At 35.0% G+C, this 72,089-nt stretch overlaps 3 protein-coding genes and 1 pseudogene across 7 annotated transcripts; 1 reads left to right on the plus strand and 3 right to left on the minus strand.

Annotated features, from left to right (window-relative positions):
* The first annotated feature begins 25,934 nt into the window (after positions 1-25,934).
* LOC117919165 lies at positions 25,935-29,684 on the plus strand. 5 transcript variants are annotated; one of them, XM_034836276.1, is made up of 5 exons: positions 25,935-26,012; positions 26,721-27,006; positions 27,333-27,557; positions 27,651-28,127; positions 28,244-29,684. In XM_034836276.1, exons 2-5 carry the CDS (start codon positions 26,743-26,745, stop codon positions 29,285-29,287), a joined length of 2,010 nt encoding a protein of 669 aa, XP_034692167.1. In that variant the 5' UTR covers positions 25,935-26,012; positions 26,721-26,742; the 3' UTR covers positions 29,288-29,684. The 5 variants fall into 5 exon arrangements, with proteins under 5 accessions (XP_034692167.1, XP_034692165.1, XP_034692164.1 ...); XM_034836274.1 differs by having other exon boundaries at positions 25,975-26,012; positions 26,664-27,006; XM_034836273.1 differs by lacking the exon at positions 25,935-26,012 and adding an exon at positions 26,019-26,546 and having other exon boundaries at positions 26,754-27,006.
* Positions 29,685-30,910: 1,226 nt separating this feature from the next.
* Positions 30,911-34,042, minus strand: LOC117918091 (G-type lectin S-receptor-like serine/threonine-protein kinase At1g61420). Its single transcript, XM_034834618.1, has 9 exons — positions 33,745-34,042; positions 33,523-33,628; positions 32,889-33,457; positions 32,583-32,675; positions 32,318-32,499; positions 32,045-32,252; positions 31,699-31,936; positions 31,474-31,624; positions 30,911-31,349 (listed from the first exon to the last, which is right to left on the minus strand). The coding sequence occupies exons 1-9, from the start codon at positions 34,040-34,042 to the stop codon at positions 31,131-31,133; spliced, it is 2,064 nt and encodes a 687-aa protein (XP_034690509.1). The 3' UTR covers positions 30,911-31,130.
* A 4,039-nt stretch (positions 34,043-38,081) lies between these two features.
* Positions 38,082-41,508, minus strand: LOC117919164 (G-type lectin S-receptor-like serine/threonine-protein kinase CES101). Its single transcript, XM_034836272.1, has 7 exons — positions 40,146-41,508; positions 39,889-39,984; positions 39,601-39,800; positions 39,312-39,522; positions 38,958-39,195; positions 38,727-38,883; positions 38,082-38,619 (listed from the first exon to the last, which is right to left on the minus strand). Exons 1-7 carry the CDS (start codon positions 41,287-41,289, stop codon positions 38,314-38,316), a joined length of 2,352 nt encoding a protein of 783 aa, XP_034692163.1. The 5' UTR covers positions 41,290-41,508; the 3' UTR covers positions 38,082-38,313.
* Positions 41,509-70,800: 29,292 nt separating this feature from the next.
* Positions 70,801-72,089, minus strand: part of LOC117919166 — a 1,867-nt pseudogene continuing 578 nt past the window's right edge.

The following is a 72,089-nucleotide window of genomic DNA, read 5'->3' on the forward strand; positions in this document are numbered from 1 at the left end:
GATCTCAACACCTCTAACGGTGGAAGTGATCGGTCCACCAAGTCCATAAGTCACTCGTGAATAGAATGCATGCACCAGAGTAAAAAAAATTGGCTCGAAAATCATCACTACTAGCAGCCATCCCATCCGTCCAAAAAGTCCCTCAAACCCGAAATACTAAAGTTGGGAGAGATTGATACTTCTCCCTGGTACTACTTTTCTCTGAGCGAACTTTTGCTTGTATCTCTAATAGTCCTCTACTGAACTGAAGAGGGTCATGTCATGCCTCACCTTTCGGCGAGCCTCTGTTTGATCAGGTTGAGATGGCTCAACACGGTGCTTGCCCTGAGCCCTAGAGGTTGCCGTCTCCCTCCTAGGAGCCATCAAAAGGACAGAAAAGAAGAAGACGTGGCTGGTAGAGAAAGAAATGAGCACAACCAAAAGAAAACGAACCCCATCAAAAGCCCTAAGCGCGCGAAAATGGAGTTGAAGCTGGCTAAAGCGCGCGGATAGAGGAGAACCTGTCCCAAATCCAAAGCCCTAGGTTCCAAAACCAAAGCCCTAGCCTCCAAAAATCAATCTGAACCCCTCAAAATGTTGCAATGGCGTCAAAAATCACTTTTAGGTAGCTAAAACGACACAACCCTTAAAGAACCAGAGGAAACAAGTAAAAAAAATGAGGCATGGGAGGGGTTTTTAAAACGACACCCCGACGAACCGGTCAACTGGATAGGAAATCGGTCGACCGCCTAGTCAACGGTCAACACTTCAATTTTTGTGCATTTTCTCGTCTCATGATCCTCTCTCTGCTCTTTTTAGTTGAAATACCCAATTTTTTATGTCCAATGCCAAGGGAATTTTTTATTTTTGGTCGAAATTTGACTATTTTCCTAAGTGTATGTCTATATGATGCATATGATATGAAATTCATGCAATCATAAGGTATATTCAACAAGAATTCATCAAGCCATCATTTGATCATAAAAAAATCACCCCTAGTCGTCTTCTATTATCAACAAATTGTTCTTTACTTAGAGGTTTTGTAAATATATTGGCAAGTTGATCTTTTGTGCTTACAAATTCAAGTGTAATGTCACCCTTTTGTGCATGGTCTCTAAGAAAATGGTGTCTAATCTCTATATGCTTAGTCTTAGAGTGTTGCACGAGATTTTTTGAAATGTTTATGGCACTAGTGTTATTACATTTAATAGGAACCTGCTCAAAAGACAAATTAAAATAACTAAGCGTTTATTTCATCCAAAGAATTTGTGCACAACACAAACCGACTGCTATGTATTCAACTTCCGTCGTTTACAAAGCTACCGAATTTTGTTTCTTACTATACCATGAAACAAGTGAGTGTCCTAGGAAATGACAAGTGTCACTAGTGTTTTTTCTTTCAACTTTACAACCGGCAAGTCGGTATCCGAGAATCCAATTAATTCAAAGTTATCACCTTTAGGATACCATAGGCTTATGTCCATTATCTCTTTCAAATATCTAAGAATTCGTTTTATGGCACTTAAGTGAGATTCTTTAGGACGGGATTGAAATCTAGCACACAAGCATACACTATACATGATGTCGGGTCTACTAGCGGTCAAATATAACAAAGAACCTATGATGCCTCTATACATAGTTGAGTAAATGGATTTACCTTTCTCATCCTTATCAAGCTTGATGTATGGGCTCATTGGAGTCTTCATTGTTTTGGCTTCTTCCATGTTGAACCTTTTGAGAAGATCTCTTATATACTTTGCTTGATTGATGAAGGTTCCTTCCTTTAGTTGCTTGATTTGAAGTCCAAGGAATAAGTTGAGTTCTCCCATCATGCTCATTTCGAACTCACTATGCATGCATTTAGAAAATTCTTCACAAAGAGAGACATTAGTAGCTCCAAAAATGATATCATCAATATATATTTGCACTAAGAGTATGCCATTTTCTTTGGTCTTTATGAAAAGAGTTGTGTCAATTTTTCCCATTTTAAAACCCTTTTTCAAAAGAAATTTACTCAATCTTTCATACCATGCTCTAGGTGCTTGTTTCAAACCATAAAGTGCCTTTTTAAGTTTAAAAACATGATTAGGAAAGTTAAACTTTGAAAATCGGGTGGTTGTTCAACATACACTTCTTCATTTATAAAGCCATTTAAGAAAGTACTTTTCACATCCATTTGATATAAAACAAAGTCTTTAAAATATGCAAAGGCAAGTAGCATCCTAATAGCTTCCAATCTAGCTACGGGAGAAAAGATTTCATCATAATCTATCCCTTTTTTATATTAAAACCTTGGACTATTAATCTTGCTTTATTTCTAACAATTATGCCATTTTAATCCATTTTATTTCTAAAGACCCATCTAGTTCCAATAACACTTTGATTTGAAGGTCTTGACATTAATTCCCATACTTCACTTCTTTCAAATTGATTTAACTCTTCTTGCATAGCAATCATCTAATTTTCATCAATTAGAGCATCATTTATATTTTTAGGTCCAATTTGAGAGATAAAAGCAAGATTATTGCAAATACTTCTAAGAGATGATCTAGTTCTTACCTCACTAGATGGATTACCTAAAAATTTGATCTTGTAGGTGGTTGATGACAAACTTCCAATCTTTAGGAAGGTCTTGGCTTTATTCACCTTGTACTTGTTGAGGAGGGGGTAGTGCTAATGGTAATTCTTCTTTCTTGAGATCCTCTCCAATTTCTTCTTGTTGCCTTCTATCTTCAATTTGTAATTTTCCCATGGAGGTCTCCAAACCTAAATCATCATCAAAACTCTCTCTTTCTTGGAGAGAATTGTTAGATTCATAAAAAATAACATGGATGGACTTCTCTACAACCATGGTTCTTTTGTTAAAAACTCTAAAGGCTTTACTTGAAGTTGAGTAACCAAGAAAAACTCCAACATCCGATTTTGCATCAAATTTTCCAAGGTTGTCTTTGGTGTTTAATATAAAGCATTTGCACCCAAAGACTTTGGAATAGCTAATGTTGGGTTTCTTGTTTTTCCAAAGCTCATAGGGAGTTTTCTTAAGAATGGGCCTCAATAATATTTTATTTAAAACATAACAAGAAGTGTTCACCACTTCGACCCAAAAATATTTTGGTAAATTGTTTTCATTTAGCATGGTTCCAACCATTTCTTGAAGAGTTCTATTTTTCCTTTCAACTACCCCATTTTGTCGAGGAGTTCTAGGAGCTAAAAAATTGTGGTTAATACCATGCTCATTGCAATAGTCTTCAAAATCAATATTTTCAAATTCTCTCCCATAATCACTTCTTATACAAGTAATTGTAAAACCTTTTTTCATTTTGAACCTTATTGCAAAACTTTGAAAACTCATAAAAGGCTTCATTCTTTTGACTTAAAAACAAGACCCAAGTGTATCTAGAGAAGTCATTCACAATAACATATGCATAAGATTTTCCTCCAAAGCTTGGTGTCCTAGAGGGACCAAATAAATTCATATGCAACAGCTCAAGAGGCCTAGTTGTTGAAATGAAATTTTTGTTTTTAAAAGAGTTTTTTATTTGCTTTCCCATTTGACAAGCTTCACAAACTCTGTCTTTTTAAAAATTCATTTTGGGAAGGCCTCTAACAAGTTCATCTTTGTTGAGTTGGGAAATGAGGTCTATGTTAGCATGTCCCAACCTCCTATGCCACAACTAACTTTGATCATGCATGCTTGAAAAGCATCTATCATGGCCATCATATTTTGAAATATTTATGGTATAAACATTATCACATCTATGGCCCATGAAAATGGTTTTATCATTTTGAATATATTTGATGATGAAATGAGATGCTTCAAAAATCACTTTAAAACCTTTTTCACAAAGTTGACTAATGCTGAAAATATTATGTTTTAAACCATCCACTAATAAAACACTTTCAATAAGAGAGGATGTGTCATTACCAATGTTGCCTTGACCAATGATCCTTCCTTTTGCATTGTCTTCAAAGGTAACGTATCCTCCCTTTCTCTTTGTAAGAAAAGCAAACTTGGATTCATCTCCGATCATGTGTCTTGAGCATCCACTATCCAATAATCACTTATCCTTCTTTGAACCCTCATCAAGATCATCTATTGCCATGAAGCACATGTTTGCCACTTTTTTTCCTTTTCTTCTTCGGAGGATTCTTCACTTTCACTCCAAATGGCCATCATTGCCTTTTTCGTTCTTCTTTTGGCTTCACTTTTGTAGAGAGGAAAATCATATTTAATGTGTCCTGGTTTTTTGCATTTGAAACATACCAAATCTCTTTTCTCTTCCCATTTCTCCTTGTCACATGAGATGAGGATTCATTTTTAGAAAGGTTTCTTCTAGAGGTGAACTTTCTTCCTTTAAACCTTTCACTCCTCATGTATTTGTTAAGCTTTCTTGTGATGAGGGCTAAATCATCATCTTTCTCACTTGTTTTTTCTTCTTCAACATCTTCTTTTTCCTTGGTTGTAGCTTTGAGAGCTATGCTCTTCTTCTTTTTGTCTTCACCCTCTTGTAGCTTCTTTGCCAAGTTAATCTCATATGTCATCAATGCCCCTATGAGCTCTTCTATAGGTAGCTTTGTCAAGTCTTTTGCTTCTTGAATTGCAGTGACCTTAGTATGCCACTTTGATAGGAGTGACCTCAATATTTTCATCACCTTCTCGAATTCCTTGTAGGTTTTTCCCAAAACTTCAAGACCATTGATAGTGTCGGTGAACCTAGTGATCATCTCAACAATAGTCTCATTTTCTTTCATTGAAAACAATTCATAGTTATGAACAAGTAAATTAATTTTTGACTATTTCACTTGATTTGTTCCTTCATGAGTTATCTCAAGTAATCTCCAAATTTCTTTAACCGATTTGCATTGACATATTCTATTATATTCATTTCTATCCACAACACATTGCAAAGTAAAAACAACCTTAGCATTTAATTGAAATTTTTTTCTATCAAGCTCATTCCATTCTTGCTTGGGTTTTGGAACCAAGACTCCATCAACTAGTTTAGTAAGAAAAGTTGGGCCATCTTTAATGACATCCCATATGTCTAAATCGGTTGATTGTAAATACCAAGTCATTCTAGTTTTCCAATAGGGAGAGTCGGTTCCCGTAAAAAATGGAGCTCTATGTTTTGAAAAATTTTCAGTTTGAGATGAGCTTGATGGAATAGTCATTTCCTCTTAAACGATTAAGTCTTAATTAAGAGGTCTAGCTCTGACACTAATTGAGAAAATAAAGGCTGTGCTTGATTAAGAAAAACACCCAAAAGGGGGGAGGGGGGTGAATTGGGTTTTTAAAATTCTTTTACACAACAAGTTCAAGCACAATATAATAAAAAAATAAAAATAAAAAGATAGAGTTAGAGAATTCAAACATTGGTTTTATAGTGGTTCGACACTTCCTTGCCTACGTCCATTCTCCTCAATCTCCTAATCGAGTGAGGGTTCCACTAATTTGAAGTTTCAACCAAGCTTCCAATCTTCTTACACTTGGATTTCGACTCCAATGGACTCTTACACAATCTCTTCAAGATTCAAACCTCTTGAAGGCTTTAACACTCAGTTTTTACAAGAATGAATCCCTCAATCTAGCTCAAAGATAGCTCAAATACAAAACAAAGTTAGGATGACTCATAAGGGTGCACTAAAGGATATGCAAGTGATGATTTAATGCACTAAGAAAGAAATGAGAACTTTTAGGCCAAGAACAGGTAGGTGGACAATTGATTGCAAGTGTTCTCTCAATCATAAATTAAGTGGAGCTCTCAATTTATAGGTTTCTAAGCTCGGGAGTAAAAAACAACGAAAGACAGCCTCGACCGGTCTAGCTAGGGGTCGATCGGTTCACTAGCCGTTAGAGCATTTAATGCTTTGGCAGGTTACCGTTGCCTCGACCGGAGGTCGATCGGGAAGAGGTGAACCTCAACCGGGAAGAGGAAGCTACTAGATGAGAGAGTTTTTTTGGCACTCCTCGACCAGACCTCGACCGAATAAGGGCAACCGGTTGATTGGCTCCCTAATCGGTTAAGCCGGTTAGCCAGAGCCTCGATCGGTTCAGCCTTTTAGCCCCAAAAACCTATCTTTTTCAATTCATTTCTTTTCTAACACTTAGGCAAGGTCTTTAGGTGAATTAATATGCCAATTTTAAAATGTTTTGCCTAAGGTACATTTGATAAAACTCAAGTTTTAATGAAATCAAAATTTTAAAGGATAAACCGAGTTTTCAATGATGCATGAAACGATATGAAAAACCTAAGTGCACCCATGCATTCATCTTACATTCGTTTCCTATGACAAAATTCTTCCAAAAGTCTTGATCTTGTATCCATTTGGTCCCTTAATGAATTTCAAATTTATACCTGAGATTCTTTACCATTCAAACCAATTAGTCACTTAATCATGGTTTGTTATCATCAAAACCCGATTACGAGAACCCTTGGGCTAACACAAGCTTTCTTTCTTTGTAAATAGTAAGTGTTATAGCTACAACACATCCCATAAACACCAACGAATAAAAATCATGTTCATCATCACTCTCTTTTTCAAAATTTTGATCATTATTATTGGAAAACATATCTACAAAATTAAAATAAGAAATATATTAATAAATAGTAATAATGTATATTTTCAATTAATATTTTTATATTAGCAAAAAGATAAGGTACACCATTGAAGTTTAGAATTCCCACCATTGTTAGACATTAGCTATTAACAAATATCTTAAAGATATAATGAACCTCAAAGAAACGGTCAAATGACCAAAATGAAATATCCAAAAAAAAAAAAAAAAAAACAAATGAACTACACATTAGGTAGCAAAAATATCTTTCAACATTTGAATAAGAAACTACTCTAACAGTCAAACATGTTTATGCTTAAGCCATGCAATCTGATTAACTAGGTCTTCTAATGCAACAAATATCTTTCTATTTTCCTTGACAACTAGGATATTTGTGGCTTTCATAGACAACTCAGAGTCATTCTTCCTTTAGGCATGTTACATATAATTTTCATCACTTTGACAATGCTACAACCAAGCTTATCTACTCTAGATGTGACAAAAGACCTCCACAATACTACAAATGCGCTCTAACTGCATAGCCATAACCTTAGATTTGGTTCTATCTCTTTTCCTTTTTCTTCTCCTTTCATTCTTTTTTTCTATAGAAGGTTGGGTAGTAGCTTCAAAACTATGGAAAATAGTATCAAGCAATGGATTGCAACTAGAATCATCTTGCTTTTCTACTATATTATCCTTGTTTTCCCCCACCTTCGCTAAACCATCAACATCTTCTCCTATAAAACCTTGTAATGGTGTCCAAGCTCCTTCACTAGTAACAATGATATCTTTGAAAAGTGTGTCCAACTGTTCAACATTTTTCAAGCCCTTGGTCTTAAATTTTATTGCCTTAGGATTCTCTTGCAAGAGTATTTAATTTATCATATTTAATAACCAATATATAAAGTAAGGAATTAAATTTAATAAATAATAAAACATACCTTCAATTTAATATCTCACCATTCATTACTTGCATTGATGGTTTGCTTCATAGGATCCTACCCAAGGCTAGTCTCTTTTCCAATTAAGGTATTGCAAAGTTGCCAATCCTTTTTAAGAGTACTTCATTTATTCTTAAGTTGCTTATGTTGATAATTTTTTTCAATCAAATTGTTGAAGGCTATCATCACATTTTTCCATCTCAAATTGCTAAAGTGACTATTTGGTCTATTTCTAGCCAAAGTCTCGATTACACAAACTTTGATAAAAACATTAGTTGTAATATCATCCCAATAAACCTTGCTTTGTTTTTCATTTTCTTTGTCATTTGCTTGTTGTGATGGTTGAATTATATTTCTAGACATTCTTTATTTGGTCTATTTTTATATCTTTAAAATCAAACAAATTAAAATGAAGAATAAAGAAAAGAATTAATGAACTAAACATTAAAAATATTATGCCCCTTTCAAACCCAAATTTCAAAGAACCTAGTCATTTGCTGAATCTATTTGAAATAAAATTACTAATATAAACCACTTAATCTAGTAAGCTAAAAATTACAACTCCCCTTCCTTAAAGAAGTAAAATTTAGAACATAATTATTAACTTTGATTTATTGGGGATAGAGATTAACTTAGGAATTTTCCTTCACAATAAACACGTAATTGTGAAGGTGGATTTATTTATTTTATTCTTAACTAAAATTTCCATAAAGTGCTTGACCTATAAGGTGGAGACTAGCGTTATCATCACTTAAAATTCTAAGTGCAAGCATCCATCCACTGTCTATAAAAGGGAGCTAAAAATCTCAATGTTAAGACATATAACCTAGCTTATTATTTTTCTTTTTCTTCTCCATCATGGCTATGTTTGATTCCACTAGAAATAGTATTCTTGCTTTTTACGACGATCCTCGATACAAAAGAAACAAAGGTGCATCCTTCCCGGTCCTCTCGTACTAGGGAAAGGTCCTCTCAATGCTCTAACGCCCACACTTCTATTTTGTAAACTAAAATATAAGATTGCTAAGTGTTTTTCCTACATCGTATCTATCCAATGACATGACCTTCTTCAAGAAGCCTTTCGAATGAGCTTGTGATGGGATTCTCAATCTTGATTTTTTTTGTTAATTTTCAAGATACCAAGTCCAAACTAGTTGGATAATTTTTGGTAATTCTCAGGGATACTTGCTTTTTAATTTCAAGGATACTAGCTTTTTAGTTCAACTTCATAATCTATTTGAAATAAAATTACCAATCTAAACCACTTAATCTAGCAAGCTAAAAATTCAAATTCTCATTCCTCAAAGAAGTAAAATCTAGGACAGAATTATTAACTTTGATTTATTGGAGGCAGATTAACTTATGAAGTTTATTTACAATAAGCATGTAATGTAGGACTTTCAAAGGCATGAAAAAGCCTAAAAAAATAGACAAAATTACACTATGGAGGTGAATTTTTTTATTTTTTTTTTATTTTTTATTCTTAACTCAAATTTCCATGGAGTACTTGACCTACAAGGTAGAGATTAGAGTGGTAGTGCTTGATAAAATTGATGTAGGATAATGGAAGCACCCTTTTTTCCTAGAAGAAATTAGGCTAAGAAGGAACTAAATCTAGGGAAATTATGAGAGAGTAAGGAGAGAAGATACAAATTTTTTGAATCTTTTTCAAAATTAATAATAAGCCCCTTTGTTATAATCAATTGTATTTATGAGGATTGAAGATACTAATCTTAAGAAAATGAAATTTTAATCCTAGTTGAAATACTAAACTAAAATAATAAGAATTGGAACTAAATTAAAAACTAATTGTAATAAGAATATAAATCTTAATTTCAAAGCCAACAAGAATCCTAATTAGAGTGCAAATAGGGATATTTCTCAACTTCTACATCTACATATAGAATAAACTTGAAATGAGTGACCTTGATCCTCATCACCAACAATTTTCTTTCTTTTTAAAAAACTAGAGCCTTACTTGGACCTTGATCAAACAATAAGTAGATTTTTCAATACTAAACAAAATTAAATCAAATGATCCGAATGATTTTAATTGCACAATTTTCACCAATAAAATACTGGCGAGCCCTTGTTAAAAGTGGCAAATTTACAATGAAAAGAACATAAACAGAATCCGTTGCCCATTAAATCAAGATAAAGAAGTTATAGGAAAAGTCTGCTACTTTAACCATCAAAGTATTGGCAAATCTATCTTAACATTGACGATTAAAAATAATTACACTACATGAATTTTGTTTTAGCTTTCAAAAATGCATTTTTGCTAGAGTGACAATGTTTTTAACCAAAAATTGTTGATAGATGCAAGATGTACAAGATTCTCTTTGGAAACCAATGTTCTTTGCAAATGATAATTTTGAGTAATTCAGTAGTCTCTTTCACAAACATCAATTTGCTTTTACATTATTTATGACTTTTATGATTCATAATTCTAGAAGATTGCTAAGTGGATATGTCACCTAGGTATCAATGTTATATATTTCTATTATGTAAACTGAAATAGAAGTTAAAGCAAAATTTTCATGTGTTATATATTTCAAAAACTAATAAAAAATCTTATTCAATTTTCTTGCATTCTAGGCCAAAAATTAAAATTTCAAAAATAAATAAAATATCTTATCCAATTTTCTTGCATTCTTCCTAACCATAAATCAAATCAAATACCTTACAAATCAAACCCTAGCCTCAAATCAAATCAATAGATGATGAGAAATCAAAAACCCCAAATTCCCTAATTTTATTTCACTTTTGTTCATACTTTTTCCTCAATTCATCCGCCAAACACAAGCTAGATCCAAAAATATAGAATTTACTACAAATAAGTTGAAGAGACATGAATTAAAACCTTAAAATTCACACCCACGAAGGCTAGATTCCTAATCTTTTATTCAACATCTCTCTTCCAATTTGTAACTAATTCACGAGCAAAATATGAACCTTAATCTAAAAATTCAATGACTGGAAAGGTAATCAAAGATGATAGGGCATTTCTCACCTAGCTCTATAACAAAATAGGCGTTGAATGCTTCAAACATTAAAAAAACAATCCCAAAACATAAACCTTAACCAAAATTTCAAGCTAATAAAACATTGAAAAAAGGAAAAATAAGAATTAAAAAATGGAGAGTACCTTAGAGTTGAGAACGATGTTGAGGAGAGCCTTTACCAGTGCAGTCTCTACTTGGATGGGAAGTTAAAAGGGAGAGGAGAGTGAAAGGAAACAGAGGATAACGGGAAATGATATTTAAACAATTTATGAAAAATTTTGAAGTATTTTATTTAAAAGAAATACCTTTCAAGTGCTTCTCTTAAAAACACTTCTAAGTGTTTTTCTAAATTTTAAAAAGTGTTTTTCAAAATATTGCCAAACATGCACTTATTATTATTATTTTTTACCTTAAAAACACTTTAAAAAAGCATTATCAAATGACCTCTAAGTATTATAAATTTGAAAATAGTTTCAAAAGTATCATATTTTATCAAATATTTTTAAAATTATTGTATTTTTTTTCTCAAAAATCCCGAAGGGTTTGAAAATATATGTTCCATGTAATTTTTTTTTAAATTTTATATACGACTCATTTTTTCAAAAGATAAGAAAAGATAATTTTAATATAAAATTTAATTTTCTTAATATATATCTCCTCTTTTCAAAAGATTAGGTAAGTCTTCATGAACTATATTATTTTCATACTAAATTTATATTTAGAAAAAACAAGTTTTGAGTGATAATTTTTACAATGGAATTCTTAATATTTTGTAAACTATTGTAATTTAATAATAATTAAAACAATCATGTTTATCAAGTTAAAAGGGAATGCCTATTTAAATGAGTGGAAACTCATTGAAAAAAATGTATGTAATTAAAAAAAACATATTTTAAACACTCTTGCCAAGGATAGAAGTTGAGAAAAAAAAAAGAGAAGTTCACTTTCTAAGTTAAATTATAATTTTGGAGTTCATTTTCTTTGAACTTCTTTTAATTTTCTATACTTTTGTTCATTCATAATAACTATGTAATAATTTTATAATAATTATGAAAGTTATATAAATATTTAAAAGATTTAACATAGAAAATTATGACATCCACAAATTTATACATATATTTATAATATTTCCCCTTAGATGTCGACTAATATGTATTATTAAAATCTTATTAAAAGAAATTATGAAAAAACCTCTAATGAAGGAAAAATAGTATAGTATTTTTTTGAAGACTTCAATTGTTAAGATTGTTTCATTAAAAACCTTGTTAATAAAACCTAATAGGACAAAACCTAAATAAAGAAAAAAAAGAGTATAATACACTATCATCCAAATTATTATTCTTCCCCCATCTCATTTAAACATGATTATGTTTTTTCTAGTAGCTCAACATGAAGAATTAAATGCACTAACATCCACATTACTATGTTTTTCCCCATGTAAATATAATTATGTTTTATCTAGAAGTTTAATATGAAGATCTTTGAGTAATTGAGTTCAAAATGAAGATCTTTGAGTCATTGTCTTTTGATGTTATATATAAACTTCTAAAGTGTTATAATTGACAATGCCTCTGTGAATAGATTTGCTATATTATAATTCAGTCTTATTTATTAAATATTAATTTCATTGTTCTTTTAAAGCTTGTGAGTACAAAAAAAAAAAAAAAAAAAAAAACTTGGATGGGTTATGCTTGGTTCTATTTCCCTTAATATATCATTCTTTAATTTGTTCAATATGCAATATTATCTTCATGTAACATTGTCGGATTGTCTTTGATTGAAGATAGTGTACATAACTTTTGAATATGTTGAATTATAGATCTCAATCATACGCATTCTCAACTTATTTCATAAATTACAAGTATTTCTAAATGATTTAAAAAATAAGTTACCATTGTCTACTAGCTATCATTGTTTGCTTTACTAATTGTTATAATCACATGGGTAAACACATATCCTATTTGAGATATAGTTCTAAAGCAATCTAAAAAAAAGTTGAGAGAGTATACAACCATGTTGGAAATGGTTTAAAGCAAAAATTAAGCAAGTCAACTTAGGCAAGAAAAAAGACTTAAGAGTTTGGATCAAATTTTAGGATACCTTCCATGAGTTTTTGGTGATCGTTGGTTATGGTTTCAAAGCTGATAAAGTTAGGAATCCAACACTTTAAATAGTACATAAACTGGAGCTAAAACAAAGGAGATATAACCATTTGAAGCAGAGTCATGCAAGGGCAAAAGCCTAATTCAAAATTTACAAGGTCAGTTATAAATTATTAGCCATTTGGAACTCAAAGAAATATAAGGAGAAAAAAGACAGAAGCTTAATTCAAAAGTTAGCACTCACTTTGAATTGAGGGACATGATTTTGAACTCAAAAGATAGAGAATGCAAGATGACCAATTGTTAAGTTCAAAATTTACAATCATTGTGAATGCACATTTCAAACTTGGGACTTTAGACCTCTAGAATCACATACCAATTCAAAATGGATTTTAAACTCACCTAAAATTTTGAACTCATAGGTTGTTTTTGCATTTTAGCTCCGTATTAATTCGAAATGAGTTCCAAACTCTTCAAGTTATTTTGAAATATGCAAGGGACATTTAGAACTCACAAATTTTAGGATTTTAGGACATTTATGATGTAATTTCAATAAAAGTGGCAAAGAGAGTGTGTTACATGTTAGAGTTATGAAAATACTATATAAATGCTCTTTGTTTTAGGTTTTGAAAAAGAATTTTGAAGTTTTAAAGTTTTGTTAAAGAGGAAGATGATTTAGTTTTGTTTACTTTATGCTTTGATTTGAGTCATTGTTTTTCAATTTCTTTTGAATCAATATAGGTCTTGGTTATATTACAGATCGTTTGAGTGACAATACCCTAATGAAAGGTTGAAAAGCCATGCTAGGGTGTGAAACATGAAAACTAAGGTTAGAAACTAAGAGGAATAATAGGTAAACAAGAGTACAATGGAATTAATAAATGGTTCAATGTAAAAATCATGAGATTATAATGTTTTCCTTGTTAGTTTGTATTATGAGATGATATGATAGTATTTTAAAATATGCTAGTGATTCTTAGCTACCCTTGATTGCTGGTTATACTAGTATTTTCTAATGTAATTTATTCTAAGACAAATCTACAAGGATTAGTAAGGATTTAAAAGTCAAGACTTGAAACTAAGTTGAATTTCATTTATTTGACAATAAGTAGGAATCTAAATTGAAAAAAAAAAGGGGGGGGGGGGGGGGGGGGGTTTATAACTTACTAAACAACAGTAAGTTATAAAAGTCATATTAACATCGATTGAACAAGGATCATAAAATATGAATTGATTATTTCCTAACTTGTATGGACCTATCCCACCTCGTTTAAGTATTTTTTTAGGATGAAGATGAAAATTGATCAATAATTAAGATTAGGGTCGCAATAGGGGTGACTTTTTTTCAAACCTATCTCATTGTCATCCCTACATGCCTTAAGTGCATTACTTAACTATCTATAATCATCTTTATATCTTCAGACAACTTATTGATATTCATTAAGAGATTACTACATGTCACTAAGTTATTTATTAAGAGATTCTACACTATTTCTAGTTGTTTGAATACATATCGTAATAGTTCACAAATTTTGTGCATGATTTTAAATAATCATATCTTGCAAGTGTGGAGTGAGCAAAACAATCCAAAATATTGATAAACAATTCCACTTTTCCATTTTTTTTTACTTTTTATATAATTTTACAACCCTTCTTGAGTTGCATATATTTGAGACATTTTAGTTTACATGCCATTATCCTTATTCACAAATGACATTCAACCTTATATATATATATATATATATATATTATAACCTAGCTTGGGCCTTTTGGATGGGAGTCCATGTTAGGTTTGATTTAATTAAATTAAAAAAAAGGAACCAATTCATGGAGGCTTGGTTTAAATGGTAATAATTTTTTTTTTCAATTATTTTGGGGAAAAGTGGGCTATGACTCACTTATTTGGAAAAAAATATAAAAAAGAATCCTAAATTTTATAAATAGGTTTTATCTTCATTTATTTAAAAAAATTTTAAACGACATGCATTTTTCAATAAATTAGATAATATTTCTTGAAGGGACCCATTTTTTTGTTATATCAATAAGTAGACATGCAAATGATTAATTGTAAAGAATACACTTTCCTTTTAGTTCTACTTTTTGTTTTTTTTTTTTAACCATGAGACTTGATTTAGATTTTTGGGAAAGTTAGGTTTTGGGCTATTGATATCTAAATATTATGAAACTTAGAACCCATTTTTACCTTTTTTTTTTTTTTTTTTTTTTTTTACAATGTTGAACCCAAAATATTTTGGGTTTCATGCACTTCAAGTTGAGGTGGTTTTTAATGCCTAATATGCCCTCTCTTCCCTACCAAGTCAACCTCCACATATTAAAAAAAAAAAAACAAAAAATAAAAAAACTTAAAACGTTTTGCCTTATTCACCTTCTCCACTAGACACTGAAATCCAAACAAAAAAATCCCTATCTGTTTTGCTCTCTTTCGAAACCCAAATCCGAAAAAACCCTAACCTCTCTGAGTCTTTCTCTTTTTCCCACCTTCTTCCATGTCTCTCCTGCAACTTCTCACGCCTACAACTAACATGCTTTCTTTCCCTATTTACTAACTCTCAGCTGTTTGTTTCCTATGACGAGGCCTGCAACTAGGGAGTGGAAGATGGGAAAGGAATTTTGGATCATGTTGAAGATGAATCATGGGCAAATCAGCATTTCTTCTTTCTCCGCTCCTCTGTCTAAGTAGTGTCCGTAATTTGATACCCAAATGCCTGTTGGTCAAGTTATTACATCATGTTTTAGTATTACTGGAAACAATATATCAAAAAATTAAAATTTGGTTTCAAATGTGTTGGAACAACGTGTCTATTTGTTTTGTTGCTTTGGTCTAGGGTTTTTAAGAATCTATTCGAGGTAATGAGGTTTACACTCTTTATGAGTCTATTTGTGTGTTAAACTATGCAAAGTTCCAATGATAGGAACAACCTAATTGAATTTAATTCAATTGTGTCTTGATGTGGTTTACATTTAGGATCATGGTTCTCTCTAGTTTCAGAAATGGGGTTCAATCTGAGCTTGCGGGACATATTATGGAAAGTACTTATCCTGCTCTATGACTTATGTCTAGTATGCTACCTGTATATGATTTGGAAATGAACATTTTCATGTAGTCTTCTTTCTCCAATAAGGCTTTGACCCATTCTTAATGTTTTGGTAGGGTAATTGATAGTATTGATGGTAGAAGTTGATGGGATGGTTCTTGTTTCTTATGTTGAAATGGTCATATGATGAGGGCACTTGTATTTTGAAAAGAAATATGATGCCAGTTAAACTCCCTTCTTGCATATAAAAGACTTTAGATGCCTGATTGAACTAATCTTCATCTTTACTATTGTTTTATTTTTCTAGATACAACTTAATATTATTGATGTATATTAAAATATCCACACTCTTTTGTATCCCTCTTTGTTTTTTTTTGTTTTTTTTCTCATGTCTAATTATCAATGAAATTCAAGAACATTTGAGATAAAGGCTTTATTGAGTTGAATTCAATTAGATAGCATAGGATGATAATTAAGAATGTGTCTTTCTTCTTTTATTGGTTATTCATGCATTCCAAGAACGATTCATATTGCATTTGACAAAGGAATTTAAGTAATTTACCTTTAAAAAAATCTCTATTGGTCCTGAGAAAAAAAATATATCTGTACAAAGTCTCTTTTAAACTACATTACTAGAACATTTAAAACCAATATTTCAAGATGTTGTCAAGAAATTTATCAAGGACTCTAATTTTCCTTAACATCTTAGGAGACATAATTAATTTCTTTATTTTCTCAAAGTATTTTATGGGAGTAGAATTAGGTACATTCTCTCTTCTTATTATTTTTTTTTTATTTTTTTCACTCTGTTCTTAGTATGATTTCCAAGGCATTCCTAATTGTTTAGATGGAACTACAGGTCCGCATTGAGTAAGAAGGATGTGCAATCCCTTTCTTAACAACTAGGCTTGGAGATTGTTGATGTAATATTTTTAACTACATTCATTTTTACAATAATTAAGGATTGGTTTTTGCTCGAAAATATTAATTCTTCATTTTGGTCTCCTTCATAGTGAATGTAAGCATAATTATTTCTACATCTTTATTATCTTTGTAAATAATTTTCTGGCTTGAATTGTATAGCATACTCATACAATTCAAAGTTGCAGAAGTCCTAGCCCACAAATTACCATCTCATGTGGATTTGGGAGGTAATAAATTTACAAGTTGAAATACAATGACCTATGATATTCTTATATATTCAAAACCTTTTTATTTGTACAATATATTTTGATGAAATTTCAATATTTATGTTTGCATTTCATTTTCTTTTAAATTTTTAAGTACATTTAGGGTAAAAAAAAAACGCTACCATTAGCTTCAGAATTGGACTTTATATTTGATAAGCATTCCCTTATTATAATATGAAATGCTTTTGGAAGCTGGTTATAGAATTCCTGGAGAAATGCTTTTAAGTAGAACTTTTTTTACCCCTCAATCTTTTACTTTTAGGAAGATTTTAACTCAAGTTGTACAATTTCATATGAAAAAAATTGTCAAATCATCTTTTATGTGAAATTATGGTTCTTTAATTAGTGTTTTGTAGACCCCTAATATTAGGAATCTAGTGGTTTTTGTTGGAATACTCAATTTTCTCTTCAAATCCTTGAACTTAATGTACCATCTTAAACATTTCTTTTTGTTTTACAGATGAATGTTGGAAATAGAATAGGCTGATGAAGGCCAAAGAACCAATTTGAGATAGATTTGGAAATCAATCACTGAATGGTTCAAATGATTTCTTTTCAAGATTCATTTGATTTTGAGTAGATTCAGAGGTTATACTTACAATAATAAATACACAATACCCCATTTTTCATAGTGATCATGTTAGACTAAGATTTTCTATCAACCTTTAAATGTGGCTTATGCCAAGAAGTGAAAGCCATTACTCATGGCAGGTTCCATTTAGGGACTTTTGTGAAGGATGGATGGACCTAAACTTAAGCATTTTTTTTACTGAAGTTGATTAATGGAGACTTGAATTTGCCTTATTTTGCCAAGCAGCAACATAAATAATTATGCAAGGTTTGTCAGCTCATCAATCTATCCCAAACTAAATATTGTGCAATGGAAGTGGATTGTGACAACTTGCTCTTTGGAATGGAGTTAAGGATTTTTTTTATTCCCTCATTCATCTTTGTTTTAGCATATTTGTGATTCATTCTTAAGTTTTTTTCTTTCCTTTTTATTTGAGTTTGCCAATGTGTTCATTCTTAAATATTTTTGGCATGCCTTAAAACTACCTCAAAGGGAACATGTTCATACCCTGGATTGTGGAAGTAAAAAAAAAGGTCTATCTTGGTATATGATGGTAAAAAATGAAAGGATGTTCTTGTAGCCCTAAAATGATCTTTTATTCACAACTAATGTAGTTTTATTTTGCATGTTATGAGAAAATGGACTTGTTTCAATTTTAAAACAGGTAAAAAATGAAAGGATGATAGCTCTTACCTTGCTGGATAAGTAATGAGCCTTGCCTTCTTGCCTTGCAACACCTTTTGGATGCATCATGCATGTTCACTATGTGTGTAGACCCATGAGTTTGAAATTGATGTATGGGTTCTACTTTTGAGGTTATATTCTATAGCCAAAGGAAATGGCTTCTATGAGTTCTACACTTTAGGTTAAATTCTATGGCAAATAAGGTATTATAGCATTTCTTTAATTGATAGTGGGATCTTTTATCAAACATGTTGATTATCAATTGTGGGATCTTACATTATTTATTAGCCTCTTTTTCTCCAAGAAAAAGAAAATATTGGTGTGGATACCATTTGATTAAGTTGTAGGTATTGCAAATACTACTAATGCATGATCCCTTTATGGAGACCACTTATTTTCTATTTAATATAATTTTAGTTATATCCAAATATCTAATTAGTTAACTTTTCAATATAACTTTAGTTATATCTCAATAGCTAAGTAGTTAATTTTTTGTCGATTATTAACATGTGTAGCTACTTTCTAGGAGTCATGGTTTTGAAATTGAGTTAATTTTAAACCAATATTTCATGTCTCAAAGTTAAAATATTCTTTTATATGTTTGTAGGGAATTTGAGTATTAACTATTGAGTATAAATTTTATGCTCAGATGGCCTTGCAAGAAAGTTTAGCTAAATTCAAGAAGCAACAAGAGAAATGTCGATTGACTTTCACCAGCATTGCAACCAAAGCAAGATCCCTTGAGCCTAGAGTGGCTTGAGATGCATGTTGGAGTAGTTGAGCCTAGTGATCATGCTTTGGTAGTTGATGATCTAATTGCTACTGGTAGTAGTCTTTGTGCAGCCATGAATTTGCTTGTTAATCATTTTGTAAAAGTTTGAATGCTATTTATGTATTCAAATATTTTGATCCACTTGATTCCTACATCATCATGGTTGAAAAAAAAAATGTGATATAACATGATTTATTTTAAATTTTACTCTCAAATATCAAAGATGTGTAAATTAGAATCCATTTGGTAGTGATTATAGGAAGCGCTTTTAATATTTCTAATACTTGAAATTTTTTATCATTCAAGTGTTAGAAATGTTAGAAATATACGTTTGAGAATGATTCTAGAAAGCATTTCTAACATTTCTATTTCTAACACTTGAATGATAAAAAATTTTAAGTGTTAAAAATGTTAGAAACACTTTCTAGAATCAGTGACAAACGACCTCTTAATTCTAGTGGTTATTTTATTTTATGAGATCAAGGTTTTGATTTCTTTATGATGTGCCACTGCTTGACCATATTAGATTTATCAAAGATCTTTATCCAGTTGAGATTTGTGTGGAGAATTAAGATAATATTTTTTAGAATTAGATGCTACTACTTTTGGTTTGGACTAGAGATCCTATAGCCAACTTTTGATGGATTTCCAAGAACTATTGTAACTTCGGAACTATTATTCTTAGTAATATCTTTGACCTCATTTGGAGTGATGTTTTTGCCCTTTAAAAAAGAATAGCAATGTTCAGAGAGATTATAAACTCAAACACTTTAAAATTATTTAATCTTTATATAAAATTTATTTTTATAAAATTAAAATGAGTTGAAATAAATACAAAATTAATTTATTAACTTTAATTCTATTGTATTTATTTCTTCTTTTCTTATACTCCCCCTCCCCCCCCCCCCCCCCACCAACTTCTTTTCTTCCTAACAATTTAAGGCAACCCTAAAGCAAAATTGTAAACAACATATCCATGCATCTCCTAAATAACAATGTCATGTTGTTTTTCATCTACGAGCACCTTCAGAAGAAACCAATAGGAAGTTTCATTCCTCAAACTGTTAGAAGATGGGCCATTAGGCAAAACAAAAATTACACCTATCTCATGAATGAAATTAGGTAAAAAAATTTCACACATAATATCAACTTCTCCCATTTCATCCTAGCATAAGAATTAGGTCAAATCACAATTGTGGCTCATGACAAGAAGGAGAATATTAAGCCTTCTCCTCTTATGATTCAAAACAAGAATGAAGATTTTGAGCATAACAACAAATTTAAAAAAATAATAATAAATAAATAAATAAAAGACACTTAGGCCATTGTCATGAAACTAAGAATCTCTAGTTTTGTGATGAAAATAAGAAGCTTCAGTTCCTTTCCCTTTTTCAACCTCATAAGGTATTATGCTATTGTTGTAGGTTCATCCCATTGAAGCTACAAAGAGAAATAATTTGCAAAAAGCATTATAAATAACAATAAATAAGTAGAAATTCATATGTCAAGAACCAAATATACTCCATCAAAAGCTTACATACCAAAAACTTACTCAAAGTTAATGATTTTGATGAGAGTAATCTCATCTGCCACCTTGAAGTGTCCCACTAAACATGCAAAGAATACCATTTCAGAAAGAGATTTGTCACTCATCATCCATGGTTGAAAATCAATATAAGTACATAAAGTATCATTTTTTTTGGATTATATTGTTTTTTTTTTTTTTTTGTCCATTCTTTGGTTAGTTAAACTTCATAGGTTATGGAAATTTGTCCATACTTATGTTGAAGAATGACATAATATGCCCATACTCCAACATGAAGAAAAACATGTGTTCGGTAACACAATTGCATGTATCAACAAGCCATAATCACAAAGAAATTCTTTCCATCATATTTTTCCATGAAACAAATGAACCCTATATAGAAATGAAATACCAAATTTTGGGATCAAAACTTGAGTTAGAAAATTGTGCAACCGAAGAAGAAAAGGGAAATGAGAATGAGCAGGAAATAGACAAGACACTATCCTCACTTCATCACATCTATCACTCGATTCAGTAAACAATCTTGGGTCCTCACCACAACTCAATCATTTAGAAACTAGTTGGAAGAATTTGGATTCAGTAGGAAACACATATTAGTTGACATAAAATTTGAAGGTAGAAAGTACTAAATTGTGAATTTTCAAGTTCAACAAGAAACCTAAAGATTTTAGTTTAAAATTTTCAGAAAGTTAGTTGTTTTAACATATTTTTAAAATTTGATCAGAAATTATAACTACTCAACTAGTTGAAATCGAGAGAAATCCCCAAAATACCAAAGGTGAACCACTTGACCACACAAAATAATAACATAATGACATGCTCTAAGGGTCACGAATGAAGTTCCAAGGCTTTGGATAGGTAGTACCCAATTTTAATTAAGGTAGTACCTAAGGTCGGTTAAGGTAGTGCCTAAGGTTAATTAAGGTCGTACCTAAGGCCTATTAAGATAGTACTTGAGGTACAACCCCCAAAATACCAAAGGTGAACCAATTGAACACACTAAATAATCACATAATGACATTCTCTAAGGGTCATAAATGAGGTTCCAAGGCTTCGGATAGGTAGCACCCAACTTTGACTAGGGTAGTACCTAAGGCCGGTTAAAGTAGTACCTAAGGTTGATTAAGGTGGTACCTAAGGGCTATTAAAGTAGTACCTAAGGTACAGTCCCCAAAATACCAAAGGTGAACCAATTGAACACACTAAATAATCACATAATGGCATGCTCTAAGGGTCACAAATGAAGTTTCGAGGCTTCGGATAAGTACTACCCAACTTTAACTAAGGTAGTACCTAAGGTCGGTTAAGGTAGTACCTAAGGTTGATTAAGATGGTACTTACAACCTATTAAGGTAGTATCTAAGATATAATCCACAAAATACCAAAGGTGAACCAATTGAACACACTAAATAATCACATAATGGCAAGCTTTAAGGGTCACAAATGAAGTTATGAGGCTTCGGATAGGTAGTACCTAAGGTTGGTTAAGGTAATACCTAAGGTTAATTAAGGTGGTGCTTAAGGGCTATTAAGATACCTAAGGTACAGTCCCCAAAATACCAAAGGCGAACCAATTGAACACATTAAATAATCACATAATGACATTCTCTAACGGTCACAAATGAAGTTCTGAGGCTTCAGATAGGTAATACCCAACTTTAACTAGGGTAGTACCTAAGGTCGGTTAAAGTAGTACCTAAGGTTGATTAAGGTGGTACCTAAGGGCTATTAAAGTAGTACCTAAGGTACAGTCCCCAAAATACCAAAGGTGAACCAATTGAACACATTAAATAATCACATAATGGCATGCTCTAAGGGTCACAAATGAAGTTTCGAGGCTTCGGATAAGTAATACCCAACTTTAACTAATGTAGTACCTAAGGTCGGTTAAGGTAGTACCTAAGGTCGGTTAAGGTAGTACCTAAGGTTGATTAAGGTGGTACCTACGGCCTATTAAGGTAGTACATAAGATATAATCCACAAAATACCAAAGGTGAACCAATTGAACAAACTAAATAATCACACAATGGCATGCTCTAAGGGTCACAAATGAAGTTATGAGGCTTCGGATAGGTAGTACCCAATTTTAACTAAGGTAGTACCTAAAGTTGGTTAAGGTAGTACCTAAGGTTAATTAAGGTGGTGCTTAAGGGCTATTAAGGTAGCACCTAAGGTACAGTCCCCAAAATACTAAAGGTGAATCAATTGAACACAATAAATAATCACATAATGACATGCTCTAAGGGTTACAAATGAAGTTCTAAGGCTTCGGACATGTAGTACCCAAGTTTAACTAAGGTAGTAACTAAGCTCCGTTTAGGTAGTACCTAAGGTACATGACGGTGGTACCTAAGGGCTATTAAAGTGGTACCTAAGGTACAATCCCCAAAATAACAATGTGACTTGCAACCGGATATGTTGTAAGTTCCATTTGGATTTAATGCGACTTGTAGGTCATATGGTTATTTGGGAATAATATGGTTTCCATAACCCAACACAAAAGTTCAAGTCCACCAATGACTCCAAAATAGTTGATGTGCTCCATTTCAAACAAAGAAACTAAAAAACAATAAATAAAAATTATGTACCTTTAGATTTCGGTTTGGGGTTAGGGCAAAATGTTACTCAAGTCAGTAGTTAAGAAGAAGATGAAGGGTGTAATGCTTTTGGTGATGAGATGACGAGTTCCGAGCATGCCTAAATACCAATCCAGAAATCCAATCTTAGAGGACCGTGATGATGATAATCAAAACAAATAGGCACAAAGTAGATTAATTGGGTGAGAGATTTCTAAATCCCCAATATTTTCGAGTTGGTGAATTGATGGAAATGGAGATGAAGGTAAAGTTTTAATCTTAACGTTTCTTTAGGTTTCGAGAGGGACAAGAAGAAGAACAAATAAGATCTTGAGTTTTCTTTGGTGCTTGATGGAGAAAGGGAAGAGAGAGAATTTAAATTTTGGTTTTTTTTTTTTTTAACATGTGGACGCTTACCTGGTAGAAAGGGAGGGTAAATTTGGCATTAAAAACCACATAAGCTCAAAGCGCATGAAATCCAAAATATTTTTAATATTAATATGGTCAACTTTAGAATGGGAAAGTTGGGTTTCTATTTTACCAATATTTCCATATCAGCCTATGGAAACCAAAGAAACCCCTATATAATCACATAATGAGATGCTCTAAGGGTCATAAATGAAGTAAGTAATGTTCACAATTGAAGTAAGTAATGTCCACAACTAAAGTTTCGAGGCTTCGGACATGTAGTACCCACGTTTAACTAAGGTAATACCTAAGCTCCATTAAGGTAGTACCTAAGGTAGATTAATGTGATATCTAAGGACTATTAAAGTAGTACCTAAGGTACAGTTCCCAAAATAAGAAAGGTGAATCAATTGACCACACTAAATAATCACATATTGACATGCTTTAAGGGTCACAAATGAAATAATGTCCACAATTGAAGTTCTGAGGATTCGGATAGTTAGTACCCAAGTTTAACTAAGGTAGTACCTAAGCTCCATTAAGGTAATACTTAAGGTAGATTAAGGTGGTACCTAAGGCCTATTAAGGTAGTACCTAAGGTGTAGTCCCCAAAATAGGAAAGGTGAACAAATTGAGCACACTAAATAATCACATAATGACATGCTCTAAGGGTCACAAATGAAGTAAGTAATGTCCACAATTGAAGTTCAAAGGCTTCGGACAGGTAGTACTCAAGTTTAACTAAGGTAATACCTAATCTCTATTAAGGTAGTACCTAAGGTACATCAATGTGGTACCTAAGGGTTATTAAGGTAGTACCTAAGGTACAATCCCTAAAATAACAATTGCAACTTGCAATCGGATATGTTGTAAGTTCCATTTGGATTCAATGCGACTTGTAGGTCATATGGTTATTTGGGAATAATATGGTTTCCACAATCCAACACAAAAATTCAAGTCCACCAACGACTCCAAAATCATTGATGTGCTCCATTTCAAACAAACGAACTAAAGAACAATAAATAAAAATGATGTACCTTCACATTTCAATTTGGGGTTAGGGCAAAAAGCGACTCAATGACAGGAAGAGATATCTTGTTGATGAAGCCAATATTTTGGATTCTAGCTTTCAGTTCGAGTATGCGTTACTATAGTAAATTCACAATCATAGATACGCCTCTTGAAGTCGTCTTTTAACCGAACTTTCTTAAGATGGAATGTTCTATTTCGTTGCACTTTTATGTGGACAAGAGAGAAACATGCAGGTTAGAGTTCTGGATTAATGGTTTTTTCTCTCAAATAAGACAATTTTTGGGAAATTTCAGATGGGTTTCGGGATTGTGTGGGTGATGAAGCCAAGAGAGAGAGAGAAATGTTCCCAAATTAGAGAGAAGAAAGGTTTCATATTAGGGAGATAATGGTCTATTTGTCAAGTCGGGTGATTTTTCATAGGTTTCAAATTCACATTTTTTTGTTTTTAAAATTTTTAGTCTCTTTTGTGACATGGAGGGCTTGCTGCTAATATGGAGACAGGGTTGTAGCTGACATGGAGGCATGGAGGGGCAATCTAGGAACATAAAATGGAGTCAACAAAGAGTGCACGAGAAAGATAATATTTTCCCATTTGACAGTTAAATCTCATATTCCAGCTAATTAGAGTTTGATTGTCATATTACTTTCAAATAGTTGGCCGTAAACACAACTTTCCCTATATTTTTTTTTTATCTCTAGAAACAAACATCCTTTGGAATATTAAACAACAATAAAATAAGAAATTTAAAAAATTAGAAATATAATTAAAACTAAAATACTTAAAAATTAAATACAATGAAAACAAAACAACTTAAAAAATAAAAAAATAAAATATTAACTCGTATTGTATTTCTCTTTCTCGATATCTATATTTTAAACTTGTGTACTTTTATGAACTAAGTGAAAGTTAATGTTTTATTTTTATATTTTCAGTTTTTGAGTTTTTAAATTTATTTTATTTTATTGTAGATATCAACCAACAAAAATTTTATTCAATTTTGTTAAAAAAAGATAATAAGATAAAGGGTCTTATATAATATAAAATATAAAATTATTATTTATTTGAAGATTAGAAATCTTGTGGAATTTGTCGAGAATGATTTGTACCTCATATATATAATAAAAATTTATAAAATATTTATTTATAAAATATATTTTTATTAACTTAAAATAACGAATTAAGTTTTTGATATCATCAAGTAAGGGGTTATTTGAGAAAATAATTATTTGATTTATGAAAAAGTACATGTAATTTAAAATATTTTTAAATTACTAAAAATAAAATTGATTTATAAAATTTGAGGTTCTTTATTCTATATATTTTTAAATTAGTGGGGCAAAATTCATTTTATGGTTTAAGGAGGATGATTTTTCTTGTACTTTATTTATTTATTTATTTAAAAAACAATAAAAATTCAAGGTTGAACACCTTTTATTTTATGAATTATTATTATTTTTTAAATAATAAAAATCCCAGGTCATGAGGCAAAAACCCTTCATGGGCTTTTGAGTCTTTGAGTTTTTGTGCGGAACAACCGACGCAGCGAAGGGTTAAATACGATCGGCGCTCTCTCGTCTCTCTTCATCACACCTGGTAATCCCCCGATACTTGTTCCATTTTCTTGGGTCACCGAAGAACCCGCACCATGTAGCTGAAACTTCTGATACTTGTGTCCTAGACACACCAGTTTTGACCAAAAAAAACTTGCTCTCATGTCTTTAGGGTTGATGTTGTTGATCAAATTTGCTTGTTTTTGCAAGAATTGATATTGGTAAATTATCTACATCGTTGAAGTCATTCACTTATGTCTGAAATATCCAAAATTTGAATGCGTTGTACCTCTATGAGCATGATAATCTTCATTGTATGAATGTTTTGGGTACTAATCTTACTTGGGTAATTTCAATTTCTATTGATTAAAGCCATTGGTAGTGATATTATGGTCATAAATCATGTTTTTCAATATTTTTTAGAATTTCGTTAAACTTGGATTCCTAGTACTGCACCTGAACAGTTACAGATCGTGCCATTTGAAATTCTGGAATAGGAATGAATGATTTCTGGGTATCTGATTTTGGGAAATGGATATCCTATTTCTGCAAATTGCTATCGTCTTTCTGTGAATAGGTATTCCATTTCAGTTCCAGCATTGTTGATTTCTGAATTTGATGTTTTCACACACTGAAATGAATAACGGAGATTTCTCCATACCAATTTCATGGAATGGGTATTGGTTCCATTCAGAGAAGGGTTATTCCATTTCATTCTATCCCAGCAGCTGGTCTAAATCGATTTGAGCAGGTTGTGATCGTGATTTCTAGTTATGGTTTATAGGGACGAGAAAATGGAAGAAAGGCTCAACCAAAATTGTAGTAGTAAGGAGGAGGAGGAAGAAGAAGGTATCACAACAACAAGGATATTTGTGGGAGGATTGGGAGAAACTGTGACCAGCGATGATATTCACAAGATGTTGTCATCTTTGGGAACGGTTAAGGTAGTGGATATTGTAAGGACCAAAGGTCGTAGCTTTGCTTATTTGGACTTCCTTCCCTCATCCGCAAAATCTCTTCCCAAACTCTTCAGCACGGTATTCTCGCTCACTCATTCTCTCTCTATTTTCTTGTAAGATCCATAAAGATTTTCAAAATTTAGTTACTTTGTATTGGAGTAACATAGTGTCTTTTAGCTTCTGTATAGACTCAATTATTGCAGTTCATCTCACAGTTTATTTCAAAATTCTACTAATGAACTCTGTGGTCATATAACTACCTTATTTGCTTTAAGAAAGCACCAACAGATGAGTACCTGGGCGGTGCACATGTTGTTTGTTTATTTATTGACATATTAGAGGAGAATTTTGTTTTATGTTGGATATGGTGGCTTACACTCATATTTTAATTTGTAAGCATACAGTATAATGGGTGCTTCTGGAAGGGAGGGAGGTTGAAACTTGAAAAGGCTAAAGAACATTATCTTGTTCGCTTGAGTCGGGAGTGGGCTGAAGATGGTGAACTTTCAATCAGTCAACCTAGTAATAGTATTGATAAAAATACAAACATCGTCTCTTCAGATAAGCTCAAGAAAACTGTGAATCAAGAAAAGTCTCAGCTGCGGATTTTCTTTCCCAAGTTGAGAAAGGTAAAGATCTAGAGTTAGAATACCCTTACTTTGGTTCATCATTGTGTGGCACATGGAACATTCTCTAATTTGAAATGGGACTTTCTTGTGCAGATGAAGTCATTACCTTTTAGTGGAACTGGCAAGCACAAATATAGTTTCCAACGCATTGAAGTTCCTTCTCTCCCAACCCATTTCTGTGATTGTGAGGAACACTCTGGTCCTCCTCTCATTGCTCAAAAACAATACTTTTGTGATCCAGAGCCACAAAGTGGTGGGATGAACAAGGAGGAGCTTAGTATGATGAACTCAGTAATGAACAAGATCTTTGAGAGGGAAACTGATTTAAAGGTGGCATATAATGTGACTGGACTGACCAAGGGAGGACACGATTCCCTCAAGTCAACTGATGAACAGCTAATTGATGACAATGAATCAGATCATGCAGCAGACGAGGATGAACTGCGAGTTGATGGTAATGAATCAGATCTTGCAGAAGATGAGGATAACCTTGTAATTAACATGTTCACTGGGAGACACAGAATGGCGTTGCTAGGGAGCCAGGAACAGGAAGCAATATCAATGAATCAGGTATATGTCAACATTCAATGGTGCAGGGCAGTTGTTTTTATGGTTCTGTGCATATTGGGTGTCTTTCTATTTCCTAACCTGACTTTCTTTACTCTTCTGTTGCCTTGAATACCCAGAAGTCAAGATTCAATGAAACCTGGACATCGACAGATGGGCCAGCCCCGATTTCTTTACCTTCTACCAAGAAGAGGAAATCACTTCATATTGATGAGAGTGATGGAAATGAATTTTTGTCTGCCATCCCTGGAAAGAAGCCAAGCTTGCAAACGCATTCAAATGATTCAGGAGTACAATCGGGTGCTCAAACTAGTGAACTGAGACCAGGCATCCAGAAAACAACTGCCAATCTTTCATGGTCTCAGAAATCTTCATGGAGAGAACTTGTTGGTGATAAGGGCAACAGTCCATTCATCATCTCAGACATGCTGCCAGGTGTTGCTTCAAGAAAACAAGAGCAGGTGAAGTCTGATGGTCTAAATGTGCATGATATTATTGACAGCAAAAAGCCAAACCTAGTAAACTATGAAAACTTGGAAGCCCAATCTGGAAAATTGAAAGGGCTGGAGGGCCTCACAGAAGCTCAGCCTCCCATACCTGATGGAATTGTAAAAAGTTCTGGTAGAGGTGCTTCATGGCTCCAGAAATCCTCATGGACGCAACTTGTTAGTGAGGCTAATACTAGTTCATTCAGCATCTCACAAATTCTGCCTGGGATTCCTTTTGAAAAACAAAAGCTACCAAAATTCTCTGATGTGGACCTTGTAGTTTCCAGTGGTAGCAAGCACCATGATCAAGTGAAGCCGCATTCAAGTGAGACTATAAGAGATGGAAATGAAAAATTGGAAGTTGGAAAAGGATTCACTACTACTAGTAGCTCTGATATGGTAGCTTTGGATGAAGAACATAATTTTGTTGATCTGGATGTTGAGAAGAGTACACCAGAAAAAGGTGTACAGATGATAGGCAATAATGAAGTTTCTGCTCGAACACTTAGGAAGAAACCTCACATAGGCCCCAAGCAAACATCTATCAAGGATGTTAAAATTGGTGAAACATGCTCTTTCATGAGAACTGCTACTTCTGTGAAAGAATGGAGTAAAACTAAAGCAGCTCTAAGTGGGTCGCTGAAGAAAAAAAATAATGAGAAGTTGGTGCTATGAACTCCTGAGATATGTTTAAAGTAACATTGATAAGTTAGTGCAGCTTCAAAATTATTTAGCACGGTTAGAGGCCATGAGACAAAAATACCTCTTCAACCAAGTTTGAACAACAAGGTCTGTTTGACTAAAATAGGGGATCATTTGAGCTGGCAAAGGTTGTGGAAATGCAGTGTGATGTGAACTCTTCATGTTTTAATTTTAATCTCTTTATTTGGATCCAATTTAAGATGCAAGCTATTAGTATTAGTACATCACTATGAACTAGTTCTTATGGTCTATTTTTTTTATGTTTAGTCATCATGAATTGATGTGGTACCTGCTTTGAGAATGTGAGAAAAGTATGCCTCAAATGGAGAGTCTTAGTTGTAATATATGTAATTCTTACAACATTTTGCCATTATTTTCTGTCATTTCCCCATTAAGGTTGTTTAAACAAGTACTGTGGTTCATAGCTGTCCTGCAGCAGGAACCTATCTTTTTAGTAACCAAGCCCAGTTATTCAAAATCTTTGATGGACAAAACTAGAACTTGGAACGGCCAGTTCTGGGTTTTTGACCAAATAAAGAGGTATCCTATTTTCCCAATCCATTCCACTTCTCTCGTTTAACCCATGGTAGCTTTCTTCCCCCTCTTTAGTCACCCTTGAGTAGACCTATAGGATTCTCTGTTCAAATGTTCAGAATTTTAATATTTTCTGGGTCTCTATTAATGGTTTATGCTAGTTGCTAATGCTCGAATAGCCCAACCTCTACTTGGATTCATTGCCAAAATTTGTTTTTGGTTTGACACCTGGATATTTGTTAGGGTTCTGGTTGGTTTTGTTTTCCTGAGTTGCCATGCATGGTTTTTGAAGAGTCCTTGTACAGGAAATAGCATTTTTGGGGAGAGAGATAACTTTATTGCAGAGTTTGTGGTGTCTTAGTTATGACTTCTTTGTTGAAGAACCAGAGTGAAGGAACTAGTTTGGATGCAGTGGTGGCAAAGCAAGGGAAAGAGGATTGATCAGAATTATTGAGGAACTGTGATATATTTGACGGGGAATGGGCGAAGCATGAGTGGCATCCGTTCTACAGACCTGGGTATTTCTTTGCACTGGACTAGTCCCAACAAAATTCTGTGCAATTCAGTTGCTTTAATGGCATGCCTGATTTATCATAAACTAAGTCATACATTATCTCTGCTTTCATTGTCAGGTTTCTCGGTATGAGTGCTCCTCTTTGTGTTGTCAAAGGATTAATTGGGTTCTTTTACTTGCCTGATTAGGTATTACTTGGGCGCTTCTAGCAGCAATAAGGCAGGTGAGCATGCTAGCTGGCGTCTTAAGTTAATTAGCAGAAAAGGAGTAAGGATGACAACATCCTTCAGTTGGCATGGTGCTTTTGGAAGGAGCAAAATAGCAGAAGCTTGGGCAGGGAGGGGAAAGGGATTAGAACTTTGGAAAGAAACCTTCAAGATATGGTTCTGAGGTCCTAGTATAACTGGTTGAAGGATCCTACCTTTGAGATTCTCATTTTCTGATTTCATTGATTAGCTGGCCTTTGATCATCGTAAGTAGATTTCCTTTCGACTCTAGCTAAGACATAAATCACATGGACACTGTTGCCACCTTGTGTTTTGATCATCTATTCAATGGCAAATAATGTATTATGGAACATATAGATAGACATATATAATTGTATGTTTTGAAGAGCAAAAGGGCAAATAGAGCTCCAGAATACATGGGTACAAATATGTTCCAAATGCTCACAAAACCAGCTTCAGTTGTGATCAATTTCTCATCTTGACCCACCTTCCATCTCTCAAGTAGTTACATTTGCAGAGCAGAACAACCCCCTGGCTCGCCTTAAGTGCAAAGTGGGGGTGGATTTGGGTTGGGTAGGCCCTCAGTTTTGTTGGTAAGTATGGAGCAAACTTGTGACATTGTAGGCCTCTCTTCTGCACTATTCTGAACACACAAGAGAGCAACATGAATGCATCTCAACATTTGGGTTCTTGAATGGGGATCCCTCACTGCTGGATCCACTAGCTCCAAGCTATTGCCTTCTCCCCATAACTTCCAAGCCTGAATCCAGTTCATTTTATGGACCGTTTACTTACGAGGCTAGCATGCAAAATTATGGAAGCATACAGCATACACTGGGTATTGATAATAATGTAGAGACTAATATGAGATCTAACGGACTTACATGGTTTATAAGGTTTCCGGCCCCATTCTTAGAACCACAGGGAATATTCATCTCGCGGCTCACAATCTCCAATAGTAGGACCCCAAAGCTATAAACATCTGTTTTACGTGAATAAACTCCCCACATGGCATATTCAGGTGGCATGAAACCCCTGCATCCGTAATAGAAAGCTCAATCCATTAGAATGAAGAAGAAAGCAGATAAATAAACAAGAGTCGCTCTTACGGTGTTCCAACAATATTATTGGTTTTTACTTCTGATGCATTTGGCTCAAAAATTCTGGCAGTGCCAAAATCAGAAATTTTGGGGTTCATGTCATGATCGAGTAGGATGTTACTTGCTTTTAGATCTCTATGAACCATGTTCAATCTTGAATGTTTGTGCAAGTAATCAAGTCCTTGCGCAATCCCCTCGATTATATTGCACCGTGTATTCCAGTCCAACCCCTTTCTTCCAGCAGGAGCTGAAAATTTGGGTGAACACAACTAGTAAATTGTTTTATGCAAAAAAACATAAAAGCATAGGAAAAAGTTATGCAAACAACAAGAAGGAAAAAGGGAGGTATTAAAACCAAAGAGGACGTCTTCCAAGCTTCTGTTGGGCATGAACTCATAGATTAACATCTTTTCTTCTCCCTCGATGCAGTAACCCAAAAGTCTGACAAGATTTCTGTGTTGTTGTTTGGCAATCAGTCTTTCATTATAGAACTGCGCCGATCCCTGTTCGGAATCCCTTGAAAGTCTCTTCACTGCTATTTCTTGGCCCGTGGATAATTTCCCCTGCAAAAATAATCCACAATCCATAACGAAGCTTTAAATGAGGTACTTCAACAAATTATAATTACCTTATAGACAGGACCAAAACCACCCTTTCCAATTTTATTTTCATCTGAAAAGTTATTCGTGGCAGCCATAACAGAAACTAAACTGAACTGTTTGACTTTGTCAATATCTTTTGAATCACTCAGTGCGTTTGCAGTTGATGATTTGCGCCTTTTACAAGAAGTTTCCCCCATTTTTCCATCCCCTGTTATACCAGAAGCCACAAGTCCAATTATCCAACCCATTAACAAATGGCATTGCTATCATCTACAAAAGTTAAAATACTACCTCTGGAGTTTCTCTGTGAACAACAAAAGACAGGTAACATGAACAGAAATACCACTACAACGAAAATGATAACCCATATCCACCAAGGCTTCCCTGCATAGGTAGAAGTGAATAAATTTTATTGTTAGAGCAGAACTCAAGAGAGAGAGAGAGGGTCTTTAATGGTTTTGCTATAGGTCCTCTAATGGTAGACGATTATACAGTAGGACCTTTTTTTTGTAGGTTTGTAAATTCGATGAAGATGTGAGATTTACCAAGTACTTTGTTTTGGTTACTTTTCGGAATGCAATACATAGAGCTTCTTACCTTTGTCTTCTGATGAGGACAAAACGTAGAGCTCCTCCTGATTTGCATCACCCACTTGGGCTCGTGGCAATTCATCCCTCCAAAACTGACATCCAGTTCCATTGGTGAATACAGTATTACAAGCAGTACAAGAACAATTGTTCCTGCATATAGCCTGACAATCACTAAGGCCCAAGCTCGTATCTATGTTCATTAATGATGGATATCCTGAATTGAGAACCGATTGCTTCATGAATTGGTAGTCTCTAGTCCTGCAAGTGGGTGGCTCTTGCACTGCACACCCTGGATATTTGTCATAACGATCACACATATCTTCCTTCACGAATAGAGTTCCGTGAGTGTCAAAAAATCCCCCTCTCGAGTTCAATACCCACTTTGAAATAGCTCCGTCTTGAACTGAATAGCTGAAGTAGATCTCGTTGTCATTACAAACACTGATGAAATAGTAGATGCTATGGTGAGTTGCAAACCTCACCGAAGAAATGAACTCAAAACCCAAATCTTTTAGAATTCCACTGCTCCAGTAGATGTCCCTCGGCGTTTCATTACCAGTTGTGTGCCATTCCATTCTAGAGTGAAAGTCCCAGGATCAGGCACTTGTTCGTTTATCCACGAAGCGAGTGACCAGTTTTGCCTGGTTTTCAAGTTGATGCCTAGTTTCATCCCAGGCAGGAGCGTGTCTGTAGGATCATCGAAACTTTCCCATAGTGTCTGCTTCACCGATCCATCTGTATTTAACTCTGCCACAACAAAATTTCCAGAATCAAGCAGGGTAGCTATGGAGTTTCCGGATGCTTGATTGGAATTCAAGACAATTGGATCACCCCACTATGAATGATCATCAATGTGCCATTGCCATCCAACATGAGATTTGCATTGGTGCCAGATATAGGCTTATCTCTGTTAGCAACCCAGACTTTCTTGTTGTTAACATCACTTGTGTACCAGATTCCTAAATAAGTGCCCGTGTCCAGGCTGAAGAACCCGAGTGTGAAAGTCCCTTGTGCCGAAACCAGTAAATTCTCCGAGAATGGAAGCCCTTCCCCAAGTTTGATGCTGTCTGTGCGTGCACTACAAGAGCAAGGTCCTCCCAACCAGACACACGACAAAATGAGAGAGAGAATTGCACTGCCAAGGCACTCACTGCTCCCCATCTCTGCTATAACTCAAAAGGGCTGTCTGAATCCAACTTTCACTTTCTATATGCCTTTGTATAGATCCATCCTTCACCTAATTAACATTGCCTTGATACATCATGTGACCACGTGGGCAATGTTCTTTGCATAAGGTGGCCAGGGTGGTGCACACACACACTGTTGGGACCACTAATAAAGGCATCTTTAGGCATTCATTATAATTGTAATTAATGCACGATTTAACCTTATTATATAATAAATCACACTTACATTCCTATTCCTATTCCTATTATTGAATTTCATATATTAAAAGTGGCCTAAATACATTAAGTTATTTATTATTTTCACACGTACATCACACATTGTATTTATTGGTAACTTTAAAATTAAAAAAGCTTAATAAAACAAAAATAATAGAAAGAAATTGAAGCTACTTCTCACAATTTTTTTTTCTTTTTATTCATGGAAGTAAATTTATATTTAATAAAAATTTTATAATAATAAGATTATCCCTTTAAAATTTTGATATTGACTTCATCTCTTAAATTTTTTTAAAAATAAGTTCTCAAACAACCTACTCTTTATATAAGAATATACACATAATACTAAGACTATGATTCCGGGGGAAGTGCTAAAAAAACAAAAAAAATGTAAAGAAAAATGATTTTTCTATATTTGATTTTAGTATGGAAAATAATAAATAAATTCAAATATAATTAAAATTAGTAAAAAGAATTTATGTTTTTAAATTATTTAATTTTTATATGAAAAAACTAAATAAATGAATTGAATTTATGGTAGTATATAAAAATAATTTATTGATTTTAAATTTATTTATTATTTTATTTTTATTTTTTTCCTTTCACTTTTGCTTTCAATTTTTTTTCCCTTCTATTTTTCCTCAAACTTTCTAGGAATCAAAGAGAATCCTAATTTATCTTGATCCATGACGTTGTAGGCACATTCACCCATGGCACATTCACTTTTGCCCAATTTTAAGCACATTTACTTTCCCCTAATACAGAGTAGGTCCACTCACTCTTCGCCCAAACATTTTTATTTTCGATTTATTTATTTATTTTAATTTTAACTTTTCAATTTGCATTTATAATTCAATTTAAAAAATGAGAGAGGAATTTGAATTTTAAATAGTCCACTTTGAATTTTAATAGTAAACTATTAAATATTAAATCAAATTTTTATTTATTTATTTTATTAGAATGGATCAATTATGTTAAATTTGATTATTCTGGATTTCTGACTTAAATTTAATTCAATTATAATTTCTAGAATTTTTTTATTTAAGTGTTTAGGAGAATCATTGAATTTATCATTTAGATATTTTAATTAGTTTTTGTATCGATTTGATATGTGAAGTGATCATGATGCCCTTGGCATTCAGGTTTAGAGTGTCATAGCTAAGGTAAAGAAGTGGTTCTGATCAAATTTTAAATTTAGACCATTAAATGTGTATGATAAAATTTAGGTTGTTGAATGGGAATATAAACAAATGAAACTAAGATATAAAAATATAAATAGATAAGATTAAATATAGATGATAGGATGTGAAAATATAAACATGACACCACTTGATTAGTGTTGACTTTTCAATGTCTATTAAAAATGGAATGTATGCAAATAGAAATCCATTGAGTGAGGATGTAGGTTACAAGAACTTAAAAAAGAACACAGGGGAAAAGAACAAAAATGGAGCAATGACTTTGCATGTTTTGGATGAATTAGGTATGATAACCATTTATATTGAGAGAGACAATTTCCATCATTGTCCAAGGAAAAGACAAAAAAGGGTCACATAATTTGGTAAATGGGTTTTTAAGGAGTGGCCAATTCAACAAACAAATAATCCATTCAATCAATCAAATTAAGATTGAATGGATCTAAAATTAAAACTTTTACCTCTAGATTAATGTTAGTAAAAATCAGAAAATCACTTTGGAAATTAATTTGGTGAGATTGTGTGAAATAAATTAGAAATTTTTTAAATTTCTTTTTGTATATTAATAAAACGAGAAAATTATTTTACAAATTAATTTTTTAAGGTTATGTGGCACAATTTTTTTTTATATATCAATTCTTTGTAAATTGACATTAATAAAATCAGAAAAATACTTTATTTATTAATTTTGTAAGAAATAAATTAAAACAAATATTTTTTAGTTTATATGTTAATTTTTTATATTAATTGCTAAAATCAATTTTTTTTTAAAAATTAATTGAATCAAATTTTTGTATCTCATGTTAAATTCTTTGTATTAATGGTAATAAAATTAGAAACATTTTATAACTAATTTTGCAAGATTATGTAAACTAAATCAAATTTTAGATCATATATCAACTTTTTTTTTCTATATTAATGTTGATCAAATAACAAAACAATTTATTTAAATTAAATTTGTAATGTGAATTAAATATTTTTTTGTTGACTTCTTTGTAATTAAAGTTAATAAAATAAAATAAAATATTTATTTTATAAAAATTTTGTAAGCTTGTAAATTAAATAATTTTTTTCATTTATTTATTTTATTTTATTTTATTTCTTTCTCTACTAATTCTTTGCATAATGTTGGTAAAATCAGGAGCTTATTCCATTAATCAATTATGCAAAGTTCTATAACTTAATTAAATCAATTTTTGTCTGGTAAATTGAGTTCTATAAGATTATAGCGCCCAATCAGAATTTTACACTATAAATTGACTTATATAAAATAGATATTAATAAAACTTGAATTTTGTCTTGTAAATTGATTATTTATAAAATTTGAAATAATATTGTTTAATTAGATGTCACTCATACAAAAAAGATTATGTGTCGTAGACACTTCTACATTCTTTTCTCGTAATCCACCATGGTTCTTTAACATGCATGTATTATGATGTATTATTATCCACTTTTGATATTGTATTTATAAAAATTAATTAATTGAACATACAAATCTCCTTAGCTCATGGAGATCAAATAACACCAAGGCTTAGAGGGAAGTCCTTATAGTACTTGAGGAATAAAATTAGTGACAACTCAGAAAAAAAAAAGAAAACCCCTTTTTGATGTTAGAACCCTTAGTTCTGAATGTTTCAAACTTAGACATTCCAATATCAAATATATATATATATATAAATGAATTTGATTGATATTTGAAAGTAAGTCATGGATTGAGGGATATTTTTAAAATTGATATGGGGAATCTCTTAGAAATGTGGAGATTCTCAAATTTTGTTTACTCCTATTTTCATTGAATTTGAGTAGTAGAGTTGTGAGTTGTGAGTTGTGAGTTGGAGTTGGTTGAATTAAGTAGTTGTTATTGAACTTGAAACCGAGTCATTATCAACTGTAGAATTCTCAAATTTGATCTTGGATTTATCATGGCGGCAAATAAGACTTGGCTGAGTGGGGCCAGTCTTGGCCAAATACTTCAAACCATGCGGGGAGAGGGCTATGGAAGAGCATAAGGAGTGGCTGATGAGGGGTTCCTTATATAGGTTATCTCCTTTTTGGCTGGAAATGGGCAAAAGAGTAAACATTAGCATCATGGTGATGTGGAGATAGGTGCCGCTTGAATTATATAAGCTTTTATGGATGGGGAGGATTTTGGAACCCATATCATGGGGCTTTCGGCCTTTCATGATTTGAATTTCTATGTGGGCGTAGATGAGGTGGTGGAGATGGCCTCCAGAAAGGGATGATTCTCAGTAGATGAGGTGGTGGACATTTCCCATAATCAGATTTGAACTTTGAAGACCTATGTCTCCATAATGACCTATGTCTCCTGAGAAGAACTTGGCTATGGATTACCTGAAGCATGGAGGATGAAGTTTGGTTAACTGGTGGTGTTATGTGGAAATTGAACAAGGATCAGTCATACACTATCTCCACTTTCTACTTGGGTCGTCTGGAGTCTTTTTCTTTGCCTATGGCATAGAACATAGTTTTGATCATCTGTTTGATGCCAACGTATGGCATAGTCCATCCTATGCCTTCCAAATAATGAGAATGAATAATTGAACATAAATGACCTACCATGGTTAAGATAAACATATGGAGGAAAAAAAAGGCAAATAGAGCCCCAGGCTATACGTTCAAACCATGTTTCAAATGATACCAAATCAGCTTCTGTTGTGCTCTGAAAAAGATTACCTTGAGGGAAACCTACTTGATTCTATATCTAATAAATATATGATGGCAATACAAATCAATCTAGACAAATTGCTGACAGGTTAGGACAAAAACTGCTGTTCTCTAGGTTCCCTTTCCCCCCCTGAAATTCTCTTCTTTACCGACCTTCGATCTCTGAAATAGTTACATTTCTAGAAGAGCTCTCTGGCCCGCTTGTGTTTGAGTCTAGTTCTGACACTTTATGATGAGTGGAAAATGAGGGTAGATTTGGGTTTGGTAGGGGCACAGATTCGTTGGTGAGCATGGAGATAACATCTGACATTGTAGGCCTATCTGCTGCGCTCTCCTGTACACACAAGAGAGCAATATGAATGCATCTCAACATTTGGGTTGTTGAGTAGGAATCCTCCAGCATTGGATCCACTAGCTCCAAGCTAGTACCTTCTTTCCATAGCTCCCAAGCCTGTTTCCAGTGCATTTACTTACGAGGTTAGTATGAAAATTTTGGAAGGATACACCGGGTGTTGTTGATAATAATGTAGAGACAAATATGAGATATAGCAGACTTACGTATCCTGCCAGGTTTATGACAAAGGCACCGTGGTTATGGTGAAAGCTTTTGTTCTTCCGGCCGCTCACAATCTCCAACAGTAGGACCCCAAAGCTATAAACATCTGATTTCAGTGAGAAAATTCCTTCCATGGCATACTCGGGTGCCATGTAACCACTGCATCCACAGTAGAAGGTTCAGTACTTTAGACTGAAAAAGAAAGCTGATAGATAAAGAAAAGTCATGCTTACTATGTTCCAACAATCCTATCTGTACTTGCTTCTGACGCATTTCGCCCAAAAATTCTGGCCATACCAAAATCAGAAATTTTGGGGTTCAAGTCATGATCAAGTAGGATGTTACTTGGTTTTAGATCTCTATGAATAATTCTTAGTCTTGAATATTTATGCAAGTAAAGAAGTCCTTGCGCAACCCCCTCAATGATATTGTGACGTCTTTTCCAGTCCAATATCTTTCTTCTATCAGGATCTGAAAATATGGGTGAACACAACACACAGCTAGTAAATTGTTTCAAGCAAAAAAAGATAAGAACATAAGGAAAAGTTATGCAGATAAAAGGAAGAAAAAAAGGGAAGTATTCAAACCAAAGAGGAAGAAGTCCAAGCTTTTGTTGGGCATGAACTCATAGATTAACATCTTTTCCTCTCCCTGGATGCAGCAACCCAGAAGTCTAACAAGATTCATGTGTTGGAGTTTGACGATCAGTCTAATCTCATTTTTGAACTCCACCAATCCTTGGCCGGAGCCCCTTGAAAGTCTCTTCACTGCTATTTCTTGCCCCTCAGGTAATTTCCCCTGCAAAAATAATCCACAATCCACAAGGAAGCTTTACTTCTATTACATGCCATGGATTAATGAAATAATAATATTTACCTTGTAAACCGGGCCAAAACCACCCTCTCCAAGTTTATTTTCAGATGAAAAGTAATTTGTGGCAGCCACAATAGAATCAAAACTGAACAGTTTAAGATCATGAGCCCCCCTCGTTCCATCATGTTCCACATCTCTGGAATCACTAAAGCTGTTTGAAGTTGCCAATTCAGGCAGCATAGCTTCCTCCATTTCTCTCTCCCCTGTTATACCACAAGTCACAAGTTCAATTATCCAACCCATTAACAAATGGTATTACTATCATCAACAAAAGTTACAATAAAATACTACCTCTGAATTTTCTCGTTAAAAAGTATAAGGAGCCCAAAAGTAACAAGACCACAAGTACCACTCCTGCAATAGTGACCCATATCCGCCAACTGTTCCCTGCATAGATAGAAGTTGAGAAATTTTGCGGGTAGAGCAGAACCGAGTATTTTGAATTTTTGATCACCTATTAGTGTTGTAAGCTCAATAAAAATGTTGGATTCATCAACTACTTTGCTTTGGTTACTTTCAGGAATGCAAAAATACAGAGAGACTCTCACCCGTCACTCGTGCAGAGGTTAAAACATAGCGCTCCTCCTGATTTCCGTCATCCTTGTTGGCATGTGCAAATTTTGTACTCCAAAACCGACATCCAGTTCCGTTAGTGTGTATACTATTATAAGCAGTACAAGAACAATTATTCCAGCATATAGCCTGACAATCACCAAGGCCCAAGCTCGAATTTTCTTTTATTGATGATGGTGATCCTGAAATGAGAACCGATTCCTTCACGAATCCGTCTTTTCTAGTCCTGCAAGTGGGTGGGTTTTGCACTGCACACCCTGGATATTCCTCATCCCTATCGCACTGATCGTCCTGCATAAATACAGATCTATTAGTGTCAAAAAGTCCCCCTTCCGAGGTCAATACCCACTCTGAACCAACTCCTTCTGGAACTGAATAGCTAAAGTAAATCTCGTTTGCATTCGAAACACTGTTAAAACTGTAGATGCTATTCAACAAAGGAATGAACTCAAAGCTCCTATCTTTCAAGGTTCCACTGCTCCAATAGGTGCCCCCTCGGCGTTTCATCACCAATTGTGTGCCATTCCATTCCAGAGTAAAAGTCCCAGGAGTAGGCACTTGTTCGCTGATCCATGAAGCAAGTGACCAATTTCGCCCGGTTTTCAAGTTGATGCCTAGTTTCATCCCAGGCAGGAGGGTGTCTGTAGGATTATCGAAACTCTCCCATAGTTTCTCCTTCACAGATCCATCCGAATTGAACTCTTTCAAAACAAAATTTCCAGAATCAAGCAGAGTAGCTGTTGAGTTTCTGGCTGCTTGATTGGAATTCAGGACAATTGGATCACCCTTACTATGAGTGATCATCAATTTGCCATCGGCATCCAGCGTGAGATTTGCATCGGTGCCGGATATAGCCTTGTCTCTGTTAGCAACCCAAACTTTCTTGTTAGAATGATCAGTTGTGTTCCATATTCCTAAATAACTGCCAGATTCCAGGCTGAAGAAGCCTAAAGTAAAAGTCCCTTTTGCAGAAACCAGTAATTTTTCCGAGAATTGAAGCTCTTCCCCAGGTTTGATGGTGTCTGTCTGTGCACCAGAAATGGAAGGCACTACTCCCAACCACATACATGACAAACACAGAGATAAAATTGCACTGCTAAGGCACATGCTGCTTTCCATTTCTGCTATTCCAAGTTTCTCATGTCCATGCTTTCATGCTTTGTGTTTATCTTTCGGCCTTCAACTGCACAGTACGGTGAAAATGTCATGGGTGATCTTCCAGATATCTCACAGCATCCTTTTGGAGTCCAGTCTTCTTCGCTTACCAGTCAGTATGGGCATACTTTTCCTTTGACCACTTCTTTTATCAACCAATCTTTTGAGATTGATTTCCGGCAGGCAGGGGAAAATTTTCAGCCTTTGTTTGGAAAGCAGCTAGGGGCCAGATTTTGGGTGGGGACCAGCAGTTGAGACTTGAGAGAGAAGGGTGAGCATTTCTTCATTGGGCTTTCTTGGACTTTTCATCACAGCATTGTCAAGGGAAAACTCAAAAAAGTTTGAAGAAGGGTTGGTGAATTTTTCACACGTACATCACACATTGTATTTATTGGTAACTTTAAAATTAAAAAAGCTTAACAAAACAAAAATAATAGAAAGAAATTTAAGCTACTTCTCACAATTTTTTTTTCTTTTTATTCATGGAAGTAAATTCGTATTTAATAAAAATTTTATAATAATAAGATTATCCCTTTAAAATTTTGATATTGACTTCATCTCTTAGAAAATTTTTAAAATAAGTTATCTCAAACAACTAGCTCTTTATGTAACAATATACACATAATACTAAGACTAATGATTTTTCTATATTTGATTTTAGTATGAAAAATAATAAAGAAAATCAAATATAATTAAAATTAGTAAAAAATTTTCATATTTTTAAATTATTTAATCTTTATATGAAAAAACTAAATAAGTGAATTGAATTGAATTGGAGTCCAGTCTTCTTCTCTTACCAGTCCAATTATGGATATTGCTTGAAAAGGATGGGCATACTTCTCCTTTGTCCACTTCTTTTATCAACCACTCTATTGAGATTGATTTCAGGCAGGCAGGGGAGAATTTTCAGCCTTTGTTTGGAAAGTAGTTTGGGGCCATATTTTGGGTGGGGACCAGCAGATGAGACTTGAGAGAAGGGTGAGCATTTCTGTTCCTTTCCTTTGGGCTTTCTTGGACTTTTCATCAGAGCATTGTCGAGGGAAAACTCAAAAAAGTTTGAAGAAGGATTGGTGAATTTTGCATTGTAACACCATCACCATGTTTAGGCATTCTGTTTAGGTTGTAGATGAAGCCAGGCTGCTACAATTGATGATTCCAAATATATAGTACGAATGAGAATTATGGTCCAAATTGAAATAAATTATTAAACATGTACCATTTTATTGGGTAAGGTAATTTTTTTGTTTTAGTCCCGCGATGGCTGCCAAATGTGTCTATTCATTTTTGGGTTATGCTTTGGTAACCATATATGCTTTTTAGTACCATACCTCAAATCCTCCACCAATGACATTTTGCCACATGTTAAGGTTGTGAATATAAAGAAAAAAAAAAAAGCTGGCTATGTGGGTTACCAACCAGCCAACTCCCATTCCAAAAAAGAAAAAAAAATAAAAAATCAAATACAACACAAAAGTTTTAATTTTATACAATATCCAATTATATAATAAATTCTTTCACATTTTGATGTCTAAATTTAATCTTCCAAATTTTTAATTTTTAAATTTAATTTCCAAAATTCCGAATTCTTTCGAAAATTAATTTTCGAAACTTCATTTTCTCAATTTAATCTTCAAAACTCTAATTTCCAAACTTCATTTTTTTTTCAAATTAATTTTCAAAACTCCATTTTCTCTCAAATTTAATTCCCAAAATTTAAATTCCTAAATTTAATTTTTAAAACTCCAAATTTTCAAATAATTTCCAAAACTCCAATTTTTTTTTTTTTTTTAAAAAAACTTTCATTTTTAAACAATTCTCTAAAGTTCTAATTTCCAAAATTCTAATCTTCACATTTATTTATTTAATCATTATTATTTCATTTATTTATTTATTTACTCATTTTTAAAATCCCATATCTAAATAACTCTTCAAATTTTCAATATAAAAAAATTCCACTATTCACGTTCATTCGTTTAAACATTATTTTTGTTATTATTATTATCATTCCATATTTATTTATTTCTTTTAAAAATTCAAATCATTAAGGTTCAATTCTTCAAAAATCTGATGTGGACCCCGCATTTCGGCTCATGCGCTTCCAGTCGATGGTGAGCTCGATTTTTATTTCAAAAATTGATTTTATTTGATTAAGAAAAATTGACTTGGAGTCGCCACTTATTTTTGTTTTATTTTTAAAGGGTAACAAAATAAGAAAAAAAAACCCTAAGTGCGACTCCTTGTTTTGGAAAAGGCTGTCTATGAAAAACTGGATCAGGCTCGGAGGTCAGGTTACTAATCGGGAAGGTACGGTATGAACCGTAGCACCCCTATAAGTCCCTAAAGTCGGGTCTCTACTAATAGAATGAAGCTGACGTGGCAGTCAATAAGAAAGTCAATGGATACTCACATCAATCATGCGTATATGGAAACAGAATATGTATAGTGAATGATCAAAATGAGTGAATGCGTACCTGGGCAGCAAACAACAACGCGCTATCATGGAATGAGATTAGTGAATAAACATAGAATGATTATATGTATATCAAGGAACAGAGTAAATCAATCACGCATGACAAATAAATAAATAAATCAATCAATCAATTAGTCATGAAATCATGTATGTGGGGCCCCCACCAAAGCCCGATCTATCTTACACGAATTAGTCTCACAAATTCCATTATTCTTGAATTATGAAAATTGCATTCACGCTTATATAAAATTAAGAGAAAATGAAAATTATTTGAAAACCAAAGTGGAATCAAAATTGTTCGAGTGAAAACTGGATTTTTGGAAGTTTATTTGGAAATTGAAGTCCCGAAGATTATTTTATAATTGGAGTCTTAGGAGTTAAATTTAAGAATAAGGATTTTAGGAATTAAATTTGAAAGGAGTTGGATTTTTTTTTATAAAAAGATTTGAGAATTTGAGTCTTAAAAATTAAATTTAAGAATTGGAACTTTGTGAATTAAATTTTAAAGAAATTGGAAATCAGAATTTTAAAGAATTATTTTAAAAAAGGAATTAAAAAAAAAAAAGAACTTGAGAATAGAATTTTGGAAAATTCGAACTTTGGAGAATTATTTGAAAATGAAAATTTGTTTTGAAAAAAAAATTTAAACTTTGATAAAAAAAAAAAAAATAATAATAATAATAATAAAATAAATGAATAAATAAGTAAATAAAATGGATAAGTGGGCTGCCCGTGAATAAAGGTGGATTGGAGAAAAGTTATGGAAAAAGTGAGAGAGAGAAAAAGAATTGAATAAATGATTAAATAATGGTTTGGTGATGAAATGAGATTCAAACTTTTTTTTTTTTTTTTCATGACCCACTTTCCCATAACTCTTGCAGATTTGGGCTAAATAATTGAAGCTAATTTACACCACATGCAAAATGCTAGCCACAGTCACATATCCATCTCAAAGATCCCCAAGTAAATCAAAAGTGTAGCTTTAATCCCACACTCGGTCTAAATGATGCAAAGAAACCAGTGAAGAGTAAGGTAAAAAAAAAAAAAAAGAATAATGTGGAAAATAGAGACCTTGAGCCCACACTTACCTTTTGATCTTCTTTCTTTTCAAATGTCTGTTTTGCTTTAGGATAAATACGTCTGAAAGTGATCCACCCCAGCCCTCCCAGTCACCTAGCTCCCCGTTGCTCATTTTGAGAAAATCCTCTCTAGTCCAAAACGAGCCAGCCCCCTCTCAGCTCTACTCTAAAAAATATCCTCCTGAACGGCCCGAAAAATCCCTCTTTCTCCTCTATGGCCATCCCCCTCCTTAGCGTTTTTCCTCCTGTTCCTCTCTTCTTCAGCAAGCCATCACCCACCTTCCTGTTCATGCATCAGCAAGCATGGACTTGCAACCCCCCCTGCAGCTGCACGTCCGGGCCTAGAGACGGGATCCATCCGTCAGCCCCTGGGGGTCCCCTACCCCTTCTAAAATATAATGAGAAGTCTGAGGATTTAATCACCTCCCCTTGGGCCTTTTTACCACCAAATGGGGTCTACAAATATGCCCCTCTTCGGTAGAGCTCATGAGTGGAAGGAATATGAACACTGGAGTGAAAAGCAAGTGTGAGTGATGAGTGGGATGAAATGAGCTCTATCGAAGAACAAAGGAGACGAACACAGGCTCATTCAGGCTAGTGAAACGCAAACTCATTCAGGCTAGCAGACGAACACAAAGGCTCTAATCCTAAAAGAAAAACATATCTCAAAGCGCCTCTGAAGCCACACTAAGGACCCAGGCTCCCTCTAAGATGCCTCCAAAAGTGACTCAAAGATCGATGTCAAAGATGAGTAACGGTCGAACCACCTTGAAGTATAGAAAAGTCTACGATCAAAGGAGACTGCCCTAGGCGAGCTATATGAGAATGCCGAGTGTAGGGTGCCCAATAACATGACCAAAGTATGCGTCACGAACTCAAAGAACTATGCCATGTGTAGTGAAAGGGGAAATCTAGAAGAGCCTGATGAATAAGCAATAAGCTCCAGAGTAGCCAGGTGAGGAAAGTGACTCTAAATGTTAGACTGAAACAAAGACCTAGACGTCGAACTGACCTGATAGGAAGAACGAATGACCGATCTATATGGGTGCGGTCCCGACTCAAACTAAACACAAACTGATAGGAAAATGGTCGATCGATATGGATGCGGCCCCGACTCAAACAGAACTCGAACTGACACGATGAATGAAAATGACCGATCGATATAGGTGCGGTCCCAGAAACTGAACTATCATGACAAGGAGATGGCCGATCGATATAGGTGCGGCCCCGACTCAAACTCAAACTGATAAGATGATGACCGATCGATATAGGTGCGGTCCTAGAAACTGAACTAACATGACAAGGAGATGGTCGATCGATATAGGTGCGGCCCCGACTCGAACTGATAAGATGATGATCGATCGATATAGGTGCGGTCCCAGAAACACAAACTGTCATGACAAGGAGATGGTCGATCGATATAGGTGCGGCCCCGACTCAAACTGACACGATAATGACCGATTGATATAGGTGCGGTCCCAGAAACACAAACTGACATGACAAGGAGATGGCCGATCGATATAGGTGCGGCCCCGACTCAAACTGACACGATAATGACCGATCGATATAGGTGCGGCCCCGACTCAACTGACACGATAATGATCGGTCGATATAGGTGCGGTCCCGAAACACAAACTGACATGACAAGGAGATGGCCGATCGATATAGGTGCGGCCCCGACTCAATCTGACACGATAATGACCGATCGATATAGGTGCGGTTCCAGAAACTGAACTGTCATGACAAGGAGATGGCCGATCGATATAGGTGCGGCCCCGACTCAAACTGACACGATAATGACCGATCGATATAAGTGTGGTCCCAGAAACACAAACTGACATGACAAGGAGATGGTCGATCGATATAGGTGCGGCCCCGACTCAAACTGACACGATAATGACCGATCGATATAAGTGTGGTCCTAGAAACACAAACTGACATGACAAGGAGATGGCCGATCGATATAGGTGTGGCCCCGACTCAAACTGACACGATAATGACCGATCGATATAGGTGCGGTCCCAGAAACTGAACTGTCATGACAAGGAGATGGCCGATCGATATAGGTGCGGTCCCGACTCAAACTGACAAGATGATGACCGATCGATATAGGTGCGGTCCCGAAACACAAACTGACATGACAAGGAGATGACCGATCGATATAGGTGCGGCCCCGACTCAAATTGACACGATAATGACCGATTGATATAGGTACGGTCCCAGAAACACAAACTGACATGACAAGGAGATGGCCGATCGATATAGGTGCGGCCTCGACTCAAACTGACACGATAATGACCGATCGATATAGGTGCGGTCCCAGAAACACAAACTGACATGACAAGGAGATGGCCGATCGATATAGGTGCGGCCCCGACTCGAACTGATAAGATGATGACCGATCGATATAGGTGCGGTCCAAGAAACTAAACTGTCATGACAAGGAGATGGCCGATCGATATAGGTGCGGCCCCGACTCAAATTGACAAGATAAGGAGATGACCGATCGATATAGGTGCGGCCCTAAACTCTAACTAAACTAACAAGATAATGAATGACCTGATCAAGTGACCCAAAACCAAAGGATAACTCAGATAATGATGTAAGCAAACTCGGTCGGAGGGGATATGCCCCAATATGACAACTCATGAGGATTGACAACTAGGTTGAAAGATAACGAAGCCCATGAAAGGTCCGATGATCCTAGGAAAGGAAGGTATGCCCTAGTATGCAACTCAAGGGAGTCAACAACTAGATTAGAAAGTGAATGAAACCTATGGAAGGTCCGATGATCCTAGGGAAGGGGGATATGCCCCAGTATGTGACTCACAAGGGTCAACAACTAGATCGGAAAGTGAATGAAACCCATGGAAGGTCTAGTGATCCAGGGAAGGAGGATATGCCCTAGTATGTGGCAGTGAACAAGCTGGGATATACAAATGTCTCAAAACTACTGTACTTTGAAATATGCTCATCCATCATGTAATGAAAATGTCCAACCTCAGATGGGTAGTGCCAAATAGGACTATGTGTCATGACACCATGCTGAAAAAACAAAACTAATTGATGAATAACAACAATAATGATGACCAGTGCCCGAAACGAAAAGAGCAAGCGAATCAAGACTCAACATGCCAATTATCAAAATGAAAGCATCGTCACTAATAAGTCAACAATCTGTCAGGCCCTGCTATCATGGAAGATGTTGAACCTAAAGTTCAAAAGATGTATGAAAACACAACCAAGGTGATCGAGGACTAATCTACGTCTCCTCCTAATCGAGATAGGGGTGAGGTCATGTGTCACGGTGGGATGTGTAGGATAAAATAAGGTAATGATCAGGCTCTGGTATGATAGAAGGCGTGAAAATATCCAGGGTGAAATGTTTGAGTATGAAATGAAAGGTAGGCAAGTATCTGAGATCACCCAAGTATGCCGAGAAGACTAGACCTAAGGCGTCAATAGCTCCATAATCCATCGAAAGCGGCAATCACAAACAGAAAGTCAAATCTCGGTGTCGAAACATCCAACTAGGTGGCTATGCCCCAGTATGCAGTGAGGACAATATGAAATAGTCCAATGATCTCCATATCACTCGTCAGATGCTCCAATGTCAAGAACCAATCTGATCTCCCTCCAAAAAATGGACATGCCCCAGTGTACAGGATCTGATAGGGTGACTATGCTCCAATGAAAAACACTCTCCATCTCGTCTATAAACCAGTGTAAAGCAATGCATCTGAGTCGACAATTGCTAAAAAGGACCATGCGTAGTGCACATCAACAAATCAATCGATCCCTACTCCTGATGCCAAAAATGGAAACATCTCATCATAGTCCATATGAATCAAAATCCCCGAGCTATATGAATGTGAATGAGGAGGCTATGCCCCAGTATAAACCACCTGAAGTGACTATGCTCCAATGAAAAATCCAAGTCCATCACCGATGAGAGGACTATGCCTCAAAATAAATCGTCATCTAAAAAATCAACCATCGATGAGTAAAGTGTGTCCCAATGCAGAGTATCGAGTAGAGTGATTGTATCTCCAATAAAAACGCTCTCTGAAATGGCTATGCCCCAGTGTAGGGTCATCCCACAACTCCTAATCCATCATAATCCATGCAAAGAAATGAACTGACTATGCCTCAGTGCAAAGCATCATCCTGAAAGAAAACGTCATCGATGAGCGGGGTATGCCCTAACGTAGATCACATCACCTCTGAAAATCCATCACTGATAAGAGGGGTATGCCCTAGTGTAAATCATCATCTCAAATCCCCATCCATCATGCTCTGAGAAATAATCTCCGACCAAGCTCGAGTATTGCCCACGTGGGAGCTATCAAACACGATGTAAAGTAATGGCCTCAGGGTGGTCTTTAGACACGGGACGTAACGTAGGCTAAGGTAATAGGGTGAAAGAAATGAAAGGAAACTAGGCTCAAAGATCCCAATGATATAATCCCCATACCCCTCATGCACGAGATGCAACGCGTAGAAAACGTCATGAGTCTCGAACCTAGGGGTCCCCACACGAAAAGTGATGATAAATGAATGGTCACATCGAATAAGCAAGCGTGAAGTGCGGATGCTAAACCCAAGTCAAACATAAAACAGGATGAGAAAAGAATGAGATAAGATGAAGTAGGGTGAAACAGAGGAATAAAATAAAAAATAAAGATAGTAGAAGGCGAAGAGATAGAAAAATGAGTGATGGTCAGCCCACATCAAAGCATGGAAAGTAGTCACATCCAAAATAGATAGAATGATGGATAGAGTAAAGATCCAGAGATACTAAAGAAAATGTCGCTCGTCTCTCTCACAAAAACGAATGGGCGACTCATACTTTCACCCAAAATATACCAAGATAGAATCTCAAAAAGAAGCTCTCATACGAACTCTCTCTATCATATGAACTCAATGAAGCAACCTGGCACGTCCATACACATGCCCAATGGAGAATGATACGATGAATAATGCGCTATCATCATTTTTTTTATTTTATCTTATATATATATATATATATATTTTTGCGCATACTCTGATCAATAGTGAATGATATCCCATGAAATACATAGCTAAATGAATAAACTCTCCCCATGTATTGATGTAACATGAATCCTCACTAACAAAACAACCTCTCAAAAATAAGATCTTTGGACCACTGCCCATAAGGTGAATGGGGGAAAGAACATGACAATCCTCCATGCAATGACGTGTGAGAAACCACCACTCAAGGTGAAATACGGATAATGCCGAGTAAGCAATGATGAAAGAAAAGACAGAGAACGAATATCACAATAGTGATGAAATGATGTCCAAGTGGAAAATATCACAATGAAGAGTGGAGAATGAGGCTCGAATATGTATGTCAGGTCCGGAACTCATGACGTATCCAAACATAGCATGCAAGCACTACAGGGTCCCTAACCCGGTGTAATAGGTAAATGAGGTGATGAAAGAAAAGGCTATGTGCTCGTGTGAGGCTCAAAGGGCTAGCAATGGGTAACTCTATATGTGAGGGTGATAAAGTAAATAAGCTCATGAAATGATGGCCACCCATCCTTTGACTAAAACCTCGAACATCGTGCTTTCGAGATCTCACATGGCCAATACTAAAGACTAACATCCATCCAACATAGTCATGGCGACTCCTCTGAAATCGTGTGAAAGCTCTCACTGATGCTCTATGATAACCATCAATGTACTCTGAAAATCAACTCACTCTATCATCACAAGCCATTCACCGTCATCTCATAAAATCACCATCTCTAATCATCCCGACTCTCTGAAATCACATGTAACGACTCAAATTTGGATACTCCATGATAACCCCTCTATCTCAATAATATCATCAAACAGTCAAGCCACTCTCTCATCACGATCCATCTATCATCGTGTAAAGCTCACCTCGGGTCTAACCATCTCGGACTCTACCTAGTCAGATCAAGGAAATGATGGAAAGGAAAGACAATGGTACTGTAGCATGATAAGGCGAACAAGGGTAGTAAAGTCGTACGATGGTACCAAGGGATGGTGTCATGTCAAGCTCAAAATGGATAGGTCATCAAGTCCATAGAGTCAAAGTACGAATATGGATATGGTACTGCTCCGAACAGAAGGTGAAATGGGTCACAATCTCAAACTCCCTAGGTCGATCTCCTGATCCTAGGTCAATAGGCTCAATATCCTCCATGATAGGTCAGGCCAAAGTGATCATGATGCATAAGTGAAAATATGTCTTATATCGAAAGCATAGCACACATCAACGCAAGGTATGCAAAACATACTCACTAGAAAACAGAATAACACACACTTAAAATAAAAAGATCATATCACTAAATGAACCAAATGAGTACATCATGTGTGAAGCGATAGAGGACTACAAAAGACTAGACTCCCAACATGAACTATAAACAACAACTCTGAACCAAACTGGACTCGACAAAGCAACTCTAATGAACTAAACAGTGGACCCGACAAAATGGGAACGACTCTGATGACGACCAGAAATCAAAATGAAAGGTGCTCTGAGCTAAATTGCTGCAAAATGATGTACCCATGCCGACTGACCCAAGTCCTCAACCTGGAAGATCCTAGAACACCATATGCCATCAGTACCCTCAATATCCAAATCAATCTACTGATGACCAGGAGAAGGAGGAACTGCACGTGTAGAATGTGTAGGCAGGGGATTGGTGGTCACACTTGGCCTAGCCAAGCCAACCACCCCTGAATCGATCAAATCCTGTATCGCATGATGGAGTGCTGAACAACGCTCAGTATCGTGCCCCGGAATCTGATGATACAAGCAGTGCTCATGTGAACGGAAATGAGGAGGAATAGGATGGGGCAAAGGCCTCGACGCCAAAGAAACAATCACTCCAGCGTCCCTAAGCTTCTCAAAAGCTCTAGTCAAAGTCATGCCCAACGGAGTGAACTGTCTCGCGGGCCTCTGTGCATACGGTCTAGGCGGTGGATGAGTAGCGACTCTCGGATGTGGTGGTCGCGGCTGCATGCTAGTTTGAGCAATGTAAGGCTCCTGAGCATAATCCAGCTGATACTAATACTGTGGAAGAGAGAAAGGAGCTCTGACTGTAGAAGGCCTATAAGCTGAGTGATGCGCGGGCCTCTGGTGCTGATAGCTAATAGCACCAACCTCTCCAGATCTGGTAGATGATCCAATCGGCCTCTTCCCCTTATTGTCAGGGGAAATAGCAGTATCTGTCCATAATCCTCGAGCAATAGCCTCCTCAACACTAAAAGCCGCCTGAACCAGACTCTTAAGGTCCTGAAATGGGACGCCCACAAGACGTCTCGCGAACCTCGGCTATAGGTTCCGAAGAACCATATCAATCTGATCCTGCTCCTTAGGCCGGTCTATCATACCAGCCAGCTTTGCCCTCCAATGAGTGACAAAGGAAGAAATAGACTCGTCTGGCCTCTGCCTGGTGGCCTCCAACTCTCGTCTAGATACGTTAATATCAGCACTGAAAGCAAACTGAGTCAAGAACTCATGAGCCACACCCCCCCAGGTGCGGAGTCTCGAAGGCTCGACCGAAGCAAGCCACCTCTGAGCTGCTCTACTAAGTGACATAGGGAAGAGGGCCACCAACTGCGCATCATCGATACCATGTGCCCTCATGACCGTGCTGAACAGTCTCAAGTGGATCTTGGGACACCCAATCCCACTGTAACGCTCGATGTCTGGCATGCGAAACTTGGCGGGCAAGCTAGCCGCCGGTATGCTGTCTCTGTCATCCCAAGTCAAACCTCCGTCCTACAATCTGATCCGTCTCATCATGGACTCAAGCCTCTCAACCTTGGCCTCCTGCTCGGCTAATCGAGTATCCTCGATAGTGGGAACCATGGGAGGTGGCACTATGACAGTAGGTGGTGGAATGGTCTCATAATGATCTGCCAGATGGAATGGAGTACCAAGTGAAACCTTAGGTGGACGAGTTTGTGCTGTCTGAGATGCATGAGGAATCGTCTCATCAGTGACCATGCCAGCCGGATGAGGATCCTGGCGAGAACTCTCTATCTGATCCAAGCGTCTACTGACTCCGGCCATGAACTCCTGAATGGAAGCAAGTGTGGAAGCTAGCTCGTCTGACATCTCAACTGAATTGTCTGAACTCGGATATGAATATGCTCTGATCAATCGTCCTCCAACTCTCCTACAAAAATGTGACTCCAGACTCAAACGACTCCTAAACTGACTCCCTACAATGCAAACAAAACGGATGAAGGACACTAAATAAAACTCTAAAAGGCGACAATACAACATACAAGCACATGGTCCTGAGGTGGCAATCAGAAATCTGGATACATGACGAAAACTCTAGAGTCATAAAGATATCCACTGCGAGATGGCTACAAATGTCACTAGAGAATTCTCATCAATAATCCAAGATAAAAGAGGTGTGGAAAAAACACACTATCACGAGATCAATACTCCATCTATAACCACATATCCTTGAATCAACCTTCAACTCGAGCTCCATAAGAGAAAAAATGGTAAGGTGATCAAGGTAACTCTCTCGAAAAAAGTGTGAATATGAAAACATGCCTTTCACCTTTCTGTAATGAAAATATGAGCATCGAGTCGAAAAACGAACCAAGGATCAAACAAATGATGAGGTATTGAGCCTGTGATGAGTGCACAGTGTAAAAAGATGATCAATGAACATATCCCAAAGTATCGAGTGAGTGACAACCAAGTGAAGAGGGGGGTCGAGCCAAGAAATGAGAACGAAAGCCCTAGGGAGAAAACATGATAAACTCCTCGAGTAAAAAGCATAATCTAGAGCGACGAGACGAAAGGCGATCCAACCGATACTCAAACTCATACCGATCTCCAAGCACTCTCAACTGGAGACTAAAAAGAGGGAATGCCAAATCCGAAGTGTAACCACAGAGGCTCTGAAAGCCCTCAGATGCACCCACGTGTAGGGAGGGAGTCCTAATCGAAGGATCTACGGCTCAACCTACGAGGTGAAGGTGGCTCTAAATGGATATGGGTGGACTTTAAAGATCCCTAGCAGAAGCGATCATACCCTCCGGCGGTACACAACCCCCTGCACGCCTCCGAAGAGACAGGGTGCTTCCATGCAAGGTGGTCATCACCTTCACACATGCACTACCTCGCATCCCAGGGGGCTCCTATAGTGAAAGCTCTCACACTCTCAACACTCAATAGTCAACTAAAGTGCACAGTGAGCGGTGTGGGTGCATCCGAAAACCCTAAGAATCTAGAGCAGAAAGAGGAAACACACTGGTCGTGCAAATATCCATGAAACTAGCTCCGGGCTATACAAGTCTTCAATGATCGGACTCCAATTGACATCGATATGTCGGTCTCCTCCAGAATGCTCCCGTACATCGATATAGCCCGTCACTAGACCCTACTCCTAATCTCTGGCTTGGTCAGAGAACAAGCACATAGAAGGTCTCACACTTGCAATAGTGAGAACTGGGATGAAAGAAATGACCGAAACCAAGAGAGTTGGAGGTAGGGGGATAGATGTGCAGCCCATAGAGACAAACGGCATGCAGTCACACAAAAGAAGAGTTGTCATGCGACATGTAGTCAGGCAGAGTACAAGATATATCACTCATGCACACATACAAGCTATGACAATCGGATGAAAAAGTGATACAAATATACATCATGCTCAGAAGCGACCGAGAGAATATACAAGCAAGTGAATTAACGTCTCAAATCAATCGATATAACAATGAATCTATACATGCAAGGCGATCAAAATAATCATGGCAAAGAACAGAATCACTATGCTAAGCAAGGCAAAGTGATCAATCAATATAATCAGCATGTCAGTGTACTCAACAAACATGGAAATGAAGCACAAAAAAACAAAATCCTCAATCAAGATAATCAATCTCATAATCAACATGTCAAATATCTCATACAAATATATCAATGAAGCATAAAAAAAACTTGCTATATCAGAATCCCCAATTAAAATAATCAACCAACATGATCAACATGTCAATGTCCCAAAATGAAAACTCAGGAACTCTCAATGTGCAATCAAGAAGTGAGTACCCACTGATCGACTCACCAAACGCCACATTTGCTTCACTTTAAGTTCAAGCTTGACCCTCTAAAATATCCCCAGTGGAGTCGCCATTTTGTGGACCCCGCATTTCGACTCATGCGCTTCCAGTCGATGACGAGCTCGATTTTTATTTCAAAAATTGATTTTATTTGATTAAGAAAAATTGACTTGGAGTCGCCACCTATTTTTGTTTTATTTTTAAAGGGTAACAAAATAAGAAAGAAAACTCTAAGTGCGACTCCTTGTTTTGGAAAAGGCTGTCTGTGAAAAACCGGATTAGGCTCGGGGGTCAGGTTACTAATCGGGAAGGTACGGTATGAACCGTAGCACCTCTCTAAGTCCCTAAAGTCGGGTCTCTACTAATAGAATGAAGCTGACGTGGCAGTCAATAAGAAAGTCAATGGATACTCACATCAATCATGCGTATATGGGAATCAAAATATGTATAGTGAATGATCAAAATGAGTGAATGCGTACTTGGGCAGCAAACAGCAACGCGCTATCATGGAATGAGATTAGTGAATAAACACAGAATGATTATATGTATATCAAGGAACAGAGTAAATCAATCACGCATGGCAAATAAATAAATAAATAAATCAATCAATCAATTAGTCATGAAATCATGTATGTGGGGCCCCCACCAAAGCTCAATCTATCTTACACGAATTAGTCTCACAAATTCCATTATTCTTGAATTATGAAAATTGCATTCATGCTTATATAAAATTAAGAGAAAAAGAAAATTATTTGAAAACCAAAGTGGAATAAAAATTGTTCGAGTGAAAACTGGATTTTTGGAAGTTTATTTGGAAATTGAAGTCCCGAAGATTATTTTATAATTGGAGTCTTAGGAGTTAAATTTAAGAATAAGGATTTTAGGAATTAAATTTGAAAGGAGTTGGATTTTTTTTTATAAAAAGATTTGAGAATTTGAGTCTTAAAAATTAAATTTAAGAATTGGAACTTTGTGAATTAAATTTTAAAGAAATTGGAAATCAGAATTTTAAAGAATTATTTAAAAAAAAAAAAACTTGAGAATAGAATTTTGGAAAATTCGAACTTTGGAGAATTATTTGAAAATGAAAATTTGTTTTGAAAAAAAATTTAAACTTTGATAAAAAAATAAATAATAATAATAATAATAATAAAATAAATGAATAAATAAGTAAATAAAATGGATAAGTGGGCTGCCCGTGAATAAAGGTGGATTGGAGAAAAGTTATGGAAAAAGTGAGAGAGAGAAAAAGAATTGAATAAATGATTAAATAATGGTTTGGTGGTGAAATGAGATTCAAACTTTTTCTTTTTTTTCATGACCCACTTTCCCATAACTCTTGCAGATTTGGGCTAAATAATTGAAGCTAATTTACACCACATGCAAAATGCTAGCCACAGTCACATATCCATCTCAAAGATCCCCAAGTAAATCAAAAGTGTAGCTTTAATCCCACACTCGGTCTAAATGATGCAAAAAAACCAGTGAAGAGTAAGGTAAAAAAAAAAAAAAGAATAATGAGGAAAACAGAGACCTTGAGCCCACACTTACCTTTTGATCTTCTTTCTTTTCAAATGTCTGTTTTGCTTTAGGATAAATACGTCTGAAAGTGATCCACCCCAGCCCTCCCAGTCACCTAGCTCCCCATTGCTCCTTTTGAGAAAATCCTCTCTAGTCCAAAACGAGCTAGCCCCCTCTCAGCTCTGCTCTAAAAAATATCCTCTTGAACGGCCCGAAAAATCCCTTTTTCTCCTCTGTGGCCATCCCTCTCCTTAGCGTTTTTCCTCCTGTTCCTCTCTTCTTCAGCAAGCCATCACCCACCTTCCTGTTCATGCATCAGCAAGCATGGGCTTGCAACCCCCCCTGCAGCTGCACGTCCAGGCCTAGAGAAGGGATCCATCCGTCAGCCCCTGGGGGTCCCCTACCCCTTCTAAAATATAATGAGAAGTCTGAGGATTTAATCACCTCCCCCTAGGCCTTTTTACCACCAAAGGGGGTCTACATCTAACTTCCGAATTTAATTTTCAATATAAAAAATTCCACTATTCACGTTCATTCGTTTAAACATTATTTTTGTTATTATTATTATCATTCCATATTTATTTATTTATTTCTTTTAAAAATTCAAATAATTAAGGTTCAATTATTAAAAAATCTGACTTCCGAATTTAATTTTCAATCTCAAAAATTCCACTATTCACGTTTATTCGTTTAAACATTATTTTTGTTAGTATTATTATTATTCCATATTTATTTATTTTAAAATTTTCAATCATTAAAGTTTAATTATTCAAAAATCTTACTTCCGAATTTAATTTTCAATCTAAAAAATTCCACTATTCACTTTTATTCGTTTAAACATTATTTTTGTTATTATTATTATCATTCCATATTTATTTATTTATTTATTTTAAAAATTCAAATCATTAAAGTTCAATTCTTGAAAAATCTGACTTCCGAATTTAATTTTCAATCTCAAAGATTCCACTATTCACGTTCATTCGTTTAAATATTATTCTCATTATTATTATTATTATTCCATTCATTTATTTTACAAATTCCAATAATTAAAGTTCAATTTTTCAAAATTCTGTTTTCCAAATTTAATTTTTAATCTAAAAAATTCCACTATTCACATTCAACTATTTAATGATTATTTTCGTTATTATTATTATCCCATTCATTTATTTATTTACTTATTCATATATTTAAAATCTCATCTCCAAATAATTTCTCAAAATTTCAATCTCTAAATTCAATCTCCAATATCTAAAATTCTATTTTTCGCAATTATTTACCTAATCTTTATTATTTCATCATTATTATTCCATTCATTCATTTATCCACTTATTTGTTTATTAAAATTCCGTCTTTAAATAATTTTTCAAAATTCCAATTCTCAAATTTAGTTCTCTGAAATTCCAATTCCTTTCAAATTTAATTTCTAAAATTCTCATTCTTATATTTAATTTCTAAAAATCCAATTTTCAAATAATCTCTAAGACTCCAAATTTCAAATAAATTTCAAAAATCCAGTTTTCCCTCAACAGTTTTTTAATTTCTATTTGGTGACGCATGTAATATATTTTGTGCTCTTTATTATACACTGACTCCATTTTTATGATAGTGCATTGCTCGTTCGTGGCCCAGGTATGCATTCCTTTCTATTCTGGTCATTCTCTATGCATGTTTTGATTCCCATGTGTGCATGGTTGATTTGAGTATCCGTTGATTTTCCTATTGATCGCCATGTTAGCTTCATTTTATTAGTAGAGACCCGACTTTAGGGACTTAGAGGGGTGCTACGGTCTTTACCGTACCTTCCCAACAAGTAACCAAACCCCCGAGCTCGATCCGGTTTTTCACAGACCACCTTTTTCAAAATAAGGAGTCATACTTAGGGTTTTCTTTCTTATTTTGTTTACCCTTTTAAAAATAAAACAAAAATAAGTGGCGACTCCAAGTCATTTTTTTAATAAATAAAATCATTTTTAAATAAAAATCGAGCTCGCCATCGAGTGGAAAACGCATGAGCCGAAATACGGGGTCCACACACACACACACACACACACACATATATATATATTCCTAAATTTCAGGGGGGCATTTGCCCCTCCTGGGCACATGGTGCACACACACACTGTTGGGACCACTAATAAAGGCATCTTTAGGCATTCATTATAATTGTAATTAATTGAATTTGAGTAGTAGAGTAGTGAGTTGGAGTTTGGCTGAATTAAGTAGTTGTTATTGGACTTGAAACCGAGTCATTATCAATTGTAGAATTCTCAAATTTGATCTTGGATTGATCATGACCATGGTCAAGGCAAATAAGAATTGGCTGAGTGGGGCTAGTCTTGGCCTAATACTTCAAACCATGCGGGGAGAGGGCTATGGAAGAGCATAAGGAGTGGCTAATGAGGGGTTCCTTATATAGGTTATCTCCTTTTTGGCTGGAAATGGGCAAAAGAGTAAACATTAGCATCATGGTGATGTGGAGATAGGTGCCGCTTGAATATATAAGCTTTTATGGATGGGTGCAAGTTTTGTAGGAGGAGGATGTTGGAACCCATATCATGGGGCTTTCAGCCTTTCATGATTTGAATTTCTATGTCGGCGTAGATGAGGTGGTGGAGATGGCCTCCAGAAAGGGATGATTCTCAGTAAAATTGAATGTTTTTAGAACCGAACCTGTAATTGAACTGGAAAAATTATCGGTTTAAGGTTCATTGATCGGACCAGCAGTCAAACTACGATCGAACCGGTGATTTCATAAATATATAATTTATAAATTATTAAAATTTAAAATAATTATAAAAATAAAAATAATAATATATATTATTTAAAAATTAAATTTTTATTTGAAAATCAGAAAAGTAGTTTCAAATTAGAAATTTAAATTAAAATCATAATTTTAATTTTAATTTTAAAAGTTTAAAATTCATTTTAAATGAAAAACTTATTTTAAAATCAAGAATTTATTTAAAATTGTAATGTTTTCATTAATTAAAATTAAAACAATAAGTTTTAAACATCATGAAATAATAAATATATATATATAAAATAACAATGAGATAAGGTAAAAAAAAAAATCTAGAAAAGAGAGAAGATGAGTGGGCAAAAAATGATTCCAATAGGGTTTTGGGGGGTAGGGTTTCCAGTGCCGGGTGGGAGGGATTTCGACAAGTAAAAAAGGGTTCCACCGGGGAAGAAAGGGGTGGTGGTGGCGGGCGGGGGGGGGGGGTGGGTGGGTTCCAGTTGGCAATAAGAGCTTTTCCAACGCTGGCTTTGCAAGGAGGGTGAGGGTCCCGTCGACGGGAATTGACGACAGTGGAAAAAAAAAATTGAACCAGACAGTTCCCGATCGGACCACCGGTTTAACTGGTCTAATTCTGGTCCGACCACTTTTCGACCCAATTGACTAGACCGGACTGGAACCGTGACCGACTAGTCCGCTTTGGTTTTTAAAACCATGGTAAAATCTTGCACTTTAGGAGGAGGTGGATATTTCCCATCATCAGATTTGAAGACCTATGTCTCCTGAGAAGAACTTGGTTATGGATTACTTGAAGCATGGAGGATGAAGTTTGGTTAACTGGTGGTGTTATGTGCAAATTGAGCGAGAATCAGTCATAAACTATCTCCACTTTCTACTTTGGTCGTCTGGAGTGTTTTTCTCTACGTATGGCATATAACATATTTTTGATCATCTGTTTGATGCCAACATATGGCATAGTCCATCTTATGCCTTCCAAATAATGAGAATGAATAATTGAACATAAATGGCCTACCATGGCTAAGATAAACATGTACAATCTATTATAATATGTTATGGAGGAAAAAAAAAGGAAATTTATGTAACCATACATCAAGGGGCAAAAATTTGCTTTTTGGGAATTTTACTTTTTACTTTTGAAGGTTAGTGGGTTTTGGGGAAAATAAATACCTTTCCATACGCTGTAATAATGATGTTGAGATCCTTCCAAGAATGCCTTCCTACACTTTAACACCTCTTCCAATTGGATCAACTATTTGGAAAAGCCATGTGAGCACGGTCCAAGTCAGTTGCCCACTTAAGCTAATGATATGACTCATGTCTATGCCACCATCCAACTAGACAATCCACGTGGAATGATTTTTTTTAAAAATATTTGCCAAAAAATAACAAAACGGATAGTGAGATTTACCCCCAAATGTCTTCTTCTCTTTTCAACCAAACCCTAACTCCAAAAACCCATAGTCTTTCTTCTTTGTTCATAGCCACAATCCATCAAAACCCTAAACAATCCATAAAGGGGGTCTACCTCCGTAATCCTGCGAACCCATTTTGCTTATCCCGCGCACCTTGGGTGGCTTCGGAGTTGGGATTTTCAGACAAGTCAAGTTACAAGTACAATTCTTGATTTTCAGGTTCGACTCACAATTATTTGGCTTGTGAATTTCAGTTTTTGGCCATGTTTGTGAACTGTTGGATGTGAATTTGATTGGATTAGTTGATCTTGTACTAGGGTTTTGTGTTTCGTGTGGTTTTGTTTTCTTGGTGCAAAGTTAGTGTAGGATTTGATGAGGGTTTTATTTGATCGTTTGGGTTGTGGTGTGATTAATGAGCATTTTTTTGGGTTTTGTTTTTTGGGTTTAGCTTGATTTTTTTAATGTTTTTGAAGTGTTAATTGGGTTGATCTAGATGGTGCGTATTGAATTGGGTTGATTTTTCACTTGGTGAAAAGAGGAATTGTATTGGAGAGTGTGACCTTGGTGGGTTTTGATTTGTAGGGCTTTGGGCTTATAGGACCCAAAATTATAGGGCTGTTTGGAAAAGGGTTGTTTAAGAAAATAAATGGAAATGACACTGAAAAAATGTTTGGTTAGGGGATTGGGAAACCTGATCGAAAAACTGTTTTCAATATGGAAATGGATCATTTTTAGAAAAATTTTAAATTAGTAATTTTTTTTATAAAATAAAAATGGAAGCTCTTTAGAATTGAAAATCATTGAGGAAAAAACAGTTCATTCATTATATGATAAGTTGATAAATAAACATATTTATAATGCAAATTGAACGAAACAATTGTTGGGTCTAACTCAATAGTCTCATATTTAACAAAGGATGATGATATTAGATTGCAATCACAAGAATTTTATCAAAGATGTGTTGAATCATATGTTGGTCCACTAGAGTCGAGTCATTTTGAGAGTGCAATATTGGGTAGTGGGCATACCTTCTCAACTGTCAATGACATAGCCATAAGCAACGACTGTAATTAATCTTCTTGTTCCATGCAGCTTCTTATCTAAATCCATGATAAATGCATTGACTACAAATTAATTAGGTCATTTTGTTTTAATTTTTACTTTAAAACTTGCAGGTGGCATTCATTATGTGAATGCGCAATGCCCTTACTCATGCAACTCACACCTTCTTCCAAAACAATGGATTCCTTTCTATACAAGTGTCCATTATCACAACCATTGATGCTGAAGGATTCAACAAGAGTTTCATTGTTAGGATGCTTTTAAGTAAATGAGTTGCAAAGGTGGAGGCAAACTATGTCCATGAAACCGATAAGGCTACTATCAAGGAAAAGAGTAAGCTAATTGAAAAGCTTAAGAGAAGTGACCAACAAAGCACTGGTTGCTACACTTAGGATCTTTAGAAAGCAAATGCACTAGCATAATAGTTGGAATCAAGCGAAAAACTTCATCTCAGAGTTTCTCATAAAAAAAAAAAAAAAAACAGATTGTTAACCAGTGGGCATAATAGTGGTTGACCTATACATGTAGGGGTTTCCATTTTTTGGTTGATAACCCTTGATCATATTATTAGTTTTGTTTGAAGTGGTCAATAGCAAAATTAAGGGCTGACCCTTTAGTTCATAAGTAGTCTCATTGTTTTTCTTATTTAAAATTGGTTTTGTGTTATGTGGGCAGTTCGTCAAAGGAAGGTTGACCCATTGTTTAATAGGAAGGCATTCGAACATGGACATTGTACCCTTAGAAGCAATGGAATTTGTTTTAAAAATAATAATAACATTAGTTTAGTATGGTATATTTAGAAGTCAATCTAAGGGCACACCCTTCATTTCAGAGGCATGCCTATGTGCGAAGGCATTATAATGGTATGCTATATGCAGAAGGCAAACTAGGGGCACACTCTTTGTTGCAAAGGCATGCCATGGGTATGATAACATTATTTTGGTATGCTATATACAACATGCAAACTAGGGGTGCACCATTTATTTAAGAGGTATGCCTATTAGTGAAGGCATTATATTGGTAGGCTATGTGCAATAGTCAAACTAGGGGTGCCCTCTTCATGCAAGATGTATGAATGTGGGTGAAAACTTAAATTTGTTATGCTATGTGCAGTAGAAAAGATAGGCATGCCTCTTCTGTCTATGACATGGCTTTAAAGTGATTAGATTGATATGTGGGTTGGGTAGTAAGACAAATGGAGGCATGCCCAAAGCTAGAAATGTTGGCCCTTGATGTTCATATCAAATAAGTGGCCACCATATAAATAAATAAAAGTAATGCATTATCTGATGTTTGGTAGAGACCATATGTTCCAATGTTTAGCACATTAATGTCATAGCATCAAGTGTTATTGAAGTTGAGTTGAATTGTTCATAATTTACATGAGGCATTAATATCCGATGGCTATAGGTGTGAATAAGACTATTGTTATAGGTAATTAGTTTTGGTAGGGTTAGTTACAAATATTTATGTAAGCAATTAAATACCTAACGAGGTCGACATAAGGGATTAAAATAATTTATGCTTATTTTATAAATGAAGTACGTCTTTTTGTAAGGAATATATGTGTGTGTGTGTAAAACAATAGATGTATGTCAATTTTTCATAAGGATAGATAGATTAAAGTAAGAGGCCATGAGGTCTTGGATTAACGTTAAAAAAATGTACGTAACTTTCATCAAGTTACTAAGGAACACGATTAAAAAAATCTAAGGTACATCCGATCTTATTGTTGTTGGGACCCCCATCTTATCACGTATGGTCCATAATTTCATTTTGGAACCCATAAGAAAGTGATTGGGGTCAATCCCACCTAAGAACGCACCTTGGAATCTTTGGTACATCCTTTATAAAATTTGTACATCCCATCCTATTGCTTTCGAGACCCCCATCATATCACCTAGGTTCCATAATTTCATTTAGGAACCATAAGGAAGTAATTCGTGACCGATCCCCACCTCAAAACATGCTTTGGAAAATTTGGTACATCCTTCACAAAATTTAGTACATCTGATCCTATTGTTGTCGGGACCTCCATCTTATAACTTATGGTCCATAATTTCATTTGGAACCCATAAGAAAGTGATTGGGGGTTGATCCCCTCCTCAGAACGCACTTTGAAACCCTTTGTACATTCTTCACAAAATTTGGTACATTTTTTTACAAAATTTGGTGCATCCTTTGTAAAATTTGGTACATCTCATCCTATTCTTCTAGGACCCCCATCTTATCACCTAGGGTCCATAATTTCATTTGGAACCCATAAAGAAGTGATTGGTGGTCGATCCCCACCTCGAAATGCACTTTGAAACCCTTGGTACATCTTTTACAAAATCTAGTACATGCTTCACAAAATTTGGTACATCCAATCCTATTGCTTTCAAGACCCCTATTTGGACATAGATGGTTCATAATTCATTTGGGAATCCATAAGGATGTGATTAGGGGTCGATCCCCCACCTCTGAGTGCACTTTGGAACCCTTTGTACATTCTTCACAAAATTTGGTACATCCTTTATAAAATTTGGTATATCTCATCCTATGCTTATGGGACCTCCATCTTATCACCTAGGGTCCATAATTTCATTTGAGAACCATAAGAAAGTGTTTGGGGTTGATCCCCACATCTGAACGCACGTTGGAACCTTGGTACATTCTTTACAAAATTTGATACATTCTTCATAAAATTTGGTACGTTCCGTTCCTATTATTGTCGAGACCCCTTATAAAATTTGGTACATCTAATCTTATTGCCACTGAAACACCCATCTTATCACTATGGTCCATTATTTCATTTAGGATCTGTGTTAATTAATGAAAGGTTGTTCACTACTCTTGAACAAACTTTTAAACCCTTGATACATCCTTGACAAATTTTGCTACATCATTTACAACTTTTGATACATTTTTTATTTTATTTTATAAAATTTGGTACATTTGTAAGAAAATTTGGTATTTCAAGGCCTCATGCTACGAGAACCCATAGAACTGATGGAAGTCATTCACCACCATCTAACGGAGTTTCAAACCCTCGTAACATCATCCACAATGTTTAATATATCTTTAAGATCAATCCGTTCCTTATTAACTTTAATAAAGTATTGTGCATTTTTTTAACATCAATCCGAGACCTCATGCCCTCTTACTTTAATACATCTATATATGTGTGTGTGTGTGTGTACGTTAATATGTGCAATAATACGTATATTCCTTACAAAAAGACTTACATCATTTATAAAATAAGCATAAATTATTTTAATCCCCTTTTTGGACCCCATTAGGTATTTAATTGCTTACAATAGTGTTTGTAACTAACCTTGCCAAAATTAATTAACTATAACAATTGTCACATTCACACCTATTGTCATTATTATTAATGCCTTATTTAGATTATAAAAAATACAACTAAACTTCATTAACACTAGATGGTATGACATTATTGTGCTAAACATTAGAACATATGGTCTCTACCAAACATTTGATAATGCATAACTTTTGTTCATTTATTCCTTTAGTGGTCGTTGATTTCATATGAACGTCAAGGGCTAACCTTTCAAGCTATCGACAAGCTTCCATTTGCCTTATTGCCCAACCCACACCTTAAATCTAGTCATCTTGAAGGCATGCCTTCGATAGAGAGTCATGCCTATCTTTTTCCTACTGCACATAGCTTAACAAAATCAAGTTTTTCACCCACATTCATGTGTCTTCCATGAAGGTTGTGCCATTAGGTTGACTACTGCACATAGCCTACCAATATAATGGTTTCACCAATAGGCATGCCTCTAAATTCAAGGGTGTGCTTCTAGTTTGTGTACTGCATATAACATACCAAAATAATGTTATCATACCCATGCCCATGCCTATGCAACAAAGGGTGCACCCCTACTTTGCCTTCTACATATAGTAGGGTAATATAATGTCATTCACCTATAGGCATGCTTCTGAAATGGAGGGTGCACCCCTAGATTGACTTCTGCACATAACATACCAAACTAATGTTATGGTATAAAAGAAATTCCATTAATTCTAAGTGTATAGTGTAAATGTTCGAATGCCTTCCCATGGTGTCAATGAGTCAACCTCCCTTTTACCGACTCCTCACATAACACAAAGCCAATTTTAAATAAGAAAAATGATAGGACTGCCTATGATCTAAGGATTGGCTACTGACCACTTCACACAAAACTAAATAATATGATTAAGGGTCATCAACCAAAAAGCGACAACCCATACATGTAAAAAAAGGTTGACCACGATTATGCCCACTAGTTAACAATCTGTTTTTTTGCCAAGAACACCATGTGAATCTATGTGACTTTAATGGCATCTTCGAACAATCATCACCAAGGTACACATTTTGTTATTACAATTATATTATCATGTAACAGATCCCACAATATTGAAGAACAACATACAATCACAATATGTGTACACTTCGACTACAAATCCAATAAATTAGTCATTGCTTATAATATGAGAAACAACAACGAAGATTACCAAATTATTACACACTAATATAAAGTCGATGTTACATTATGAAGTTTAATTAAATAGTTATGACAATGGGTTGGTGCATGTCGCACGATTATGCCCAAGCTCATTACAATAAGAACAATGAACCGTTTTTTTTTTTTTTACATGAATTGAGACTCGATTTGATGTTTCTTAGGTTTTCTAGGAGGTTGCTTTGTGGTTCGAAGATTAAGAAAGGGATAAGTATGACCCAAGGCATCACGAACGGTTCCATCTTCATCAATCATTGGCATCTTATGCGTTACCAAAGTACGCATGCTTCCAAAGTATATATTATCTTACAAATTGTACCTATACTAGTCATCAACATAATCAGATACATCAAACCCCATTCGCCGTATAGCTGCACAAGTGTGATCACATGGAATTCCAGACATTTGCCATGCTTTGTATGTGAAAGTTTGCTCCATTAAGTCCACTTCTAAGAATGCTTTTCCATTGGATACTTTCATCGAACTACCCAAGTGTAAATAAGTGATATAATTTTCACCTTTTGCAATGTTCAATGCAATATTTTCTTCTGTTTTAGGACTAATGCACCTATTCCATTTTACAAGTCCATTTTTGTGCTTGACTAAAAGAGATCCTAACTTATCTATATGCTCAATGAAGAAAACACAAATGTTATGATGTCATTCATGTCTTAACCAAGAATTGAAAGACTCAGCTAGATTGTTTGTCATCTTATCCCAATGCATCTTCTTAAATTTAGAGATTGCCCAATGTTGAGGGTTATTTTTTTCAACCCACTTTGCCAAATCATGATTAAATGTCCTTAAAGTATCCATTGTAACCTAATAATCACAATCTAACCTAGCATAGGCGATAGAATCGAGCATTTGCAAAACATTTTCCTTTATTTCCCTCCATTTAATGTTCAACTTTGTTAGTAAGCTACTTAAGTTTTCTTTAATGTGATGATAGCAATGTTAGCAATGTGCAAGATTTTCATTGTCGAATACCTCTGAAACACTACTGATAATTCCTTGGTCCCTATTAGATATTATTATAACCTCTCTTTTACCTATGACCATCTTCAATTTTTCTAAGAACCAAAGCCAAGCCTTGTAATTCTTGGAGCTAAATAAGCAATAAGCAAGTGGAAATTATTAGCATCATACGAAGAAGCTAAAAATAAAGCACCCTTGTATGGCTTACTCACGTGGGATGAATCTGTTGATATAATAGGTCGACACCCTGTTTTAAACCCATGTATTGACATTGAAAGGGCAACAAACAATTGCATGAAATGACCATCACCCGAACATCTATATTCAAAAATCGTCCCTGGATTTGTTTCAATAAGCCTTGTACACAATCAAGGCAACGACTTATATGAGCATTGGGGCACACCATTGATTCGTTCTTTAGCCTTCTCTTTCAAGTTCCATGCTTGACAATAATTCAATTGCATTCTATATTGTCGATGAAAGTCTTTACATATTTGACGAGACAAGTAATTTGGATTTGAATGAATAACATCATCAATCATAGTTGTGTCTCGATTACAATGAACTATTGGTTCAAAAACTGACACATCTTCTAAAGAGTGGTTATGTTCATTTATAAATGTATGCACCTGAACTATTTTTGTTCTCCCAACAACACGAGTAGTTACTTTCCAAGGGCATCCTTCAACAACACATATTACAGTCATATGCTTAAGACAATTCCTCCTAAACTTATATCTAAAATGGTTTCCTATTGACATGAGATATATTGCATCTCAAAATTCATTTATAGTTGAGAAGGTATGCCCACTACCCAATATTGCACTCTCAAAATGACTCGACTCTAGTGTACCCACATGTGATTCAACAACATCTTTGATGAAATCCTCATGATTGCATTCTAATTAATATCAACGTCCCTTATTGAATATGGGACTAGTGAGTTTGACCCTACCATTGTTTCGTTCAATCTGCATTATAAATATGTTTATTTATCAACTTATCATCTAATGAATAAGCATAAATATTAATGAATAAATAAATACACGAAATCATTTAAGATTAGATATTCTTTTGATATAACTTACCTTTGCCCTCCATTCTCAACTGTTTCATCGCCTTCAACTGTTGATGCTAAACATATATACACGTGTGAATTGGTCACTAAATTGAAACATGTTTGTCAAGTCTTCATCATTTTTCAATGGTTGAAGTGCATATAGATCAAATGGGAGAGTGTACGAAAATGTTGGTCCCACTATATCGATGCTCATTTTCCCACGAATCCTTGAAACAAAATCATTATATGTCATTGATCATTCTAAACTTATACTCTCTCGTCTCCCACCCATATATTCCACACTGCCATGTTCACCCCTTACTAGCTCTCTTCCAATCTACAGATAATAGTAAATTGTATTACTTGGATCCATTTAAATGATACTCGATCATGTGTAGCCCCTATTTAGAAACATGAACCTTTAGTCAAGTTGAAACAATTAACTTTTTAATAACACTGCCTAAACCAAATTACTTATAACAAAACTGATTATCATGCTTATGACCATCATACATTCATACATCATTTATCTTTGGAACTTTACAAGTGAGCTTCATTTGCATTTCATGGTCTTCAATTAATGTTGTAAATATGGACTTGCATAGAGTATACTTAACATTAAGCAATGCAATTATTCTATTTTATTTGGTAGTAATTTGTTATGTTATATAAGTTGGGAAGTGAACCTCTCAATTCATGGCCCAACCATTGTTTTTGTAACTTTTCAAGCTAAATTGTGCTAATGGCCCTGTCTTCGGGCCAACCCCTGAAACAATAGGTCTTCCTTTATTTTGTCTACTCCCTAGATTAGACCACAACAATGTTTACAACTAAGGGTCTACCTCCAAACAAATGGGTTAACTTCTAATTACTTACTGCAACCTCTTACAAAAACAATTATTTCATCCAAATGTCATTACCTAAATTACGGTCAACACCTTCATCCAAGGGTAGACCCCTATTATGACCATTACACACATATAAACAAAACAAATTTCATATTTGTGGGCGTGAGCATCAGATTTCCACCTAAGGTTCCACTACTATTTTCCCTAATTCCAACATAAATTCATGTCTGCTTTACTACATTTGTTTTATTTTCTTTTTCAATTCAACCCTCATTCATTACAAATTCAAAACTTTTATGAAGAAATTTATTCAAACTTTACTCCCAATCATTTTTAAAATTCGTACTCATCTACTCATGACTAAACATGAATTCTTTTCCTATGCATTAAATTCACCAATTAACAACTATATAAAAAAACTCAACCTACTCATTTAGAATCCCATATAAACAACATTAAACAACAAAACATCTTGAATCCCATATAAAAATTGTATTCCCTTCTCATTCAATAGTCATATTTTTTTCTCTTTTCTATATTCTTCCCAACAACCATATACAACACAAACACAACAATTCAAAAAATAAAACAAAATCAATATAGCTTACCACCATCTCATTTTCCTATCATTTATCAAATTTTAAACCATATTTCATTTCAAATAAACCCTAAATAAATTAAAATATAAAATTGAATAATATTAATGAACATTCAACATGTACAAATATGCAATGTAATCAAGTTTAAATCACAACATTCCAAAAATCACATAACTATGACAATATTCAAATCTCAAAGAATCAAAATGACAAATCAAAATAAATAGTTATTATAAAATTTAAAAAATACATATATTATCTGGAAAAACCCTTACTTTAAAAGTTAAATGCAACTACAATATTTCATTGCTTTGTTCCCTCTTTCTCTCAATTGCTTTCTTTCTCTTTTTCAACGTAAAAGCAAAAGAGGAAGTATAGGAAGGGAAGAAATGACTCTATCGATGTTGAAATGAGAAGAAGGAAAGAGGTTATTTGTCTACCTAGGCTTTGTTAGGGGTTTCACACTTGGACTTTTGTTTTCGAATTGATGTTTGGTGGAAAAATGATGATGTCGTCTTTCTTATGGTGATGGAGGAGAAATAAAATAAGGAATCATGTTTGGAGGTTCGTTTGGGGTTGATGGGTTATGGCAAATTGAGAAGCTGCCGGATTTTTTATGGATCGTTCCACCTTGTGATGGGTTGTGCTTGTGACCGAAGAAGAAAGAACATGGGTTTTTGGTGTTAGGGTTTGGTTGAAGAGAGAAGAAGACATTTGGGGGTAAATATGTTTTAAAAAATCAATTCATGTGAAGTGTCTAGTTGGATGATGACATGTACATGAGCCTTGTCATCAGCTTTAGTAGGTAGCTGACTTGGACCTTGCTTACGTGACTTTTCCAAGTGGGTGATCCAACTAGGAGAGTTGTCAAAGTGGGCATTTTTGGAAGGGTCTCAACATTATTATTACATATGGAAAGACATTTATTTTCCCCAAAATCCACTAAATTTCAAAAGTAAAAAAACAAAGTTTCTAAAAGGCAAAATTTTGGTATTTGGTGTATGGTTAGATAAATTTCCTAGAAAAAAAGGCAAATAGAGCTACAGCTATAGGTTCAAACTATGTTTCAAATGATACCAAATCAGCTTCTGTTGTGCTTTGAAAAAGATTACCTTGAGGGAAACCTAGTTGACTCTATATCTAATAAATATATGGTGGCAATACAAATCAATCTAGACAAATTGCTGATAGGTTAGGACAAAAACTTCTCTAGGTTTCCTGTCACCCCTTGAAATTCTCTTCTTTACCGACCTTCCGTCTCTGAAATAGTTACATATCCAGAACAACTCTCTGGCTTGCCTTTGTGTGAATCTAGCTCTAACACTTTATGATGAGTGGAAAATGCGGGTAGATTTGGGTTTGGTAGGGGCACAGTTTCGTTGGTGAGCATGGAGATAACAGCTGACATTGTAGGCCTATCTGCTGCGCTCTCCTGTACGCACAAGAGAGCAATATGAATGCATCTCAACATTTGGGTTGTTGATAGGAATCCTCCAGCATTGGATCCACTAGCTCCAAGCTAGTACCTTCTTTCCATAGATCCCAAGCCTGTTTCCAGTTCATTTAGGGTTGATTTACTTATGAGGTTAGTATGAAAATTTTGGAAGGATACACCGGGTGCTGTTGAAAATAATATAGAGACAAATATGAGATATAGCAGACTTACGTATACTGCCAGGTTTATGGCAAAGGCACCGTGGTTATGATGAAAGCTTTTGTTCTTTCGGCCGCTCACAATCTCCAACAGTAGGACCCCAAAGCTATAAACATCTGATTTCACCGAGAAAATTCCTTCCATGGCATACTCGGGTGGCATGTAACCACTGCATCCACAGTAGAAGGTTTAGTACATTAGACTGAAAAAGAAAGTTGACAGATAAAGAAAAGTCATGCTTACTATGTTCCAACTATCCTATTTGTATTTGCTTCCGATGCATTTCGCCCAAAAGTTCTGGCCATGCCAAAATCAGAAATTTTCGGGTTCAAGTCATGATCAAGTAGGATGTTACTTGCTTTTAGATCTCTATGAATAATTCTTAGTCTTGAATATTTATGCAAGTAAAGAAGTCCTTGTGCAATCCCCTCAATGATATTGTGACGTCTTTTCCAGTCCAATATCTTTCTTCTAGCAGGATCTGAAAATTTGGGTGAACACAACACACAGCTAGTAAATTGTTTCAAGAAAAAAAAAAAAGATAAGAACATAAGGAAAAGTCATGCAGATAAAAGGAAGAAAAAAAGGGAAGTATTCAAACCAAAGAGGAAGAAGTCCAAGCTTTGTTGGGCATGAACTCATAGATTAACATCTTTTCTTCTCCCTTGATGCAACAACCCAAAAGTCTAACAAGATTCATGTGTTGGAGTTTGATGATCAGTCTAATCTCAT

This window comes from Vitis riparia, chromosome 7 (assembly GCF_004353265.1).
Source record: "Vitis riparia cultivar Riparia Gloire de Montpellier isolate 1030 chromosome 7, EGFV_Vit.rip_1.0, whole genome shotgun sequence".
NCBI lineage: Eukaryota > Viridiplantae > Streptophyta > Magnoliopsida > Vitales > Vitaceae > Vitis > Vitis riparia.

Coding starts and splice junctions, on each gene's coding strand:
- LOC117919165 (XM_034836273.1), top strand. CDS start 26,473: ATGATTTCTGGGTATCTGATTTTGGGAAATGGATATCCTATTTCTGCA. Junction 27,558..27,650: donor TCTTTCCCAAGTTGAGAAAG/GTAAAGATCTAG, acceptor TTTCTTGTGCAG/ATGAAGTCATTACCTTTTAG. Junction 28,128..28,243: donor AAGCAATATCAATGAATCAG/GTATATGTCAAC, acceptor TTGAATACCCAG/AAGTCAAGATTCAATGAAAC.
- LOC117918091 (XM_034834618.1), bottom strand. CDS start 34,042: ATGGGGAGCAGTGAGTGCCTTGGCAGTGCAATTCTCTCTCTCATTTTG. Junction 33,629..33,744: donor TGCAAATCTCATGTTGGATG/GCAATGGCACAT, acceptor TTGTTGTGGCAG/AGTTAAATACAGATGGATCG. Junction 31,937..32,044: donor CTTGGAAGACGTCCTCTTTG/GTTTTAATACCT, acceptor CCAAATTTTCAG/CTCCTGCTGGAAGAAAGGGG.
- LOC117919164 (XM_034836272.1), bottom strand. CDS start 41,289: ATGGAAAGCAGCATGTGCCTTAGCAGTGCAATTTTATCTCTGTGTTTG. Junction 39,801..39,888: donor TTTAACGAGAAAATTCAGAG/GTAGTATTTTAT, acceptor GTGGTATAACAG/GGGAGAGAGAAATGGAGGAA. Junction 38,620..38,726: donor TCATAAACCTGGCAGGATAC/GTAAGTCTGCTA, acceptor CACTGGAAACAG/GCTTGGGAGCTATGGAAAGA.